This window comes from Scyliorhinus torazame, chromosome 7 (genome assembly GCF_047496885.1).
Source record: "Scyliorhinus torazame isolate Kashiwa2021f chromosome 7, sScyTor2.1, whole genome shotgun sequence".
Lineage (NCBI taxonomy): Eukaryota > Metazoa > Chordata > Chondrichthyes > Carcharhiniformes > Scyliorhinidae > Scyliorhinus > Scyliorhinus torazame.
Window position 1 is genome coordinate 135,373,602 of NC_092713.1, and position 72,089 is coordinate 135,445,690.

The 72,089-nt window shown below is 46.8% G+C and overlaps 1 protein-coding gene across 1 annotated transcript; it reads left to right on the plus strand.

The window, feature by feature from the left end:
* The first annotated feature begins 7,507 nt into the window (after positions 1-7,507).
* On the plus strand, positions 7,508-48,482 carry uck2a (uridine-cytidine kinase 2a). Its single transcript, XM_072511530.1, has 7 exons — positions 7,508-7,850; positions 18,384-18,543; positions 18,651-18,747; positions 20,857-20,999; positions 26,944-27,041; positions 42,990-43,038; positions 47,917-48,482. Exons 1-7 carry the CDS (start codon positions 7,770-7,772, stop codon positions 48,051-48,053), a joined length of 765 nt encoding a protein of 254 aa, XP_072367631.1. The 5' UTR covers positions 7,508-7,769; the 3' UTR covers positions 48,054-48,482.
* Positions 48,483-72,089: the final 23,607 nt, after the last annotated feature.

Here is a 72,089-nt window from a genome sequence, read left to right on the forward strand (position 1 = left end):
GGCAGATGGGCAAAGGGGGCGGGGTTGCATTGTTAGTAAAGAATTAAGTTAAATCGATAGCAAGGAGCGATATAGAATCAGAAGGCATAGAATCTCTGTGGGTTATGTTGAGGAATCACAAAGGTAAAAAGACCCTGATGGGAGTTATGTACAGGCATCCTAGCAGTAGTCAGGATGTGGGGCAGAAAATAAATCAGGAGATGGAAAAGACATGTAAAAAAGGCAATATTACAATAATCATTGGGGACTTCAATATGCAGGTGGATTGGGAAAATCAGGTTGGTAGTGGATCCCAAGAAATGGAATTTATGGAAATTACAGGCCAGTTAGTCTTACTTCGGTGGTAGGCAAAGTAATGGAAAGGGTACTGAAGGATAGGATTTCTGAGCATCTGGAAAGACACTGCTTGATTAGGGATAGTCAGCACGGATTTGTGAGGGGTAGGTCTTGCCTTACAAATCTTATTGAATTCTTTGAGGAGGTGACCAAGCATGTGGATGAAGGTAAAGCAGTGGATGTAGTGTACATGGATTTTAGTAAGGCATTTGATAAAGTTCCCCATGGTAGGCTTCTGCACAAAGTAAGGAGGCATGGGATAGTGGGAAATTTGGCCAGTTGGATAACGAACTGGCTAACCGGTAGAAGTCAGAGAGTGGTGGTGGATGGCAAATATTCAGCCTGGATCCCAGTTACCAGTGGTGTACCGCAGGGATCAGTTCTGGGTCCTCTGCTGTTTGTGATTTTCATTAATGACTTGGATGAGGAAGTTGAAGGGTGGGTCAGTAAATTTGCAGACGATACGAAGATTGGTGGAGTTGTGGATAGTAAGGAGGGCTGTTGTCGGCTGCAAAGAGACATAGATAGGATGCAGAGCTGGGCTGAGAAGTGGCAGATGGAGTTTAACCCTGAAAAGTGTGAGGTTGTCCATTTTGGAAGGACAAATATGAATGCGGAATACAGGGTTAACGGTAGAGTTCTTGGCATTGTGGAGGAGCAGAGAGACCTTGGGGTCTATGTTCATACATCTTTGAAAGTTGCCACTCAAGTGGATAGAGCTGTGAAGAAGGCCTATGGTGTGCTCGCGTTCATTAACAGAGGGATTGAATTTAAGAGCCATGAGGTAATGATGCAGCTGTACAAAACTTTGGTAAGGCCACATTTGGAGTACTGTGTACAGTTCTGGTCGCCTCATTTTAGGAAGGATGTGGAAGCTCTGGAAAAGGTGCAAAGAAGATTTACCAGGATGTTGCCTGGAATGGAGAGTAGGTCTTACGAGGAAAGGTTGAGGGTGCTAGGCCTTTTCTCATTAGAGCGGAGAAGGATGAGGGGCGACTTGATAGAGGTTTATAAGATGATCAGGGGAATAGATAGAGTAGACAGTCAGAGACTTTTTCCCCAGGTGGAACACACCATTACAAGGGGACATAAATTTAAGGTGAAAGGTGGAAGATATAGGAGGGATATCAGAGGTAGGTTCTTTACCCAGAGAGTAGTGGGGGCATGGAATGCACTGCCTGTGGAAGTAGTTGAGTCGGAAACATGAGGGACCTTCAAGCAGCTGTTGGATAGGTACATGGATTACGGGAAAATGATATAGTGTAGATTTATTTGTTCTTAAGGGCAGCACGGTAGCATTGTGGATAGCACAATTGCTTCACAGATCCATAGTCCCAGGTTCGATTCCAGCTTGGGTTCATTGTCTGTGCGGAGTCTGCACGTCCTCCCCGTGTCTGAGTGGGTTTCCTCCGGGTGCTCCGGTTTCCTCCCACAGTCCAAAGATGTGCGGGTTAGGTGAATTGGCCAATGATAAATTGCCCTTAATGTCCAAATTGCCCTTGGTGTTGGGTGGAGGTGTTGAGTTTGGGTATGGTGCTCTTTCCAAGAGCTGGTGCAGACTCAAAGGGCCGAATGGCCTCCTTCTGCACTGTAAATTCAATGATAATCTATGATTAATCTAGGACAAAGGTTCGGCACAACATCGTGGGCCGAAGGGCCTGTTCTGTGCTGTATTTTCTATGTTCTATGTTCTATGAATGTCTAAGAGATGTTTTTTTGGAGCAGCTTGTGACAGAGCCTACTAGGGAACGGGCAATTCTGGATTTGGTGATGTGTAATGTGGCAGACTTGATTAGGGACTTAAGGTGAAGGAACCCTTAGGGAACAGTGACCACAATATGATAGAATTTACCCTGCAGTTTGAGAGGGAGAAGCTGCAATCAGACGTAACGGTATTACAATTAAATAAGGGTAACTACAAAGACATGAGGGAGGAGCTGGCCAGAGTTGATTGGCAAAGGAGCTGAGCAGGGAAGACAGTGGAACAGCAATGGCAGGAGTTTTGGGGGGTTATTAGGGAGGCACAACAGAAATTCATCCCAAGGAGGAGGAAACATGCTCAGGGGAGGACAAGGCAGCCATGGTTGACGAGGGATGTCAAGGACAGGATAAAGGCTAAAGAAAAAGCATACTAAGTGGCGAGGATTAGTGAGAAACCAGAGGATTGGGAAGCCTTTAAAAGTGAGCAGAGGATAACTAAAAAAGCAATAAAGGGAGAGAAGATGAAGTATGAGTGCAAGCTAGTTAGTAATATAAAGGAAGATAGGAAGAGATTTTTTCAATGTATAAAAGGTAAGAGAGAGGCAAAAATAGACATTGGACCACGAGAAAATGTGGCTGGAGAAGTAATAACAGGAAACAAAGAAATGGCAGACGAACTGAATAGTTACTTTGCATCAGTCTTCACGGTGGAAGACACCAGTGGGATGCCAGAGCTCCAGGAGAACCAGGGAGTTGAGGTGAGTGCAGTGACCATTACTAAGGAGAAGGTTCTGGGAAAACTGAAAGGTCTGATGGTGGATAAGTCACCTGGACCAGATGGACTACACCCCAGGGTCCTAAAAGAGATAGCTGAGGAAATTGTGGAGGCATTAGTGATGATCTTTCAGGAATCACTGGAGACAGGAAGCGTCCCAGAGGACTGGAAGGTGGCTAATGTAACACCACTGTTTAAGAAGGGAGGGAGGCAGAAGACGGGAAATTATAGGCCGGTTAGCCTGACTTCGGTCATTGGTAAGATTTTAGAGTCTGTTATTAAAGATGAGATTGCGAAGCATTGGAAGTGCATGGCAAAATAGGACTGAGTCAGCACGGCTTTGTCAAAGGGAGATCGTGTCTGACAAATCTGTTAAGAGTTCTTTGAGGAGGTAACAAGCAAGTTAGACAAAGGAGAACCAGTGGACGTGATTTATTTAGATTTCCAGAAGGCCTTTGACAAGGTGCCGCATAGGAGACTGTTAAATAAGTTAAGAGCTCATGGAGCTCAGGGTAAGATTCTGGCATGGATAGAGGATTGGCTGACTGGCAGAAAGCAGAGAGTGGGGATAAAGGGGTCTTTTTCAGGATGGCAGCCGGTGACTAGTGGTGTGCCTCAGGGTCTGAGCTGGGACCACAACTTTTTACAATCTACATTAATGATCTGGAAAAAGGTACTGAAGGCTACGTTTGCAGATGATACAAAGACCTGTAGAGGGACAGGTAGTATTGAGGTAGCAAGGGGGCTGCAGAAGGACTTGGACAAGCTGGGAGAGTGGTCAATGAAGTGGCAAATGAAATACAATGTGGAAAAGTGTGAGGTTATGCACTTTGGAAGGAGGAATTTAGGCATAGACTATTTTCTAAATGGGAAAATGCTTCAGAAAGCAGAAGGTTAATGTGCAGGTTCAGTCGGCAGTTAAGAAGGCAAATGCAATATTGGCATTCATGTCAAAAGGGCTAGAATACAAGACCAGGGATGTACTTCTGAGGCTGTATAAGGCTCTAGTCAGGCCCCATTTGTAGTATTGTGAGCAGTTTTGGGCCCCGCATCTAAGGAAGGATGTGCTGGCCTGGGAAGGGTCCAGAGGTGGTTCACAAGAATGATCCCTGGAATGAAGAACTTGTCGTATGAGGAATGTTTGAGGACTCTGGGTCTGTACTCGTTGGAGTTTAGAAGGATGAGGGGGAATCTTATTGAAACTTACAAGATACTGCGAGGCCTGGATAGAGTGGACTTGAAGAGGATGTTTCCACTTGTAGGAAAAACTAGAACCAGAGGACACCATCTCAGACTAAAGGGACGATTTTTTAAAACAGAGATAAGGAGGAATTTCTTCAGTCAGAGAGTGGTGAATCTGTGGAACTCTTTGCCGCAGAAGGCTGTGGAGGCCCATTCACTGAGTGTATTTAAGACAGTGATAGAGAGGTTCTTGATTTATAAGGGCATCGGGGGTTATGGGGAGAAGGCAGGAGAATGGGGATGAGAAAATATCAGCCATGATTGAATGGCGGAGCAGACTCGATGGGCCAAGTGGCTTAGTTCTGCTCCTATGTCCTATTTGAGAGTTTTCACTCAGTCAGCTTTAAGGGGATTCTGTACAGCTGTGCCAGGTTGTCAACAGATGTGTTGTACATGGTATGTGCTCCAATTCCTTTCGATTAGCTCAGTTGGTTGGACGAGTGATGCCAACAGCATGGGTTCAATTCCCATACCTGCTAAGGCTTTCATGATGGTCCCACCTTCTCAACCTTGCTCCTCCCTCACCTGAGGTGTGGTGACCTTCAGATAGCTCACCACCCGTCAGCTCTCTCTCAAAGGGGAGAGCAGCCTATGGTCCTGTGGTGACAGTAGTTACATTATCTCCTTAATTGCATCAGCGTAATAATTGGGTACAAAACTCTTTAGAAGATAGTATCATATGAGACCCTCACTTGATGAGATGAGACAGAAGAGTAAAACAAGGCACCAGTCACAACTGGAGTTAACATGCGAAGATGATTCTGGATATGAGCGAAAGTAACAGGGTAGTTATTATGGGAGACTTTAACTTTCCAAATATTGACTGGAAAAGATGTAGTTCGAGTACAATAGATGGGTCGTTTTTTGTACAGTGTGTGCAGGAGGGTTTCCTGAAACAATATGTTGACAGGCCAACAAGAGGCGAGGCCACGTTGGATTTGGTTTTGGGTAATGAACCAGGCCAGGTGTTGGATTTGGAGGTAGGAGAGCACTTTGGGGACAGTGACCACAATTCGGTGACGTTTACGTTCATGATGGAAAGGGATAAGTATACACCGCAGGGCAAGAGTTATAGCTGGGGGAAGGGCAAGAGTTATAGCTGGGGGAAGGGCAATTATGATGCCATTAGACGTGACTTGGGGGGGATAAGGTGGAGAAGTAGGCTGCAAGTGTTGGGCACACTGGATAAGTGGGGCTTGTTCAAGGATCAGCTACTGCGTGTTCTTGATAAGTATGTACCGGTCAGACAGGGAGGAAGGCGTCGAGCGAGGGAACCGTGGTTTACCAAGGAAGTGGAATCTCTTGTTAAGAGGAAGGAGGCCTATGTGAAGATGAAGTGTGAAGTTTCGGTTGGGGCGATGGATAGTTACAAGGTAGCGAGGATGCAAGGAGGGGACATGAGAAGTATTTGGCAGGAAGGATCAAGGAAAACCCAAAAGCTTTCTATAGGTATGTCAGGAATAAGCGAATGACTAGGGAAAGAGTAGGACCAGTCAAGGACAGGGATGGGAAATTGTGTGTGGAGTCTGAAGAGATAGGCGAGATACTAAATGAATATTTTTCGTCAGTATTCACTCAGGAAAAAGATAATGTTGTGGAGGAGAATGCTGAGCCCCAGGCTAATAGAATAGATGGCATTGAGGTACGTAGGGAAGAGGTGTTGGCAATTCTGGACAGGCTGAAAATAGATAAGTCCCCGGGACCTGATGGGATTTATCCTAGGATTCTCTGGGAGGCCAGGGAAGAGATTGCTGGACCTTTGGCTTTGATTTTTATGTCATCATTGGCTACAGGAATAGTGCCAGAGGACTGGAGGACAGCAAATGTGGTCCCTTTGTTCAAAAAGGGGAGCAGAGACAACCCCGGCAACTATAGACCGGTGAGCCTCACGTCTGTAGTGGGTAAAGTCTTGGAGGGGATTATAAGAGACAAGATTTATAATCATCTAGATAGGAATAATATGATCAGGGATAGTCAGCATGGCTTTGTGAAGGGTAGGTCATGCCTCACAAACCTTATTGAGTTCTTTGAGAAGGTGACTGAACAGGTAGACGAGGGTAGAGCAGTTGATGTGGTGTATATGGATTTCAGCAAAGCGTTTGATAAGGTTCCCCACGGTAGGCTATTGCAAAAAATACGGAGGCTGGGGATTGAGGGTGATTTAGAGATGTGGATCAGAAATTGGCTAGCTGAAAGAAGACAGAGGGTGGTGGTTGATGGGAAATGTTCAGAATGGAGTACAGTCACAAGTGGAGTACCACAAGGATCTGTTCTGGGGCCGTTGCTGTTTGTCATTTTTATCAATGACCTAGAGGAAGGCGCAGAAGGGTGGGTGAGTAAATTTGCAGACGATACTAAAGTCGGTGGTGTTGTCGATAGTGTGGAAGGATGTAGCAGGTTACAGAGGGATATAGATAAGCTGCAGAGCTGGGCTGAGAGGTGGCAAATGGAGTTTAATGTAGAGAAGTGTGAGGTGATTCACCTTGGAAGGAATAACAGGAATGCGGAATATTTGGCGAATGGTAAAGTTCTTGAAAGTGTGGATGAGCAGAGGGATCTAGGTGTCCATGTACATAGATCCCTGAAAGTTGCCACCCAGGTTGATAGGGTTGTGAAGAAGGCCTATGGAGTGTTGGCCTTTATTGGTAGAGGGATTGAGTTCCGGTGTCGGGAGGTCATGTTGCAGCTGTACAGAACTCTGGTACGGCCGCATTTGGAGTATTGCGTACAGTTCTGGTCACCGCATTATAGGAAGGACGTGGAGGCTTTGGAGCGGGTGCAGAGATTTACCAGGATGTTGCCTGGTATGGAGGGAAAATCTTATGAGGAAAGGCTGATGGACTTGAGGTTGTTTTCGTTGGAGAGAAGAAGGTTAAGGGGAGACTTAATAGAGGCATACAAAATGATCAGGGGGTTGGATAGGGTGGACAGTGAGAACCTTCTCCCGCGGATGGATATGGCTGGCACGAGGGGACATAACTTTAAACTGAGGGGTAATAGATATGACAGAGGTCAGAGGTAGGTTCTTTACGCAAAGAGTAGTGAGGCCGTGGAATGCCCTACCTGCTACAGTAGTGAACTCGCCAACATTGAGGGCATTTAAAAGTTTATTGGATAAACATATGGATGATAATGGCATAGTGTAGGTTAGATGGCTTTTGTTTCGGTGCAACATCGTGGGCCGAAGGGCCTGTACTGCGCTGTATTGTTCTATGTTCTATAACATAGATAAAAGTTCATACCATCATCTTTTCTTTGGATTTCTCTAAAGTTGTTTACTAATGAATTATTTCTGAAAAAATCGGACTTCAATAAAATGTTTTAAAAATATTTTTATTACATGCTATTTGGATGCCATTGGTCGGCTATTCCCAGTAAAGTGAGTCGTAGGCGGTTTCTTTCCCCATTGCTTAGATACAGCTCCGCCCGTGGGTATAAAGTTGGCATGCCTGAGTAATGCTGCTGGGGATGGCGGTTCTGACTCAGTAGTCTGCTGCACCTAGTCTGATGCAGCGAGCGAGCGGGTGGGGGTCGGAAAGCGTCTGAACCGTGTCATCGTCCAGTATTACAAATTCGGGCGTTCTTCAGAACTGCAACTGCAGGAAATCCAATCGAGTTAGCCCTTCTCTCTCTCTCTTCCTAGGACCAACCAAGACCGGATTCGCAGGTGGGGGAGGGAGGAGGAAAGAAAGATAAGCAAAGGGCTGTGTACAGCATGGCAGGAGACAGCGATCAGACGGTGCAGAACCGCAAACCCTTTGTAATCGGGGTCGGAGGGGGCACCGCCAGCGGCAAAGTATGGCTTTCTGTATCCGATTGATGCGTTTTCGCAGTGATTGTCAGCGAGTTGAAGCGGCCGCGTGGTTCCTCCGGCTTTCCAGCCGCTTTGTCCCGGGCTGCCTGCATTGGTGGCGGCGGCCGGGGTGGGGGGTAGACAGGGACCTCCTTTCGCCTGGTTGTTACAGAGGTCGTAGTTTTAAGCATCGGAATTGTTGGATGATGTATCCATGCCATCTGCGACCCGTGGCGGGCGTATCAGAAATTGAGTCGGATAAAGCAAACTAGTGCAGCAGCAGCCTTTTGTCTTTCTAACCGCAACAAAGCACTTGGTAATAATGCGCACATATTTAATAGATATGGGTTTAATTTGCTGGGAGAGAGTAGTGTCTCGAAGTGCAAGCCGGAGGTGAGGGGCTCAGGGTTTAACATGGAGTTGATGTGTACTCAGTTTGTACCGGGATGTGTATCGATTGACACGTGGGTCATAAATAAGCGAATTCGGAAGTGATGAGAACTTTTTTCTCTTTTAAAAGTCTGAGCTGTGCCAGATTTCCCCCAACACAGGCCAAGTTTATTTGTAACTCTGTCCCTATTTCCCCTGCACATTATATCCGCTCAGCCGGCTGCATATTTCCCGCCATTATTTTTGTTTTTGTGTATAATCTCTCTTTCCCACCCCAGCTCATTCACACAAGTGATTTTCCTGAATTTCATTGCACTTAAACAGCAAGCCTTCAACAGTGTTTATATCTGATATGTTTGCCAAACTCCTCCCAAGTTCAGTAGTTTATTTTTCTATATGAGGAAAGGGGGTTTCCTGCCGTTTTCTCTGTTGAGGGGGGGGGGGGGGAGAGAGGTGTTGCCTGGATGGCTTCAGATGAACAGCGCGATTTTAATTTTGCCTATTTTTCTTTTGCGTGCCCATTTTTAAAGGGGAGAAGTTTACATAGAAAGTTGGCATCATGCTTTTGTTTGCTTCGTGCACGTTTAGAATTTGGAGCTGGAATTAATATATTAACATGTGGAGTCCCGACAATGGAAAAGGACGCTTTTACATTCAAATTCGCTCAATTTAATGAACAAACGGATTAATTAGAATTATTATGCCCAAGTAGAACCAATTTTACAAGTGACAGTTCACTTGGATTTCTGTCCTGGTAAAAATGCAGCTATATTGTATCTGTAGTGTGTTCTGATTTGACATGGGGAAGTGCAAAAACTAGATCCTAAAGCTGCCTTCAAATCATTCTTTTCTTCTTGTGCAAATGATGCATCGGTAGAATGACCAGCTGGCGATCTTCCTGTTTTGATTGATGTGCGGTTTGCTCCAGGCCATTACTGACGTCTCTTTCATAATATCAGCAAGTTCTGGTGAAATTATTGTATATGTAAAAGATCACAAGAATCTGGGCAGTTGGATTTGTAAAAGATCTGTTTTTAAAAATTCCCCTACAATGTGACTTCTTCCTTGTCTATAAAGTGCTATAGGATGGTCAGAAAGGGGCTTTATAAATGCCAGTCTGTCTTTCTGGTTCCCGCTGTTTTAGCTTTGCCATCTGTTTAAGCAGTGTGGAAAAAGTCTTCAAACACCAACCCACAAGATTGTATTCTGTTTAGAAATTCAGTACAAGGGCAGCACGGTTGCGCAGTGGCTAGCACTGCTGCCTCTTGGCGCTGAAGTCCCAGGTTCGATCCCGGCTCTGGGTGACTGTCCGTGTAGAGTTTGCACATACTCCCTGTGTTTGCATGGGTTTTGCCCCCACAATCTAAAGATGTGCAAGATAGGTGGATTGGCCACACTAAATTGCCCCTTAATTGGAAAAAATGAATTGGGCACTCAAAATTTAAAAAAAAAAAATTCAGTACAATGGAGTAGAAACTACAGGTAATTAAAATAAAAACAGAAAATGCTTGGTGTACATAATAGGCCAACAAAACCAGCTGTGTATATCCAGCATATTCCAGTTTTCAATTTAAATTGGCTTTTAAAAACTCATGCAGTTTTCTGATACTACATGGGTGCCTAACCAGTGTTTGCTTAACCCTCTATTGTTAAAATTGAATTGCGTGCCTTAATCCTGCCATATTGCAGAATAATGACAGGATTGTAATGGTGAAAAGTGCTATATGTCTTTGTATTTCTTTTAGTTTATTTTTTTGCATGTGTTGTAAATTTAATATGACTCAACTTAACCACAAGAAATGAATGCAGCTTAGAATATTTTCTGTATAATGTAGCAGTCTTTAACACTAACCTTGCAGCACAATCCTATCACATTTGACGCTGGTACCTAGGTTAATGCTGCACTGCATTGTGCTGACGAGTGCAGTCTGATTATGACACAGTCTAACTGAATAACCAATATGTTTGCTGCATCAGGTAATTTAGTCTGTTCAGCATCTTGTATTACATTGATCTGCTGCATATTTTGTCCACTAAGTGGAAGTCTTGGCCCATTGGTGGTTTGAGAAAATAACAACTGACCATTGTCTTGTCAAGGAAGATTGTGTTAACATCATTTCTGTCTCTTTGGCTAGTGTCTTGCATTGCACCATGCACTGTGGCCCTTAATTGACACTGCAGTCATCTTGTGCGACCATTTTTGTTGACCATTGCATTTAATTCTTCAGGATGCAGTTGCAGCAAAAACTGCACCAAGTTGATTTTTGCAGACTTAATTGTGCAGCAACTAAATCAGAAAAATCAGAAACACAGTTGCACATGAGCAGTTTAGAATGTGATCTTTCTTTCTGATGTGAATATATTTTTCCCAGTACCTGTCCAGAGCACTTAGGAATAGGAGTGGGTCATCCAGCTTCGAGAGCCTGTTTCTCCATTCAATTGCATCATGGAATATTTGTATCTTAACTCCATCTAGTGGCATTGGTTTTGTAACCCTTAATACCCTTGCCTATCTTTCAATGTTAATTCTTACATTTTCAATTGACTGAGCTTCATTGGTTTTTTGAAAGAAAATGTTTTTGGATGTCTTCTCCTTCTATTTCCACTACCCAAAGATGAACCGCTCTAGTCACCCAGGAAGGCAAGAACACCACAGTTTCTGTCTACTGTGGTTAAAGATCCTTTGTGTGACAGAGCTTGGTTTGGAATTGGGTTTGGAAAGTTACTTTGTTTGGCAGGACTCTTGACAGCCCGGAAACTGCATCACTGCATTGTTTGCCAATTGTAGTGTTATGATCATGGTAGAGACCAGTGACGTGTTAATGTTTTTTTTTTAAGATCCAAAAACCCAGATATTTACTAAAGGAATGAACCCACAAGTAATTTTATTACAGAACATGGCTATCTTTAACTGGCTAAGATAAAAATACAATAAACACAATTGCTTATACTCTAAATCCACTTTTCTTCTACTTGGACCCCAAAATTCTCAAGTCAGATACTTTTCAAAACTTGGAAGATTAACCACTTGGTCTGGGTATTGAGTCATTGATTTGTTGAATGTGATGAGATATTTTGGGCCTTCAGTTTTACTTCTGGCAAAGTTGCCCCTTCAAATCTTCTCCAACCATCCTAAGATTGCAAATTTCCCATTCCACTTGGTATCTTAAGCACTGCCACCTTAGGTCAAAACTTTTCTGGTTCTAATATTCAACTATGGAGTTTTCTACTGAAAATGCTCTCTTTCTCTCAACAGCTGGGCTACGCGAGAAATTAAACTCTCTGTTAATGGAGTCTGTCAGTTAACAAGAGTTTTTAACTCTTCCTTTTATTCCAGATTTTTCTAAACCTAACTAAACTGTTTGAACAGAGAACTACACTTAGGAATGTATTCACCCCTATAATTGTTAGCCATTTTTTCTATTCTTCATCTCCGAGACAACCTGGTCCCATGATCATTTACAGCTGTTTTAGTTCTACCAGAAATCTGATTTTAATTCTTAAAAGAGACCACCACCCACGTAAAATATTTTTTCCCCCTCAAGCACCTGGGCCATCACAGAAGTTGTGTCCGTTCATGACAAGCTTCTTTAATTGTTATCTTACCAAAGCATATGATTGAAAGGATATTCCCTAGATTGGACCTTCTAAAATACAATAAGAACACTTTCAACGTTTATGAATTCAGATGTTAATATCAATTCTTTATTGAAAGTTGAGAAAAGGTGATGGACTGACTTCTTAAACAAAAGTGTTCCACCTTGTGACATTTTAAAGGACCAGTAACATGAGAAGGTTATTAAAGTGACCTCTTGGAATGTATTAACACCTTTTGATGTGGAAGAGCTGGGTTTATGAAACTTTTGAATCTAAATATCACTACAAAGCCATAAGCACAAATGGAAAATACTGGAAACATTGATTAAGCAGTTTCTGGAGCGAACAAGCAATATAGTAGTTCAGATAGCGACCCTTCATTGATCGAAGGATCCACATCAAAAAAAGTTAATTGTCTTTCCTCCACAGGTGCTGCCTGGTCTACATATCTCCAGTATTCTCTGCTTGTTCCAGATTTTGGATCTGCAGTATTTTGCTTTTTGGGTCCCGTTTTAAATCTGAAACAATTTTGCATTTAGCAAATTTTCAATGGTAAATTAACCTTTGTCAGTGAGTGAGAAGGGTGAGGGAAGTAAGTAGGTGTGTTAATAAGCATTTTCTATGGAAATTGTGTTGATGTTCTTTTTAACATTGTTTCGAACTACAATAAATGAAAATCTAAATTCAGCGGCTAGTCAAGTACCAGCTGCTGAACTATAGGAACTGATGGTTGGTATCCAGTATAGGCAGCAGTTTGCCAAAACAATTGATGCTGTGCAAACATGCAGTCTTGTTTTTAAATAAATTTAGAATACCCAATTAATTTTTTTCCAATTAAGGAGCAATTTAATGTGACCAATCCACCTACCCTGCACATCTTTGGGTTGTGGGGGCAAAACCCACGCAAACGGGGAGAATGTGCAAACTCCACATGGACAGTGACACAGAGCCAGGATCAAACCTGGTACCTTGGCGCCGTGAGGCAGCAGTGCTAACCACTGCGCCACCGTGCTGCCCAAACATGCAGTCTTAAGGGCAGATTATTGCACAGCCTATCCTGACCTGACAAGCTTTGCTTTCTGATAAAATGTCAACAGTCTGAAACATTAACTCTGATTTTCTCTCTGTGGATGCTGCTGGACCTACTGGGTGTTTCCAGCATTTTCTGTTTTATGTATGATGTGCCAGATTTGCTCCAATTTTACTTCCTCGCTGTCTCTTATCTGTTAAACGCTCCAGAGCTTTTGTGTAGATTAGAACTTTGCTATTAGCTCTCATTTTGAGTAATTGGATCAAAGTATTGAGTGTTACTTTGATACTCCATTGATCAAACATGTCCTACATGTGCATACACTTTTTCTTATTCTTTCTTGTCATTTGGAACAAGTTATTAATTGTGCTTTAAGAACAGAAAATGCAGGAAGTGCACAGGTCAGGCAGTATCAACAGAAAGAGAAAGAGGTCAGACAGGATCAACGGGGAGAGAGAGAAAAACTGACGATTTAACGGGGAAAACAGCCTTTATCTGGATGTTTCCCACTGTTAAGCGGGACTTTCTTTGACCTCGGCAAGGAACACCCTGTCGAGGCCGCACTTGCCTCACTTTTTAAATGCTACAGCTGATTCTTGACCCACCCCCTCAGACTCCCCACTGAGGCCTCCAGGCCTCCCCAATGCCCCAACTTACCTAGGGGTCTCGAGCCCCCCACGCCACCCCTGGGCCTGATTCCTGACCAGGGCACCTTGACACTGCCAACCTGGCAGTGCCATGGTGCCCAGATAGCAGTGCCAAGGTTCCCGGGTGGCAGGATGCCACCCTGCCCATAGCCTGACCACCCAGGGCCTCCGATGGTCTGGGAGACCCCCCAGGTGCCGTTACGCCTGGTCCACATTTGTGTGGACCAGTGCTAAACAGCTCCATGGCGAGGTCCCCTGGTGCGGACGTTCGGTCCCGGGCCTTGGGAGCATGAGGCGCAGTCCCATATGTAGGTCTGAATCTCATGCAGCAAGGACAAGATCCAGATTCTAACGTCTCATTAGATCTAGCGAGGTGTTCTGCGCATCACAAATCCTGCGAGAGGCCTCGTGAGATTTAATGGCCTTGTTGCGCGTAACGGGGCCGTTCAATCGTGCCCCATGTTTCAGATCAATGGCATTCCATCTGAACTCCCTGTGCTGTTTGGAGGTACTTCACCAAGAATACATACTCTATAAAAATCCCTGCCTGAAGATAAAAGAGTTTCATGAATTATTTATTACATTGGCCAACTAGCGGCCCAAGACTACAGCAGTGGCAGTGCCAAATTATCACTGATCTCTGATTCAAATCTTCCATGCTCAAGAAAACTGTCAAGATAGGACTGACATGGAATTTGAATCTGCCGATATCATTGAATGCTCTCAGGCAGAAAAGGATAATTTGTTCCCTAAGTCTGCATTGCTGTTTTCTTTGCATGATTCTGTTTGCTCCCAGACAATTTCCCTTTTTGCGGGTGGGAACCCCAGTGTAATATCTTTCAAAAGAAATTGTTGACTTTACCTTTGGTAGTGAGTTCACCATTCTTTTTTTAAAAATATATATATTTATTAAAATTTTTTAACACAATTTTTCTCCCTTACAAACAATAACCCCCCCCCCCCTCGTAACAAAAAAAACCCGTGAAACCGCGCAGAGCAAGATATATACATGGCAAAATGATATATTTACGCAACTTTGTACACTGGCCCCAACCCTTCATGTTATCTCTTGCTCATCCACCCTCCCAGGCAGTCCCCACCCCCCCCCCCCCCCTCCCCCCCCACGTTGCTGCTGCTGACCGACCTTCCTCTAACGCTCCGCGAGATAGTCTAGGAACGGTTGCCACCGCCTGTAGAACCCCTGCGCAGACCTTCTCAAGGCGAACTTAATCCTCTCCAACTTTATGAACTCAGCCATATCATTTATCCAGACTGGGGGGCTTCGCCTCCTTCCACACTGAGTTCACCATTCTAACCATCATGTGCATAAAACTTTCTGACCTCGGCTTATGTGATTATTTAAATTTTTACTGTCTTGCTGACCACTGTGGGAATATTCTATCATCATCATTAATCTTATAAACCTGAAGACCTTAATCTGGATTTCCTTCAGCTTTCACTAAGTGAAAAAAACCAAATTAAGTATTTATTTGTCTTTTTTACTTGCCATTATTTGTTTATATTGTCACCTTTGAATGACCTGCCCCAGGCCTCTCAGTATGCACATCCTACAAATCTCTCGACACAATCAAATTCTAATTTTCACTTGAAATAGGGGCTGGTTTAGCACAGTGGGCTAAACAGCTGACTTGTAATGCAGAACAAGGCCAGCAGCGCGGGTTCAATTCCCGTACCGGCCTCCCCGAACAGGTGCCAGAATGTGGCGACTAGGGGCTTGTCACAGTAACTTTATTGAAGCCTACTTGTGGCAATAGCGATTATTATTATTATTAATTCCATCCATTTTCCTAAAGCTCAAGGAATTAAAAAAAAAAAGGACCCCAATCTTATAAAAATAAATTTTACTTATTCTGTTCTCCTCTCTAAGGAATGTGGATGGAATTGTGCAGTGAAATTCCCAGAACTTTAAAACAAAATGTGTCACTGCTCATTAATATATTTGAAGTGGATTTTTTGATTTGCACAATGACAAAACTTGCAACTTTTCAAACATTGTCCGCAGTCACTTCGAGGATTCAGAGATCTGTTGATTTCTGTCCAACCCAGAGCCACTAATCATAAATGTGATCCAGAATTCTGTACCCTTCTGCCTTTGGTGACTTATTTAGGATTTGTTCCCTGCATTTATAGTACTGTTTTTTGATGGATCACTGTCACTTGGAATTTAAGGCCGGGCAATCTGTGTCTCTTGTCAATATTTAAAGGGTTCCTCCATATATGAGGGGGAAATTGAAAAGCAACAAAACCAATTGCCTTTCTGAATAACCTTATTGTGTGGCATGTAGGTAATCTGTCACATTTCTCTTCAAAACATCGTCTCAACACTTCATAGAATCATAGAATTTACAGTGCAGAAGGAGGCCATTCGGCCCATCGTGTCTGCACCAGCCCTTGGAAGCAGCAGCCTACCTAAGCCTAACCACCCTATCCCTGTAACCCAGTAACCCTACCCAACCCAATTGGACACTAAGGGCAATTTAGCATGACCAATCCACCGAACTTGCACATCTTTGGACTGTGGGGAGGAAACTGGAGCACCCGGAGGAAACCCACGCGACATGGGGAGAACGTGCAGACTCCGCACAGACAGTGACCCAAACTGGGAATCTAACCTGGGACCCTGAAGCTGTGAAGCTACCATTCTTTCTTTCAAAAGTAGTACTTATTTTTAGGCATTCTATTATTATAGCATTATTTACATTTTAGTGAAGCAGCATTTGAGCATCCAGTGCACTGGCTCCTTTTAGGCCACTAAATCCAGCTCTCCTGTCTAGGCAGCTGAGTTTGCAGTGAAAATAAAGTTTTGCAATGCAGCGTAAACACCAGGAGCTATCACATAGTTGCTTGCTTCCTGCAATAAAAACCTATCTTGGTTTCTCTCCCCATGCCGCCTCCTGAATTTAGGGAAAAAATTGTCAAAACCCTTGAACCAAAACTAGAATCATAGAATACTTACAGCACAGAAGGAGGCCGTTTAGCCTGGCCTGTCTGTGCAAGCTTTAATAAGAGCAATTCGCCTGGTTCCACTCCCTCGCATTTACCTCATCGCCTTGCAATTTCTTTCTTCTACAGATCTGATCTAATTCTCCTGAAATGCATCCACCTCTACCACACAGGCAGTGTATTCCAGATGCTAATCATTCGCCACTTGAAAATAAATCCTCTCATGCCATATTTGCTTCCTTTGCCAAACGCTTTAAATCAGTGTCCTCTGGTTCTTGATCCTTCTGCCATTGTGAACAGTTCTATCTACTCTGTCCAGACTGCTTACGACTTTGAACACTTCAATCAAATATCTCAATCGCCAAGGATCATACCCCCAGCTTCTCCAATCTATCTGTATAACTGAAATTTCTGATCCGTGGAACTACTCTCATGATTTTTTTCTGCACCATCTCACATGCTGTTGCATCCTTCTTAGTGTGGTGACAATGCTCCAGATGAGGCCGAACCAATGTTTTATCATTACTTTCTTGCTTTTGTACTGCAAGTCCCTATTTATATGGCCCTGGATGCGTTATGCTTTATTAACTGCTCTCTCGCCCTGTCCTGCCACCTTCAGTGATTTGTGCACAAACATGCCCAGGTCTATCTCTTCCTGCACTCCCTTTTGAATTGTACCTCTCCATGTTCTTTCTACTACTAAAACCTGTTAAACTGGAATCCTGAAATCTGGATCCTTGTCAAAGCCAGAGGAAATTGTAGCAACAATTAACTTATTCTTCAAAAACGTACTCTATACATCATAATTATTCTAGAATAAACAAAGCCAACACATAATTCCAACAGTGTAGTAGCCACCACAATTGCAGGAGGTTCTGCAGTCATCAGCTCAACTTTATTGCTGCAGTTGTTGTGAAGATTGCTGCTGAGTGGCTAAAAGATCATCGGTAGCCTTCTGTCAGGTGCGATGGTGGTTTGTGCTATAGTAGTCAATTTTTGCTGAACATTGCCTGGTGTGGCTCAGGAGCCCCACTTACCACTCGCATCCTGATGACCCTGACACATTAGCCCAGTGAATAGATTTCCCAATTTATGCTGAGCTATTTTTTGGCACGAGTAGGAATGTAACAATTTGATGCAGTAGCCCTAGACTTCCCAGGGGGAATACCACAGTTTCAGTAACTCATCACTATCCAGTGATCGGTGCTGGAGGTACTGATGGGGCTTAACTGTGATGTTTTTCTCTTTTTTTTCCCTCCCATGCCCCATCAAAGGGCTTGAACCCATGAACACTTGGGCATAGTGCTTGAAGAAGTATAACATGGCAAGTTTTCAGTGTCTTCGCTGACCTATAGGTGTTCCAACTGCCTGTTAAACATGTATAATATCGAAATCTGGAACGTTAACATTTATAACTAAATATTTGACTGTCATTCCTGATTGAGGAAATGTTTAGATGATCCTCATTATGCTTTATTGAAATCCTGGTGACAACAATCTGTTGCATCTGATAAAAATCCATGCTTAATTTTGAGAAACAATTTCATATAATGCCACAGACATAACTTTATAGCAGTAGTGCCCAACTTTATGGTACTGTTATGCCTACTGTTGATAGTGGCTCCACACTGCCTCAGATATTGTCTGACCACAAAACAGGAGATAATTTCAATGTAGTCTTATAGTTGAATTATTGATATTAGATTTTGATATCTTTCTATGTTTTTTAAACTGAAGTGTGGCAAATGTTAAGGAATGCACTTTTTTTTAACTGCCACAGCTCTCAATACAATATGTTTATTGTTCCACTTAGTATAGTTTTGAAGGCAAATATTTTTGGAGGGGATTAGCTAATGTAGGAACTGCAGCCTTGTTTACTTGTGTTTTTCTCTCTCTTTTCTGGGGTAGTCCTCAGTTTGTGCGAAAATAGTCCAACTACTTGGTCAAAATGAAATCGATCATCATAAGCGGCAGGTGGTTATTGTGAGCCAGGATAGCTTTTACCGTGTGTTAACAGCTGAACAGAAAGGAAAAGCAATGAAAGGCCAATTTAACTTCGATCATCCAGGTACATGAATCTTGAAAAACGAGCCATTGTCAACAGAGAATTTAGTTATGCACTGCTGTAAGTCTTCATTGATGCAATCTTTGTTCTGTCCATTTTGTTATTTACAGATGCTTTTGATAATGAATTAATATTGAACACCCTGAGGGATATCATTGAAGGCAAAACAGTTGAGATTCCTGTCTATGACTTTGTTTCTCATTCCAGGTAATTTATATAAATAAAGGTCGTATTTGTTTTAAATGTTGCTTGTAGGCAAAGTAATACTTGGCAGATTCCATTGGCGCCAAATGATGTTTGGTTTATCTGGGGTGTTGAGCCAGTGAATTTGTAGAGCTGATGTTTTCTTTGTATTATCATTCCGCAAACTTGGTTTCAGATTTATCAACCATGTCTTGGCTGGAGGAGCCAGTGAATAGAAGAGCCTTGCAGAACAGAAAGGTGCAAAGATTGAACCACGGTGTCATAAGTGTAGGATTGCTACATTTGGTTAAGATGAGCAAAAATTGTGTAACCTTCTTTATGTGATCACTAACTTGCAGCCATTAGGTAAAGTCAAAATCAAGCTTGGCTTTCTTGTGTTTTTTTTATTGTTTTTATTTTTAAATTGTAAATTTGTACAACTGTGCTCTGGTATCAGGATTTCATTCTATCAAATTGGGAGATAGCACCAAAATAAAGGCTATAGTGTCACATAAACTCTTTCCCCTGGCCATTGTCTTAATTCTCACCTAGACCATTCAAAATATTGGCGTCCTCTTTGATTCTGTACTGAGCTTCCGACCAAAAATAGTCACCATCTCAAAGACCACCTATTTCTACCTCTAGCTCCGCCCCATCTTCGCTCATCTTCTGCTAAAACCCTTGTCAATGCTTATTTTTCCATGTCCAAACTTGATAGTTCCAATGCTGGATGACTTTCACTTTGCGCTCTCCATAACGTGAGCACATCCAAAACTTTGATGCATCTGCCCTAACTCACACTTAACTAACACTCAACCATCGCCCCTGTTGACTTACACTGGCTCCCAGTTTGGCAACATCTTAATTTTTTTAAAAATCGGGCGGCATGGTGGTGCAGTGGTTAGCCCTGCTGCCTCACAACACCTAGGATCCGGGTTTGATCCCGGACCCGGGTCACTGTCCGTGTGCAACTGCCCTTCCTAGCTGCATTTAGACCGCAGTAACCTCTTCCAACTCTACCTTTTTAATCACTAAGCTGTTTCTCTGGACTTTATTTTGATGTTACGAAGTGTGACTGCATTTTTTTCTTTGTTAAAACAAAATCTTCCTAGTACTGAGTTCAGATCGTCCTGACCTGAACTTGATTAGTTTAAAAAAAAAATCAAATCAAACAAAAGCTTTTCACTTCAAAATTGAATGATAGTTTTTAATGTAAAATGTCTGTACATTTTGTGCTGTAAGCTGCAAAAGTACCTTCTATGCTTCAGGAAGTTGAGCCGAATCTGATTCTCTCGCTCTCTTTCATCCTCCCTATCGTATAATATTAACGCAAGGGACAAGTACAGTGAGCCTACCTAATGATGAGTCTGGTACTAGGCCATTTTGGATTTGTGTTCAGTGGCTGTAACTTGAACGCTTTGATTTTATACTGATTTTTCTTTTTATTCCCATTTTATAAAAAAAATAAGCATCCATGTGAGTAAAAGATTTGTTGCAAACTCCACTCCCATGGGAGTGTTAAGTGAATGAGTTTTACAGCATATAAATTTGTACAACTGTGCTCTGGTATCAGGATTTCATTCTATCACATTGGGAGATAGCACCAAAATAAAGGCTATAGTGTCACATAAACTCTTTCCCCTGGCTCAAGCCTCCCTGGGCACTCATGATTTGCCGAGAATTAGGTTTGAAAAAGCATTTAATTACTAAATGGAATCTAGTGCACACTAAAAGGCAGCACGGTAGCATAGTGGTCAGCACCATGACTTCACAGCGCCAGGGTCCCTGGTTCGATTCCTGGCTTGGGTCACTGTCTGTGTGGAGTCTCCCTGTGTCTGCGTGGGTTTCCTCCGGGTGCTCCGGTTTCCTCCCACAAGTCCCGAAAGACATGCTATTTGGTAATTTGGACATTCTGAATTCTCCCTCTGTTACCCGAACAGGCGCGGAATGTGGCGACTAGGGTTTTTTCACAGTAACTTCATTGCAGTGTTAATGTAAGCCTACTTGTGACAATAAAGATTATTAATATAAATAGCTGCAAGCACTGGAAATGATAGGATAGTTCAAGTGAACACCTTGTGTGGCAATAGAAACCATGGTATTGCTGTTTATCCGTGTATGTTACCGTTGCAGAAAACCTGAGACGGTCACTGTTTACCCAGCGGACGTGGTGCTGTTTGAAGGCATCCTGGCCTTTTACGTGCAGGAGATTCGGGACATGTTTCAGATGAAGCTATTTGTGGACACTGATGCAGACACCCGGCTATCACGCAGAGGTACAGGGCAGGTAGAAACCATCATTGCAATGTGCTCCCTGTATAGACATGACATGGCTTTTCTAAAACGACCAATCAGAGTGAAGCAAAAGTGTCGCCTGCCCCTTATTCAATTGGCACAACTGATAATTTAAGAGAATTTTTTTCAGAAGGAATTTTTTTATGAACTAAATATTACTAGTGTTCACTACACATTCCATACCTTGCAGATAGCCTCATGTGTGCCAATGGACACAGTCTGGTCCTTTTTCAGAGAAAACTGTGTGTGGTCAGGAGAGGGCAGGTAACCAGAGTTTGCAACCCCCCCGCCCCCCCAATGTTGGGCCCAGCCTGGATTATCATAGAATTTACAGTGCAGAAGGAGGCCATTCGGCCCATCGAGTCTGTACCGACCCTTGGAAAAAGCACCCTACTTAAGTCCACGCCTCCATCATTTCTCCGTAACCCAATACCCCCAGCTAATCTTTAGAACACGTAAGGGTCAGTTTAGCATGGTGAACCCACTTAACCTGCACATCTTTGGACTGTGGGAGGAAACCGGAGCACTTGGAAGAAACCCACACAGACACGGGGAGAACGTGCAGACTCCACACAGTCACCCAAGGCCGGAATTGAACCCTGGTCCCTGGAGCTGTGAGACAGCAGTGCTAACCACTGTGCCACCGTGCCGCCCATGGATTACTAAATGGGCACCTTTACTAAGCCCAGGACAGGACCGATAAGGTGGCTCTCCAGATTGCGCCCCTACCTGCACCACTAGTTGGACCTAGCTCAGGAGCATGGGTCAGAGATGGAGCCAAAAGGTGAGGTGCAATCCTTTTAAGTTGGAGCATCTCTTCCACATTTTCTCACCGCGAGCAGAAGTATGGCACATGGTCTTGTTAGGTAAGCCTGTAAAATAACATCTTAAAACCTATTAGATGGGACTGATGTCAGCATTATTCCACACCCCAGTTCCCCAGCAGTGCAGAGAAGACTCCTCCATAGTACCCCCTCACCCATCTCTGCTGGATGGAAAGTGAAGGATAAATATAGCATGGTGATTGCAGGTGTTGCTCTCGAGACTTTTCTGATTGGTGTTTTCATGCTGTCTGTAACACATTCTGAAATATTATTTGGAAAATCTGAATTTCATCAACTGCACTACCAAATATACTTTAACCAGCTTATTGGTGGAGCTGATCATTAAGAAAATTGAGGTTTCTTTGTGTGCATGACATGAACAAACTATGAAATGTATGTTGTTGCTATCTTGCAACCAATCACCAGGAATACATTTAGAGCAACATTTCCCTTTTAAAGGAAAAGAATAGCTTGAGTGAAGAGAAAATGTTATTCAAACTTTTCCTTCTTTCTGAAGATGAGTATTTCCTATTTTGGAAGGTTTTGCCCTACTTCTGATTGTTTTCCATCTTTTTGTTGCTCTTGGAGGTAACTCCTGTAGGAAATAATTTTCAGGTGAGCAGATGACCATGGGAAGAATTTTATGTCGTTAACCCAATGAGTTTATAGGCAGGGGAGTGACCACAAAGTTTTTTTCGCGTGACCTTCCCACCAGGCTCCTGCCCATCCCAGCCTTTCTGTAATTATTCGCTGGAACAGGTGGGGCCTGGGTCGACTCGCCCTTACCCCAATTGAGGGTCTTGGGCGACAAATTATTGACCATTTATTAAAGGTAGACCTTTTCCTACCGAGCCTCAATGACAAGCTGATGGGAGGAGATCACAGGTGTGGGGTGGGATGATGGTGGTGAGAAGTCTGTTAATGAACCCTTTTCAGACCCTGGGTTAAGGTGGAGGATCTCCATCAGCAGCCTCCTTTCAACATTGGGTATCCCTCTGGTCCCTGCCTGCAGGTGGTCCCCACCACCCCTTCCATTTCACACCTCCCTGCCAACACCCCCACCCCGGGCCTCACCTTCCCAACCCTGAGACTCCCACACATTAAAGAAAATATTTTATTCAGGAATTTGCATTAACAAACAACTAACGAAACAAACAAAAGCAGAAGTAAAATTATACCACAGAATAAATAATCCGCAGACCTTGTAGATCTCGGACACCTTCCCTTCCCCTATATCCTCCTTCGACAACACCTTGTCCTGCAACCCCCTCACCCTCGCCGATCAACCACAATGTTCTCCACCTCAAACACCACCCGCTTATTCACCAGCACCGCCGCCCCTCTTGTCTTCATGTCCAGTCTCGAAGGAACATCTGTCCTATCCATCCGTTCCTCAGCCTTGTCTGGCCCCCTATCTTTTAAGTACGTCACTTGCAAAAAGGCCCCTTCAGACTCCTCAGGTGCGCAAACACACGTGACCGTTTAATCGGCCCATTCAGACCCCTCGTGTTCCACGTGGCCAGCTGGTTGAGGGACTCCTCGTAGCGACCCACCATTTTTGTTTACCTTTAATGCGACAGGTGAGCCTGTTTGGTCCTCATGATCTCAGTTGCTTTGTCATTCAATGTTACATTTCTGTATGGGCTGTTCATCAGAGGTCCTGGAGCTCACACCAGCAATGCTTTGTCCTATTGTGGAGCCTCCAGAGTAGCTCACGCCACCACTGCTTTGTCCTGCTGTGGGTTCTCCTGAGCCACTCTTCAACAGGTTCAGTTGTGAGATCCTGGCGTGTTTGTGTCTCTAGCCCTCTCTTCCTTATTACAAAACAATCCAGTTTAAATTTTACAATCCTATTGCTTGTTTGCTGCTGACAAAATGGAGCAATCGCGCCCAGAGCTTGTGATGTCAGTATTCGGGGCACGTGACTTGTTCTCTACCATCGCTTCAGGCAGGAAGGCAGCATTGAATTTTTTTTTTAAATCTCCCAGGTCAGCACACTGACGTCAGGAGGAGGCGGTGTTTCTTGCTGGACTCTGGGCATGTGCACTGATGAGCGGGCATGCATGCATGCGCAGCACGTCCGCATTGTGGCTGTTGCGCATTAATTCCCATGATCGGCAACGCCGTGATGGATGGCTCCGCGACCCTCCCGACGCCCTGGGGCCGCGGCCCCGACTTTGAAAATGACTGTTCTAGATGGTAACGGTCGTGAGTTTGGATGGTCCTGTCTCAGGAGCCTTGATGAGTTCCTGTGGTACATCTTGTACATGGTACATGCAGCTGCCAGTGCTCATCGATGGTGGAGAGAGTGAATGCTTGTGGAAGGTTTACCAATCAAACGGGCTTCTTTGTCCTGGATGGTGTTGAGCTTCTTGAATGTTATTGGAGCAGCACTCATCCAGGCAAGTGGAGAGTATTCCATTACACTCCTGACTTGTGCCTTGTAGATGGTGGACAGGTTTTCGGGAATCAGGAGGTGAGAAACTCGCTGCAGTATCCCTAGCCTTTGATGTGCTCTGGTAGCCACAGTATTTATATGGCTAGTCCAGTTCAGGGGCGGGATTCTCCCCTACCCGGCGGGGCAGGGGGTCCCGGCGCCGAGGAGTGGCGTGAACCACTCCGGCGTCGGGCCACCCCAAAGGTGCGGAGTCCTCCGCACCTTCAGGGGCTAGGCCCGCTCTGGAGTGGTTTGCGCCCTGCCGGCCGGCGGGAAAGGGGCTTGGCGCCATGCCAACCGGCGCCGAAGGGCCTCCGCCGGCTGAGTCGAGTTGGTGCATGCATGGGAGCGCCAGCGTGTGCTGGCGCCACCCCCACGCACGCGCAGAGGGCTTCATTTCCGCACCGGCAATGGCAGACTGCTACAGCCACCGGTGCGGAACAATAGAGTGCACCCACGGCACAGGCCCGCCCGCGGATCGGTGAGCCCTGAACGCGGGCCAGGCCACCGTGAGGGCACCTCCTGGGGCCAGAACCCCCGCGCCCCCAAGAACCCCGGAGGCCGCCCATGCCGCCAGGTCCCGCCGGTAAGGACCTACTCCAATTTATGCCGGCGGGTCTGGCAAAAAACGGGCGGGACTTCGGCTCATCGCGAGCCGAAGAATTCGGGCAGCCCCGGGGCCCATTGAGTCACGCCGGTCCCCGCCATTCTCCAAGGCGGGCGGCGCGATTCACGCCGGGCCGATCTTTGGGGGGCCGGACAATTTGGAGGACTGCGGGCGCGAGGGCGGGATTCACGCCGATCCCCGGCGATTCTCCGACCAAGCGGGGGGTCGGAGAATCCCGCCCCAGTTTCTGACCAGTGGTAACACCACAGGATGTTGATAGTGGGGAATTCAGCGATGGTAATACCATTAAATGTTGAGGGGTGATGGTTAGATTCTCTCCTGTTGGAGATGGTCATGGCCTGGCACTTGTGTGCATGAATGTTACTTGTCAGCCCAAACCTGGATATTGCCCAGGTCTTGCTACGTTTTGACATGGACTGCTTTAATATCTGTGTCACGACTGGCGCTGAAGATTGTGCAGTCATCTGCGAACATCTCCACTTCTGATTCTATGACCGAACGAAGGTTGTTGATGAAGCAGCTGAAGATGGTTCGGTCTAGAACATCTCGATCCATCTGTGCCTCAATTCTACAGGCATTCATTCTCCTACTGGGTAATACTCTGCTTTTTTAAATCTTCCTGCCAAATTTCACATTTCCCACATTAAACTCCATGTGCCAGACTTCTGCCCACTCACTCAACCTGTCTATATCTGGTTGCAACCTCCTGTGTCCTCTTCACAACATACCTTCTTACCCATCTATGTGCCATCTGCAAATTTAGCTACCATGCCTTAATTCCCCCCATCTAAGTAATTGTAAACTGTAAAAAGTTGGGAGACCTCAGCACAGACCCCTGCGGACTCCACTCGCCACATGCTGGCAACCTGCATTCCCTGTTGCTATGGAGCTTCATCCTATTTGCAAGACTTTGAAACACACTCTGTAATGGCCACTTGGATCCTCTTTGGTTCCTTGGTGAAGATGAGAATGTTTTTGTTTATTGAATACAGTAAAACTGCAGACAAAACAATTACTGGCAGCACAGTAAAGCATGAAGGACACGAGATATGACGGCATAATGGATGCTGAGTAACAGTGGTTTCTCAGCATGCAGTATGGTTGTGAAAGGCATTTAAGACAGTCAGTTTCTTAAGCAGCCCCAAATGTGATGGTGGTCTAATTGACACCTTTATAGGAATGGGTTTTGATGTTTTCTGAGATCACCTGAGCGTCTCTGATACCCAGCCTACAGTTTTCAACTTTCTCTGGTATTTTACTGTTTTGCATTGAGGTTTTGTTAATCTACCATTTCTTGTTGAACAATACTCATCTCGATTCAGCTTGTTCCTGCAGACGGGGAAACATTGTTTTCTGTTCTAAGGAAAAGCCCTTTTTGTGGGCCACTGGAGTTCAAAAATTGAACTTCACTAAAACATTGCCCAATATCACTTTGGCAAGGCTCCTGGTATCAACAGTTTGTCATGTGATTTGCATAGATCAAATGACTCGTCTGTATTAATGCCATTAATTCAAACATTTCAATTTTCCCTCACCTTTGCCACAACATTGAGAGAACTGAAAATGACAACACCGTGAAACTGGAATGTTGTAAGGCATGTTGGTATTTTAGGTTTAGGCTTTTGTAATTGAATACTTTATAAATATTAATTTCATATTGTTTGGTGGCTCATTCTTCCCTACCCCTTCATTCTCCATTTTCATGAGCGAGTTGAGATTAGGTGTTCCCATTGTCTGAGTTTCAAACCTGCGGTGCATTGGGCTTGTGCGGAGATGCATTGTGCAACATGTATGTGTATTTGATCTTTTCCTCAAATGGCCAACCATTAAACTGTGTAAAGCAATTATACTGCTTGCAGATTGAAGACATTTCAGGCATTCATGTTTTGAGAGTAATAAAGTCGAACATGGTTAACTGAAATTTAATTAGGGAAATGTTACCGTTTTGTTTTGAGTGCTGATTTTTGAAGTGAATATTTCTGTAAATTCTCACTTTGCAATTCTACAGTAAGAATGGCTCCTTTGTTTTCTTTCAGTATTGCGAGATATCAGTGAAAGGCAACGGGACCTAGAGCAAGTTTTAACACAGTACATAACATTTGTCAAGCCAGCTTTTGAGGAATTCTGCCTTCCAGTAAGTATAACAGGGCCATTGATGTAATATTTAGTTCAGGTTCTATAATGTGGAGTATTAAGCACCCACTCTGGGTGAACCTAACTCCCTTTTGCTTCTTCACAGTGTGGGAGAGACCTTAGTTTGGTCAGACTGGTTGTATCTTGTTGTTTAACCTCTGTTACCAAAGCTGCCAAGTCTGAGTTTTAAATGATTTACTGAATTTACTAAGAGACAGCGTTTGTCAGTAAAATGCACTTTAAAAATGCGATTATAGTAAAATTCAGTAGGATACAATATAACTCGCACCGATTATGTGGACCTCGAAGCAGTAGAAAACATTTGGCAATAAGGGAAAATAATTGGTTGATTTTAATGAGAGCCAACTTCATCACAGCTCCTGCGAAGGGAAATTTGAGGTGCATTTAAAAAAATAATAATCTTTATTGTCACAAGTAGGCTTACATTAACACTCCAATCTGGTGAGCACCACACTGCTGATGATGTATATCTGGTGGCGGCAGGAACCCCCAGGCGAGACAACAGTTGGAGGTCTGCTGGATCCCTGGACCCAGCTGGGTCCCAGCCTGATGCTGAGCCTCTGGAACAGGGTTAATCGAAGCTGATGGAGACGATACGGAGCAGCCGGGACAGTCAGAGGGAGATGTCAGCGTCACTCCAGCAGATCCATAGCCGCTTGGAGAAGTCTGAGAGGCTACGGGTGCAGGAGATGGCGCCGGCAATGAGTAGCACCGAGACCAACACTGCTAGGGTGGCGACAGTAGTGGAGCGCCTGGTGCACAACGTCGGCACCAGGAATGGAGGTGTCCAAGGCGATGTGCCGTCGGTGACGGCAATGGCTGAGGACCTCGGCAGAATGACCGCCTCACTGGGGGATGTCATCCAGTACCAGGCCGACCTTGATGAGATGCTGTGGGGCATGTCCCGCTCTCAGATTGGAATGGCCGAGGCACTGCGGAGCTTGTCCCAGTCGAAGGTGGACATTGTTGCGATGCTGCAGAGCATGGCCCAATTACTGAGGAGCATTGTCGAGGGCATTGACACGTGGTGCAGACATTGGGGAACCGCCAGGGCTGGCAGAATGAGATGATGCAGTGGCAACCGGGGCTCAAACCAACTGCCCCTCCGTCCCAAGGTGAACTCCAGGGCCCTATGAGCACCGACCGAGAGGGGGGTGCTGAGTGCCAACCCGGATCCGTCCCATGGGGCGGTGACAGTGGTCACCAGCTCTCCTGAGTTCCACCCCTCTGATGAGACCATGTCTCGGGGTCAGCACACAGGACAGGGCGGCACGGCTGTGCATGTGCCGTCGACCAGTGACCCGCGACCATCCGGCCCCAGAGCTCCCAGTGGACGCTTGCCAGGGTCATCGAAGGCCACGGGACGAGATAAGCAGCTGCTGCCTCTACCTCAGATGTGCATCTTGGGGACATACCTAGATGTAGCTAAGAGGATCACTGAGGGGAGGGAGGACGGGGTGGGTGAGGGGGGACTGCACCATTGGGAGAGTGGGGACATTTATTGAACAATAAACACCCTTGTGCACAACCAGTAGGATGCCCCTGTCACTTTCTTCCGCAATGCATCACCAAGTGTAGGTAATGTGTGTGAGCAAGCACTCAGCAGACATGCAGAGGTCAGTCTATGGCATAGATTGAGGAGCACCAGCGCCCTGCTCTCTGCGGGTTATCATCATCCCCCCCCCCCCCAAACCCCTGCCCTCACTAATGGCTCGCTGACAGTGACAACACAGTCCCAGCACCCTGGAGTGATGTGACACATACTCTGGGAGGGTGGGAAATAGGAATGGTGGGTGGGTAAGGATGCGACGATGGACTAAACCATGTCTTAGGTGAAGCGGGCCAGTAAGACGGCCTCCCTGGTCCTCCGGGCCTACCGGACCCTCACTGCTGCCGCCTGTCGTGGGCCTCGGGTTCCTCCCCGGCCTCGTCCTCTAGCCCCTGCTGGCCCGGCACCTCATCATCATCCTCGTCCCTGTCCTCCTCCTCTGAAGTGGCCAAATGTTCCTCGTCACCAACCTCCAGCTCGTCGCCCCGCTGCTGTGCGAGTTTGTGGAGGACACAGCGGACCACAAGAAAGCGGGCGGTGTATTGGGGGGGCACCTCCGGAGCGGTCGAGGCATTGGAACCGCATCCTGAGGAGTCCGATGCAGCACTCAATGGCAGCCCGGCTGGCTGCATGGGCCTCATTGTACTAGGTCTCCATTTCAGTCTCTAGTCATTAGCCAGGCCCTCAGCAGATACCCCTTATCCCCCAAGAGCCAACTGATCATCCTGGGGTGGTCCTCGAAGAGAGCAGGGATGACTGATTGCCCCAGGATGTAACAGTTGTGCACAATCCCAAGGAAGCGGGCACACACATGCATTATCTTCATCTGGTGGGCACACACAAGCTGTACATTGAGGGAGTGGAACTCCTTCCTGTTAACATAGGGCACCCCAGATGGCAGGGCGACATGCGTGGCATCTATGACTCCCAGGGCATCCCAGCGATGGCGGAGAAAGCTGCTGCCCGGGCAACTTGTTGGGCTTGGTCCATGTCAAAAATGATGTAGTCTTCCGCCCGGGCATACAGGGCATTCATGACCTGCTGAATGCACCTGTGGCTTGTGAGATACCACACAGGTCCCCACTCGAGCCCTGGAATGATCCCATGGCATAAACGTTCAGGGCTGCGGTGATATTGACGTCCACCGGGAGTGGGTGGCTTCCTCCACCACGTGGTGCCAAGTCTGCGAAGATGTGGCACAGGTGCCGCACCGTTTACTTGCTGAGACGGAGCCTCCTGTGGCACAGGCTGCCCGTCATTCGTTCGAATGACCAGCGGCGCCTGTACACCCTTTGCCGTCGTGGGACTCCCCCTCTGGGTCCCTCCCTAGCCTGAAGGGCGACCGTGTCCTCCGGGTGCAAAGCGGGGTCCAGCACATGGGCAGCTGCCTCGAGCATCTGCAGGCGCTGCTGCTGCCGCCTTCTCCAGCGTCTGGCCTCATCGCGTAGCACCAGCACCACTATGGAAACTTCTGCGTCCAACATCCCTGCCGTCACGTTCAATATCTTTAAGGCATTGGGAAGAGGGTGTTAGACTAACAAACAACAGTGGCTCCCACTCCGGGACCCTACATTCCCCAATTGATTTTCCCACCGCCCTACCCGGAACACCCTCCCCACATACTCCAGGACTGGGCGCTGGTTCCATGGCACTCACCCAACCCCCGGAGTTGTGTCCGACCCCCTGGGTGTTCGGATGTTGGCTGCTGCATGTGTGGTGTTGCCTTCCGCAGTGTTCAGGTACACTGTCCAGGCATCATGGTCTGATTGGGATGCTAGTCTATGACTCCCACATGCTACATTTCCTGCCCTCCCACGCGAATACACTTGGCATGTCTGAAGTATTCACTTAACCACGATTGTCAATTCCCTATTAGCAATAGCCTTCAGCCGCATGGCCAGAGGCCTCGGCAGTCAGTGGGGGTTATGGGTGGTCCGGGGGGGGCAGACGGCCAGGGACTAAGATTGCCCCGGAATGGGTACATGATCCAAGGGTTGGCATTATGGTGCAGCGAGCGATTGACCCCCAGCGACGCGACCCTCCCCCCTCCCCTGGCGGCCCTCCGCTGCGGAGGGTTCCTCCACCCTCAGCCGAGGGTCCCCCATCCCGCACCGAGCATAGGGGCAGCAAGCCCGGCACCCCCCCGGGCTTTTTACCTGTGAGCAGTGATGGCTACTCACCTTCTCGGCTCCCCACAGAAGCCCTTCTGCCAGGTTCACGCTTTTCAAAAGGAGCACTAATCGGTGCCAGCGTGCCCACTTGCTGGCGTGGCCACTGAATCATGGGAGGCCATTGGATAAGGGGTGGCTCTCGTTAATTGTATGGAAATGGGGCTTAAGCGATTTTCATAATTGGTTTCTCGCCACGCTACAGCGAGATTTCAATTTCGCCTATGGGAGCAGGCCGGTTGCATCGCAAACTGTTTGGCGCTTGGCGTGGTCCCCATTTTTGCCCTCTCCCGCTATTCACCGGCAATGTTATGCTTGAGCGTCAGTGTAACGAGGCCGGACGATCGCGCCAATGGTATATTTTTGAAATATATTTTTACATGTCCTATATCAACTCTGTTCCATTTAAAACTGCATTCCCTGGGTTCTGATTCCTGCTCTCTTCTCTTTCTGAACAGTGTCCAAATTTGCATGCAGTATTGTAGATGCTGCTTCAGGCATTATCAATTTTTAAAATGAGTTTAGAGTAGCCAATTCTCTTTTTTAATCCAATTAAGGGGCAATTTAGTGTGGCCAATCCACCTACCCTGCACATTTTTTTGGGTTGTGGGGGTGAAACCCACGCAGACACGGGAAGAATGTGCAAACTCCACACGGACAGTGACCTGGGGCCAGGGTCGAACCTGGGTCCTCAGCGCAGTGAGGCAGCAGTGCTAACCACTGCGCCATCATGCCACCCTTAGGCATTATCAGTTTTATACAGTTGTAATAATTTGTGTTTTGTAACCTGATGCTCTTAAGTAATGTCCAATACTTCAGTAGCCTGGTTGATAACATACTTTAATTGACTGTTTAATTAGTCCAATCCTCATCCTTGCCATGACTGATTGGAAGCCCATTTGTTAACTACATTTCCTGTCAAAACTATACACGTTGATGTCTAAAAACATTGCTTGGCCGTCAAGCAATTTCATAGTCCTGGTGAAAGTCTCCATTGCCATTCATTAATTGTATAAACAGAGGATCTTGATGCTGTTCCCATTCCTAATTGATTTCTATTTATCCTTTCAGTTTACTTTATATTGAGAAATGTTTAGCTAATGGTCATCGTTCTAAAGAACTTCCTGCTATTTAGGAACCCTCGTGCAGAAATACTTTCTGAAATAGTACGTAAACAGTTATCTTCCTGCCTTTGTCCTGTGATAACCATTTGTGTAGATGAACAGGATCTGACCTATTGCTGTTTCAAAAAAAACATTGAAGCAGAAACTAAACTAGCGAGTGGCTGAGATGACCACCCACGTGACTGGGCAGTGTCCAAGCACAGACGGCCATTATGGCGGCCATCTTGCTGCGCACCCCCACTGACCACCCACCTTGGCCCTTGGGTCTGCAGTGTGACACTGGCCATATGGGTGCCCCCACCCCCGCACGCCACCCACCCCGGGCAACACCCACGGTAGCCCCTGGCGAGGGCAGTGCCAGCCAACGTTACCTGTGACGTCGGGGTGTAGCCATCTGGGATGGCCACTTACAACCAGGAACAGAGAAGCTCGCAAAGCATAGTGGGTAAAATGGACAAACCAAGATTCAGGCAGGCTCAGAGCTTCAAATGTATATTTGCAAGTGAGGAATCCAGATGGTATCGAAACTCCGACCAATTAGCATTTTGATGGACCGATTAGCATTTGATGGCCCATCTCCACCAAGACAAAGGACTGGTACTTGAGCGACCGGTACAGTCCCAGACATTTCGGTGCCACTACCTGTACTAGAGAAGCGTAAACAACAGGGTCAGTGACCGCTTGGGACACGCCCAGCCATCCAGGCACCCGCCCATTTATTGGCTAGAAATCGAACGTAGTGATCAGGGATCACCCAATTAGTGGAGTCCATACTGAAGAACTGCCCAAAAGAGCGCGAAAACTTCCCGAGTATAAGAAGAGAGGCCGCCATGTGTTCGTCCTCTTTTGGACCTGGCGCCCCGGCAACGTCCATCTCCAATCGCAGCACCACCAGAAGCAAGTTCAAGTTCAACGCTCGCTACCAGATGGATGAGCCGAGCTGAGCAGCAGCTACTTCTCCAGACCCGATAGATCCGGAATCGGAAAGCGGCAACTCTTCCTCTGACCTAAGCCGGGTGCCTGAAGTTAAGTACAGGTTGTCTTAGTCGATGGGTGTAGTTAACTAGTAGTGTTTATGTTGCATGACTAATTGTGTGTAAATAAAGTACCCTTGACCTTGAACTAACTAACTGGTGTTTGGCTTTTTGATTGATAGCTGGTTGAACCTTGTGGTGGTATCATTTGATACCTGGCGACTCTGAGCAATAGAATTTAGATATCAAAAGAAAGGAGGGCAAACTCACTGATTGCCATAGTTGGAACAGAGCCACAGGAAAAGAATGGCAACAGTTATTGGTGACTACGCCGGGACTCGACCCAGAAGTGACTGTGTAACTCCAAGAGAATCCACAAAAGCATTTGAATTAGAATCCAAATTGGCAAAGTAAACAAAACCACAAGTGAAACCAGTATCGATCAAACGTCCAAAATTGGGAAGTGTGTAATTTGCATGCGGACTAACAAAGGGATATAAGGTAAACTCGATAGATTTTGTTGCGTGAAGCTTTCGGGACTTGAGTAAACCGGAAAATAGCTTGAGCCGTACCCGTGTTTGCACCAACGCTTTATTCCCCTTGTTCCAAATTTCTGGTAGAGACAGAAATAATTGTAGGGATGGCCATGAAGGCAATGGAACGCGTTATGCATCCACAAGAGTCCAAGGTTGCAGCCACCAACAGATCAGAACAGTGTCCCGTATGGGAGGAAGAGCTAAGGAGATACCTAAAGGGGAAAGGATGGCCCCTATGGTCGGAATTTTGCGCAAATGAGGAAACAGGTCCTGGCAGCATAGGACAGACTTGGTGGGACAGCCTGACCGAGATTCATAAGAAAAGTTTAAGTAAGGTTCGTAAACCGATGGCAATCGTGTCCTGTCTGGCACAATTGTGAGGCACAGAGGAGGTCATGAGGACACTGTAGACAGCTTGAGGGGAAATAGAGAGGGAGATATTAGTGATAGCGCGAGATTAAATGTGCAGCTCTGGGAGCAGCTAGCGCCGAAGGACAAGGAAATGGATGATGTCAAGAGGGCACAATAATCCTGTCTCGCCCACCTCAGCAGCTTCCAGATTCAGTATGATAAGGCCTACCAGGACACGCAACGTGCTGTAATGGTAAGAGAAGAAACAGAGAACCAGGTAGAACAATTGAGGAAACAATGCTATGATTTGAAGGCAGCCCAACGAGCACTCCACAGTTCCACCATGGAACAGAGGCAGAGTTCGGTGGATCATGCCAAGTGCAGGCAGCAAATTGCAAAATTGCAATCCCTGCTATCTGTTCAAAATGGGTTCAGAGACACCTTTGGCCCACAGCTAGATCAGGAAGATGGCCCCGATTGGCAGGAACTCAGTGAAACGGCCCAACTGTACGTGAGTGAGACAGAGAATCAGAATAGAGCCCCCCCCCAGCCCCGAAAAGAAAAGCACCCACACCACCGACTGCACAGGCAGCACCCATCCCAATGAACCCCATCACTACGCAGCGCAGGGTCACCACGGAAGACTAACCCGATTTTGTGTATACAACCCCATTAACCATCGCCCAGTTAAGAGATGCCCGTGATAAGATTGAGACTTTCCACCTCACATCAGACCCACACCACATTTTCGAACTCGTGAAGCAACAGACCCTCATGTACGGTTTAGACGAGAAGGAAGAGGTAAAGCTCATAGTTATGTGCCTTGACCCGTCAGTTAGTTCAGCCCTTCCCGACCCACAGAATGTAGGAGGAGGTAGCCTCCAAGAGATGCAAACAGCTATTTTAGACGCCATTGGCTATAATAGAGGAGATCCGGTAGAAGGACTCAACCGGTGCCGACAGAACAAGGGAGAGCATCCAACAGAGTTTGCTGGATGCCTCTGGATCCATTTTACGGCGGTATTTGGTGAGTTAGCCCGCACCCGTTTATCAGCGGACGATACGGCCAAATGGACCCGTACGCTAGTATCCCATGCCACAGAAGCAGGACAGAAGGCATGTGCCAGTTACGACCCCTCAGACTCTGCAAACAATGAAGTGTGGGTTCTGAAACACTTATCGAGAGCTTGGGAACAGTCCGTGCACAGAAAGACAGAGCAAGAAAGAGAAGACGCCACAATGCATCCAGTAAGGGCACACCAACACCCTGCATGGGGAAATCAAGGCAGAAATAACGCACAGCACCCTAAAGCACGGGAATGTTATAATTGCGGACAGAAAGGACATTACGCACGAGAATGTCAAGCCCCCCCCCCCCCCCCCCCCCGAACCAGCAACGACACCAACAGCCCAACCCCCCACCCAGGGAACCATACCCAAGGGAGCAATACACCAGAGAGCCTGTTCCACCTCGCGTGCCCCAGGGGTCATGTTACAACTGTGGGCAGTCAGGACACTTCGCCCGAGATTGCAGGAGACCCCCACCACCAGCTAGATTAGCTCCCAGGTATGAAAGAGAACACCACCCACTGCAGCTACCAGGCCCCAGCTGCCCCATGCAAACTGTGAGCGTTTACCTGCCACATCTCATGGTAGGGACACCTCGGCAATGCCACTTCATTTTTGTTTCTCTCCTCCTCTCTCTTCTTCGGTCACACTCCACTGACTCCATATGCTAGTTACACCCCAGGCCAAATGTGATTTACGGTGTCCTATTCTCTGATGGAACCCGCCCGCTCTTCTTTAGTTTTAATGTTGTACGTTCTCTCTTGTACGATTTTGTGTGTCGGCCTCACGAATAATTTCTTGATACAGTAATGACTACTCTTCTGACGTCACATGGCAGTTAAAGAAACAACTTTGCTGAAGCCCATATATCCTCAAATTCTTACCGCTCTTGGGAGGTCACTCAGGCAGTGGAGTAATGGCACTTATCCCCGCCCTGCCTGAGGACCCCCTATACATTTGGACAGCCAAGCTCGGGTAGTGGAGCAACGGCACTGATCACCCCCCAACCCGGAGATTCCACCCTGCCGTGGGTCATACGCACCCCATTCGGAGAATTATTTTCGAAACTCTTTTGCTGTTCTTTTACAACTGTGGTTTAAAGAATGCACTTTTGCCACAACTTTTGTCCCCATTCCGGCGACCCTTCGGTTGCTATCCCCCCACCTGCTATTTACATGTTCAAATCACCTGGTTGAAAGTGCTCGCACTGTGACAGAATTTGTTTTTGGATGTCTTGTTTCCCAAATGGTTGTTTTTAAAAAAAGAGGGCGTCACATATGGTGACGATCCTAAATGGGAAATTGACGATAAGGAGAAACAGACAAACAGACGAGATATTAAGCAACAAGATAATAACATATTATGCTTGTTCCCCTAGGAAGATACGAAGATAGTTAAAGACGGAGAAAAGCAGGAACAAGATGAAGACAAACCTGATGATCTGCATCATGATCGTCGCTGGAACAATACAGTTGCGTGCATTACCCACCCCTCACCACACAGGCCCGGAACACGACTACCCAACAACACCCCCAGCCCAGACACTACACCACACATAGACACAGCCACTGATACCCCCACATGGTGTGAGAACCTCATAAAATGGTACTCCCTGTCATACACAGTAGAAGCCCTACTGGTCATAGCTATATTGTGCAGTGTCATCCAAACAATTGGACTGCGGAAATGGAGAAGGAGAGCTTCCCGCCCTCCAGCATACACATTTAGAGCCCCTTTCCTCGGACTCCAGCAAACCCCACACTCTTTCTGAACCCTTCCTCCCTAATAAATTCCGCGGTTGTTGTTTTTGTTAATAAAGTTACTTCTTTATACATAGACATTTGATAAGTAGGAATGTGATGCTAATATTGGTTATATTTTTTGTATTGTAAGATAAGTTCTTTGATTGTTAAATAGCAGCATGAGTGTAGTCTAGTTAGAGACAGTTAGAGGTTTCCCCTTTTTGTGTAAGGAGACTGGAATATAGGTTTGAATGTTAAATGCCCCCGTAGGAATTTTTAGAATATGTGTTGTGTTAGGGGAATTTAGGTAAATATTTTGACCCAAGCACAGAGTAGGGTAGAACCTGTCCTTGATTGAGGGTACCCGGCATGTCCGAGAATAGGAGAAGATCCAGTAGTGTGATCCTTCACGCTTCGCGTTGAGGATCAAGAGGACAGAGCGTAGCCATCTGGGATGGCCAATTACAACCAGGAACAGAGAAGCTCGCAAAGCATAGTGGTGAAAATGGACAAAGCAAGATTCAGGCAGCTCAGAGCCTGAAATGTATATTTGCAAGTGAGGAATCCAGACGGTATCGAAACTCCGACCAATTAGCATTTTGATGGACCGATTAGCGTTTGATGGCCCATCTCCACCAAGACAAAGGACTGGTACTTGAGCGACCGGTACAGTCCCAGACATTTCGGCGCCACTCCCTGTTCTAGGGAAGCGTAAACAACAGGGTCAGTGACCGCTTGGGACACGCCCAGCCATCCAGATCCCTGCCCATTTATTGGCTAGAAATCGAACATAGTGATCAGGGATCACCCAATTAGTGGGGTCCAAACCGAAGGACCGACCAAAAGAGCGCGAAAACCCCCAACCATAAGAAGAGAGGCCACCATGTGTTCGATCTCTTTTGGACCTGGCGCCCCGGCAACGACCATCTCCAATCGCAGCACCACCAGAAGTAAGTCCAAGTTCTACGCCTGCTACCAGACGGATGAGCCTAGCTGAGCAGCAGTTACTTCTGCAGACTTGATAGATCCAGAATCGGACAGTGGCCACTCTTCCTCTGACCTAAGCCGGGTACCTGAAGTTAAGTACAGGTTGTCATAGTCGATAGGTGTAGTTAACTAGTAGCGTTTATGTTGCATGATTAATTGTGTGTAAATAAAGTACCCTTGAACTAACTAACTGGTGTTTGGCTCTTTGATCGATAGCCGGTTGAACCTCGTGGTGGTATCATTTGATACCTGGCGACTCTGAGCATTAGAACATAGATATCAAAAGAAAGGAGGGCAAACTCACTGATTGCCATAGTTGGAACAGAGCCATAGGAAAAGAAAGGCAACAGGGGAAGGAGGCCCACGGTGCCAGGCACTGATGGGGCCAGGGGTGCGGGGATGTGGGGAGGGGAAGGGATATGCGGGGGCGGATCCCACAGTGTCAACCGGGCCACCATGTAGCCCGGTGGACTTTGTTGGGCATGGGGGTGTGCACCACACTAGCAGGTCGAACTTTCACCCCACTGCAGACAATGAATATTAGAATACAACCAGCAAATGTGGCCTTCCTGTTGCTGCAGCCTGGTGCCTGCCTTGCGGCTGTATGAGCGGGCGCTGCTCGACAGGCGGAAGAGGGTGCAGCAACATCACATGCGGCAGCGGAGGGGCAGGTGGCAGCCACTCATGGAGAGCAAGCTGCCTAACAGGCCGAGGAGGTGCCAAGGAGGTGTCGCATGAGGTGGCACGGTAGCGCAGTGGTTGGCATTGTTACTTCACAGCGCCAGGGTCCCAGGTTTGATTCCCGGTTTCGGTCACTGTCTGTGCGGAGTCTGCATGTTCTCCCCATGTCTGTGCGGGTTTCCTCCGGGTGCTCCGGATTCCTTCCACAGTCCAAAGTTGTGCAGGTTAGGTGGATTGGCCACGCTAAATTGCCTTTAATGTCCAAAAATGGTTAGGTGGGGTTACGGGGATAGGGTGGAGGTGTCGAAGACTCAGGCTGAGCAGAGAGACAGTGTGATATATCTGCCAGATGATGGCACAACTCATACTACGGGGGTATGGGGTAGGACACCCGCTCCCAGTGGCCGGCAAGGTGACAATCGCCCTGAACATTTACGCCACCGGGTCCTTCCAGGTGCCGAGTGGGGTCCTGTCTGGGATCTCGCAGATCTCATTGCACAAGTGCATCCGCGCAGTCATGGAGGCCCTTTTTGCCCAGGCGGATCATAGATACATACGTACATAGAAGATAGGAGCAGGAGGAGGCCTTTTGGCCCTTTGAGCCTGCTCCGCCATTCATCACGATCATGGCTGATCATCCAACTCAATAGCCTAATCCTACTTTCACCCCATAGCCTTTGATCCCATTCTCCCCAAGTGCCATATCCAGCCGCCTCTTGAATATATTCAAATTTTAGGATCAACTACTTCCTGTGGTAATGAATTCCACAGGCTCACCCCTCTTTGTGTGAAGAAATGTCTCCTTATCTCTGTCCGAAATGGTTTACCCTGAATCCTCAGACTGTGACCCCTGGTTCTGGACACACCCATCATTCAATGCATCTCTTTCAATATGGACCGCCTGGATGCCTGGGCAACGGGGTTCACCGCCATCGACGGGATGCCCTGGGTCCAGTGGGTGCCCCTTCGAGCACCTGCAGATAACGGGCAGCTCTACACAAACCGAAAGGCATTCCCCTCAATGAACGTGCAGCTGATATGTGACCATCAGCTGCGCATCATTCACCTCTGCACCCAATACCCAGGCCAGCCCAGACCAGATCCCCTCACACCCATCTGACATCACCGAGGCAGTTTGTAACAGTGGTAACGTGTTTATTGTGAACAAATCCATCTAGGTTTGTGCCCCAGCCCCTATAACTAAACTGTGCCCTGCACTCATGCCAACTTAACCCGTGTCTACTTTTCTGACCTTATGCGCCCTAACGCTACGTCTAGGTGGATGCCCAGACGGTACAGCAGGAGTGGAGGCGGCCTGCTGTGATTCCTGCCCTGTGACCTGGGGCGACCAGGCCTGGACCTGGGTTTCCCAGGTGGCGTGGTGCTGCCCTATTTTGCCCACTGCCCACCAGATGCGCCAGAGACAGGAGGGGGGAGTCCGAGGTGCTGCGGTGTTCTGGCAGCTCCCCTGTGGGAGTTTCCAGCACGAGCCCCATCACCCCCTCTTCTCTCAGGGTGCCTGATGGCCTCCGGGCTACTCCATGGGAGGAGGTGGGAGCGGAGCCATCCCCTGAGACTCCCCTGAGCCCCAGGCATTGGACATGCTGATCCATAGTCAAAATCGTCGCCCCCCCATGTCAATACCGCGGCGCCACCCGTGTGGTGTTGGCCTGGGTGGCACACAATGTCGGCACCACCTCCTGCTGCTGCACACGGGTTGGACTTGTCCAACTGTGCCTGCAGGTGCTGAATACTCGCCGACAACCCCTCATGTAGTCCCTGGCTCTGTGACTGCATTGCCACAATCGATGGGCCTGACTGTTCCGGAAGCCCGAGCCCCGTCTGGATGGCAGCTAGCTCCTCGGGTCGGCCTGCCTTCTGACCGTCTGCATCCTCGGGAGTTCCTACCTCCATCTGCTGTATAGGGTCAACTGTGTGGTGTGCACCAGATAGTGTCCCAGTAGCCTCTTCACTAACATGGCCAACCAAATTGAGTGTTTCTGGGATGGTGGCGGGTGTTGGAGACAGCTGTGATGGAAAGTCAGTGTCATCCTCGACCTGAGCTCTGGGGTGTCCTGCGTCTTGGGTGGAGGGCTGGTGTTCGAGCTGCTCCCATCACTGCTACACTCACAGAAATGGCTCCGGCTGTGGCACTGGCTGAGGGCGTGGCAGCGCTAAATGGATCCGCCTCATCTCTAGCAGGTCCTGCAAGACACAAGTCGCATGATTAGACCGCGGGCTGGGGGTGAGTGTGGATAGGCGTGGGTGGGGGGGAAGAGGTGTAGGATGTGGTGGTGGGTGGTGTGGGAGTGAGGATGGTGTGTGGGTGGTGATGGAAAAGGGGGAGGGGAGTTGGTTTACACACGTGGCATGGGGAATCGCAACTAAGCCCTGTCTCACTTCCTCACCCACGGCCGAGCTCCACCTCGGCGACCTCCCTTTCCTCCGGGCCGCTAACTATGTCCAGGGCCTTCTCCTCTGCCACGGCGAAGGGCCGCAGGTCCGGCGGACCCCTTTCTGTCTTCTCCCGCTCCCGACGGTTGTGCGCCATCTCCTCCTGGGAGTTGGGGAAAATACATAAAACAACAGTGTTAGACAATTTGACGCATGCAGCCCGGGGGTGGGTACGCAATGGTCTCAGTGGCCTGGTCACCCGGCCATGACAGCCGGTATAGATACCCGCATGTGGTGCAGGATGAGGGTTCGGCCGTCCTCCCGGGGAGGTTCGTGGCAGGGGCACAGTGCTGCCTGCCGCCCTGAGGAGTTTGTACAGACTGCTGGCCTGTCCGGACGGTGTTGCTGGTGGCGCTCATGGCCTCTGCCACCTGTTTTCAGGAACCACTAACAGCGGCAGCTGGCAGCCTCCTTCCCTGGCCGGGGTACAGGGCCATCCGCCACTTCTCCACCACGTCCAACAGGATCTCCAGCTCGGCGTCTGTGTACCTCGAGGCTGCTCTCCTCGCTGCCATTTTGTTGGTCGGGATGGTGTTTATGGGGGAAAGAGTTATTTATATGCCATTGAATTTACAGTGCAGAAGGAGGCCATTCAGCCCATCGAGTCTGCACCGGCTCTTGGAAAGAGCACCCTACCCAAGGTCAACACCTCCACCCTATCCCCATAACCCAGTAACCCCACCCAACACTAAGGGCAATTTTGGACACTAAGGGCAATTTATCATGGCCAATCCACCTAACCTGCACATCTTTGGACTGTGGGAGGAAACAGGAGCACCCGGAGGAAACCCACGCAGACACGGGGAGGACGTGCAGATTCCGCACAGACAGTGACCCAAGCCGGAATCGAACCTGGGACCCTGGAGCTGTGAAGCAATTGTGCTATCCACAATGCTACCGTGCTGCCCAGCCTGCGGCTGCAGCTTGTCAGCCTTTGGGCGTCAATCACAACACCGGCGAATCTGGCACTGTTTCCCATTAGAATCGATTGTGTTCCACATGGCACTGGTGCTAGCCCCTTAATGGCAGCAGAATCGGTCCAGGTGCGGCGCTGGTTTTTCTGTCGCAAAAGTCCACGGATTCTGTGTTAGCGTCAAAACCTAGTCTCAGAAACGGAGAATCGCTCCCGGTGTCTTTTCTGTTCGTGTATGACACTGCAGCAGGAGTTGCTGAATAGTAATTAGGAATGCAGCATTTTACAAGTACTGTAGTCAGTCAGCACTGCACTAACTTGAACCATGAACCGTCCTGACTATATTTGCTCAGACAATTGATGGATAGCTGCATTTTCATTTTACTAGTTGATGGATAACTGTATTTTCATTTTTACTCGTGTTTTTGTGGCAGTAACTAGTCTCTAATTCACTTAACCACACTATAGTCTGAGATTTCTCCTTCATCTCATTCATCTGCTTCATAGGCTTTTAAAATTATTCCATCTTCCATGGATTTTACTGTTTTTCTTTTACTAATTAAGACAACATAATAAATACTGCATGTAGTATTTAATTCTCAAGTGTATGCAAAAATTAAGATTTTCTTACAGTTAACTTTGTTATGAAAAACTTAGATTTTCATAACAATTCCTTATTGGCATAGTGCAGTTAATATAGTAAAACATCCCACAGTGCTTAACCAGAACAATATCAATAAAAAACACGTGGGCTAGGAGGAAGGCCACCATGACTGGTTGAATTCCAATATCCATTATCTGCAGGGGGTGAGAGGCTGACTTGTTACCATGGTGCGTACCCGAGTGACCAACCAGGTCCAGCGGGCAGCACGGTAGCCCCGGTTGGCACTGTGGACCTTTCCCCTGCATTCCACCCATATCCCTGGTGGATGGTATGGGGTGGGGTGGTGAGGAGGAGGTTATGGGCTGGGTGATGGGGTGGGAGAACCCATATGTCCGGTGCCACTCTGCAGAACCATGGGCCATGATGGGTGGTCAGTAGGGTGCACAACAAGATGGCTGCCTTGCAGGCTGCAGCAATGGCAGTCCATGCCTGGATAATCTCCCCCTCCCCAGTCCCTTGGGGGTCACCCCGGCCCTGGCAGAGCCCCCCCCCCCCCCCCCCGCGCACGCAGCCAGCCTGGAGCACCAGTGAACCTCACCATCGGGAATTCCCCCCTTAAGAGACCCTGGAGAATAAAATAGGCTGTAAGTACTGCCCCTTCATTTTTGCATCATCTATTCTATGCATGCATGCCACATGTATAAACTCGAGGCTCCTCCCTATTTAACCTATAATAATGTGATACGCTGCCAAATAAACATTATTTTTTCTAAACAGACTAAAAAGTATGCAGATGTCATCATTCCAAGAGGAGCAGAAAACCTGGGTATGAAAAGCTTCTCATTGCTTTTAATAATGTTTATACAATCTTCTTGAAGCAAAGGAACTGTTTCCTAATTTACTACTAGTTGTTGGGTGAAATCAGTTATTGTTCTATGAGCCTTGTTTTTGCTTCTGTGTATCTCCTAACGATTACGCATTGGTTTACCACCTGGAATTTAACATCTGACAATTCTGCCGTAGTATTTTAGGAGCGCCATCTTGATGGGGTACTGGATGTGCTCAAGTCATGGACTATGGTGGTATGTGCTAAACTAGGATAATGAAAGTCTCATTCCTAAATTCATATTGTGTTTTCAACTGGCATTCCAGATTGATATCCGGAGCAATCCAATTATTTTTTAGATTACACCAGAGAATCACTTCATACCCCCATAGTCTACCTGAGTGATCCATTGTCAGAAACCTGAAATGGCAACATCAAATGAACACACTTCTGCAACTGCGCTGCCTCGTCCTAGACTGCCCAATCATCTACTAAATCTGTTCCCCTTAATATCTCACAAATGTCAATCTAATCATCCTTGACTTTCTAGATTTCTCTCCCTTGGAGTCTGGGTATTATTCTACTGAATTTATGCTGCACTCCCTTTAAGGCCAACATATCCTTCGGTTTGTATCATTTCTCTCCCTTGCAGCCCTGGTATTATTCTGCTAAATTTATGCTGCACTCCCTCTAAGGCCAACATATCCTTCCTAAGGTGTAGTGCCCAGAACTGCTTGGCGTGGTCTAACCAGGGCTTTGAGTACCTGCAGCATGACTTCCAACCTCTTCTATTCCTCTTGATATAAATGAAGCATTTCATTAGCTTTTTTTGGTACCTATGACATTTTAATAATCTGTGCACCTGGACCTCCATCATTCTAGCTTTTAGAATTGTGGAATGGTTACAGCACAGAGGGAGGCCATTCAATCCATCATGTTTCTGCGAGCTCATTGTAAGAGCAACTCGCTGACTCCTACACTCCCTTCTGGAAATTCAAAATAAATAACATCCACAGACGTTCTCCTGTCCACTTCTTTGGTCACTTCAAAAATTTCAATTAGATTCACCAAGCGTGACCTACGCTTTAAAAATTTGTGCTGGCTTTCTCTGATCACCTGCAAGTTTTCAAGGTGTTCAATCAATCAATCCTTCATTTCCTGACAACAAATGTTAGCCTATTATTCTGTAATTTTCTCTTATCCCTTCCTCCTTTTTTAAATACCGGAGTACTTCTGCAATTTTCCAAACAAGAGGAACTGTTCCTGAATAGAGAACTTTGGAAAATTATAATTGGGGCATTTGCAATGTTCTCACCTACTTCCTTTAAACAACTGGAATGGAAACCATCTGGAAAGGTCAGCAATGCAAAGTCCATCTCATTGAACTGCACTGAATGGTTGAGTCCAAAGCCCAACTGTAGCCACAAAAATGGTAGGTGGCAAACTGCTTAAATTCCTGCTTCCAGCACTGTGGAAACGTTGCTGCTGAGATTTTGAGCAGAATATTTGCCTTGATGTGTAATTGAGTGGAGGCAGGCTTGCACATAATTTCATACCTCTGACCAGCATTCCAGCTTGTCAACATCATTACCACGCAATGTTGCTGAAGGCTGCTATTAGGGCAAGTAGCTTGCTTAGATAATAATGCCAGCTATTAGGATGATTAGAATTTCCTGAGAAAAAGCTTTGATAACTTGAATTTAGACTATTTTATAGAAATGACAGACTCAACTTTTCCTTGTGTCCCGGTCTGCCAACACCACCAACCATCCTTTAATACAATAGGGCCAAGATGTTGGGAAATTCACCTAGACCACTGCAGAAAGAAGTGTTATGAATAGGAGGGGGATTAAATTAAACACTAATTTCTCCTCTCACCACCCTTCCATAAACAGAAATGTGCTTATTAATTTGCTCCCTCACACTCAACTCCCCTTATAAGCAGTGGCATATTTCCTTTAATTGGCTTTTTAGTTTTAGAGAACCCAATTCATTTTTTTCCAATTAAGGGGTAATTTAGCGTGACCAATCCACCTAGCCTGCACATTTTTGGGTTGTGGGGGCGAAACCCATGCAAACACGGGGAGAATGTGCAAACTCCACATGGACAGTAACCCAGGGCCGGGATTGAACCTGGGACCTCAGCGCCATGAAGCAGCAGTGCTAACCACTCGCAACCGTGCTGCCCCGTATTTTCTTTAATAACCTCCCACAGATAGGGTGAACTCAAAAGGTTAGTTGATTTGCATAGACAAAACATGGGAGAGGGTTGCAAGTTTGCATTCATACAGTAAAAGAGGGACAGATAAAAGCATAATTTACTGTACAGAGACCATAGAACAAAATACATATTGTTTCACATGGGTTCCATAATCAAAGTCTGATGAGGTATTCCTTCATAAAGGTGGGCAGGTTGAAAACCAATGCTGTATAATTCACTTTCTGATGGTGTTGACTTCACACATTGAGATGGACAAGCAGAAATTAAGCAGACAAGCAATGATACAGAATTTCCAGTAGAAGCTGTGTAGATGGGGCCAGGTGTTCAACCTGGACCAGAGTTCCCTGTCTGTGAGACTACTAGTCAGATGGTAAAAAAAGAGTAGGCTGAGACTTTGCAGTTTAGCAACGCAATATTACTGGTTGCACAAGCCAGAGGCCTCCGTCACATGACTATCACCTCTCCACGCTGTCTTTGATAAAGGATGTGTATCCCTCATCTGGGTCCCCAAGATTGTTAAATGTCTCAACCATTTAGAATTGAAAGGAAGGTTGTGAGGCCCTTTGACTTAGCACATAGACAGACAGACTCCTGTTAGCTAACCTGAGTTATGAAATGCCGACTCTTTGAATGTGGTCTGTGCAGCCCACACGGGGTTTGTTAGTGACTCGTTGGGGATAATGAGGTGCAAGTTTTTTTGATACTGCCAAGTAGATCCAGTTTAAAATATTTAGAGATAGCAACGAGCATATTGCCATATGTTTTATTTTTAAAAAACAGAATGAGGTCTTAGTCCCTACATTTGCAGCTGTTGAATAACTCGATAACATTTCACATTCGTGGAATAAGCCGTGTTTAGAGAATTTGATTTTACAGTTTAGGATTGGTAAAGAACTCAAAATCCCAGTTCCTTATGGTAGTAGTTAAAAAATGCATGTTTGGAGTCCTCTGCAAATATACATGCTGATGTTTAAAATCTGTTTTGCTATCCAAATAATTTCCTTGAAATGATTGTTCTGAATGCTGTATGGCAATGAGAGTAATGTTCTCTCCAATTAACAAATGGAGGAATCCAATGTCCTTGAAACTCTTAGTGATTCAAGTTTGAAAAACTATGAAATAGAATGTCTCTGAAGTCTTGAGGCCATATCTGGGCCAATTTACATCCCTCTTCATGGAATCTAAAACTAGGAGTAATGTAGTTGCTGATCCATTTTTCACTAATCACTAACTTAAAATTGTCTCCATAGTCATTTTGCATCTGACTGCGACGGTAAGTGGCTATTTTCATACTATATTGTGAATTATAGTTATGGGGCAGCTTCTGGCGCACACCAATGCATAAAAAAAAAAATTTGGAGTACCCAATTCATTTTTTTCCAATTAAGGGGCAATTTAGCGTGGCCAATCCACCTACCCTGCACATCTTTGTGTTGTGGGGGTCAAACCCACGTAAACATGGAAAGAATGTGCAAACTCCACATGAACAGTGGCCCAGGGCCGGGATCGACCTGGGACCTCGGTGCCGTGAGACAGCAGCGCTAGCCACTGTGCCACCATGCTGCCCCACACCAATGCATTTTGATGGTGTGCACCTTATACTCACTGTTCATTGGGCCAAACTCGCATTTTGTTGTCTGTGAAGCAGCTGTTAAAAAAATAACCACATAGAAGCACATATTAGCGGTTGTAAGCAATATGGCCCTTTTTGGGATTATGGCTGAGGAGAAAATAGTGTTAAGTATAAAAGTCAAATGACAAGTTCTAGGTTGAACAGAAGCTGCAAATCTAACAGCTCTCAGAGTATTACTACTTTGGAAACAAAAATGGACCATAGAGCAGGAATGCGTTATCCTGTAAATAATTTAATTGTTTTCAGACCACAAGAAACACTCACAATTATGTGTAGTTTTAGACCACTCTTTCTGTGAGATGTCATAGTGCAATTCGACGGTTTAGCTCTTGAAGGATACTTTTCTGTAGATTTTTCTGCATTTGTGTATCTTTATAATGTGAAATTTGTAATTATCAGTTATTAAAAGAACTTGCGACTACCTTCGTTTTGAACGTGTTGAAATCAGGACAGAATAATTCTTTAGACTGAACTGTCGGTCTGAGCACATGCCCATTCTGAAATTTATGGAATACGAATACTGTTTCTTGGGCAAAAATGCTTCCTAATACATAGGTTCATGAGGAACTAATCTGTCTTGGGTTGACTATTCTGCTTCTTGTTTGATTAGACTATGCTGATGCTACTTTTCCATGGATTGTGCAGTACTCGCTTTAGCTAGGGGGCACCCTATCAGTTGTGCTATAATGGGAACTGAATAACTTAGCCAGTAATAATCTTCCACATTCTTATGTCTATTGCATTCTCTCAAGGATTCATTTATCTCTATCCATTGCATACCTGAAACAGTAAATTAGAATTAAAGTACATTTTTATTTAAACCCCAGTCATTGAAAATTATGAAACTATTTGTATAAAGGCTTCATGCGACAAGAGGGAAGTAGAGGTGGTAGTGGAGGGTATTTCTAGTGGAATAACTGGTTCAGTGTATATCATTGGTGGGGGAGGGGACATTAGTATATCAGATAATATATTAGTATTAATTCCGATTTATTTAACAAACTCTTCCAATTCTTCCCTCCAGTTGCCATAAACTTGATAGTGCAACATATCCAAGACCTTCTCAATGGTGGGCTGAGCAAACGCCAGAATGGTTATTTGAATGGCTACACTCTTTCATGCAAGAGAGACACTTCGGATTCCAACAGCAGACCACACTGACCGAAGGCCAAGCAGTAGAAACCTTCTACTGAAGTTTAGCATTGACTCTACTATTTACTGTTTCGGGGAAGAAACCAGCCAAGATCTTGCAATATTTGTTCAAAACAAAATTACGGCTTCACTTTTTCTGGCGACTACAGAATTTTTCAGAAGCATTTAATTTTGCTCAGCAAGTTTTTGTCTATTGCATTAACTTTAAAAGAAGTGACATCTTGCCTTTTGACCAGTATGTTCTTATTAAGTGTTTGTGTTCCAGCTTCACTGGCTAAGAAATATAATCCAATAATGGAATACATTTGGTTGAGTTTGGAAATGTAAAAATGAAGGCAACTCCTGTCCTGTTGTGATTGTCCTTTTGTCGAATTTTGATTTGGGAAACAAATTAGGAATAAAATGTTCACTATTGCAACTGCAATACAGAAATCTGGATATTAATGCCTCTTGTAGCAATATTTAAGAGGCACGTTGGTATAAAATTTCACTGCACGGATGGCTTTATCTTCTAACCCATGATGTGCCAGTGGATTGATTTTCCATAAATTGCAGACACTCCCGGGTAGTTTTGAGGGAGGGGAGAGCAATGTTTGCATTTCAGCAATGTAACCAAAGGAGGTGGCGTCATTACCCCCATAATATTTATCCCTGGAAATCATGCTTGAATGGAAAAATGCCTTTGTAGTACACGTGGGGGTGATAAGAGATTAAGTTCTTCAGTGGGTTAGAAATGTACTGGGCCTGAATGCTGCAGTAAAATATCACTTCTGAAAAGTTGATATAGTGTTGAACTTGTTTGACTAAAAGGGATTGTTCTTAAACCTGCAATTTCTAGGTCACTGATACTTTTTATCAAACTACCATTCATTTTGAAAAAGAGAATAAACTAATAATGAAAAGGTGGATTTAATATGGGCGCGATCTACTGAATGGGAACAGGTGTTTCCATGCACTCAGAGCGCTATTGAATGATAATCCGTTCCCATTTGGGCAGATTTGGGGCCTCAGTGGGGAACTCTCCGATGAGGCTGCACTGAGTCCTGCTTGGTGCTTTCCTCCTGGACAGGGTGGCAGCCTGCCAGTGCCGAGGTGCCCAGGTGACACCAGCAGTGCCAGGGTGCCACACTGCCCAGGAGACAAGCATCTGGGGACGTCAATCCCCTGGGAGACCCCATGAGTGCCCTTTCGTTTGGCGCATGTTTGTGGAGACCACCGAACGGTGATCGCCCGAGGTTTCCAAGGCGAAGGGGATTAGATGTCAACACCTTGGGTAGATCATGGGAGCGCATATTAGAGTGAAACTAATTGTCTCGCTCTTAATATGCAGATTTGCTAAAAAGTGATATGCCCACAATGGGTGGGATTCGCAATGCGACATCTCGCAAGATCGGGTTAGATCTCGTGTGATGTGTTGAGCCAGCAAGATCCCGGAAGATGGTTCTCCCGGCATCTGTCTGCTGCGCCAGGCTGCCTTTCGGGCGTAACGCAGCCAGTAGGACATGCCCAAGTGTTTCCAGAATTCTTTTCAAAAAGAGAAGAGATCACAGAATAATGATGGAAGAAAACCAAACAAATCATATTAGTTCAGCTAATATGGTCTTCACTCCCCTCTCCACTTCTGCCATTGCCAATATCTGTCTTTTTTTAAAGAAATAATTCTGCGATTTTTGTGCTCCACCAAGTTCCCAAAAGTCCATTCCGTACATTCACGGGTCTGCCGGTTTGCCTTTTTAAATAAATTTAAAGTACCCAATTATTTTTTATTTGTTTATTTTTTCCCATTAAGGTGTAATTTAGCGTGGCCAATCCACCTACCCTGCACATCTTTGGGTTGTGGGGGTGAAACCCATGCAGACATGGGGAGAATGTGCAAACTCCACGCGTACAGTGACCCAGGGCCAGGATTCGAACCCAGGTCCTCAGCGCCGCAGTCCCAGTGCTATCCACTGCACAACATGCCGCCCACTAGTTTGCCTTCTTAATAGTTTGAAGCTGCTCTCCCTCTTGTCCATTGTTTTCAATTTCATAGTACAGATTGACCTTTTCTCCAATCCTTTCAGCTATCTTGTTGCTGGACTTGATCACCACCTTCCTAGTTTTCAGTCGGTTAAAGGTTCTGTTATGAATCTTGTTCACAGGAACTGGAAAATGAGTAAACACTTTTAGTGAAATAAAACAACTGGAAATAAAGAGACACCCCACATTGACACCTCCCACTCACCCCTACCCATTGCATTTCCATTACACTCACTACAACTTTTAATTCTCATTTCAGGTTAAATGTTGCACCCAAACTACAGTCTTTTGTTTTGACTTGAAAATTCTAATAAACTTTTCTGCATATTCCCAGCATTTCGGGCCCAGCCTTTAAGTTTTTTTATTTAAGTTTTTTCTGTTCATTTCAAGGCCGTGTCCTGTGCTCAAAATCAACTGACTGATTCTGCTCCAGAAAAAGCCATGTTGTCAATGTATTTTAACATTAAAAATTCCACGTTAAAACAACACTAACCTTTTTACTTGAGCTTCAGTTTCAATGTCAAGATGGTAGCCTCTCTACCATTAACTTTTCATGTTTTCTTTGGAGCATTGAGTGCTGGAATTTAGAAGTTAACATTAAATACCAGTACTGCCAAACCATAAAGAGTATATTTGGGTTATTGAATTGAAAAGCAAATGGCAGCTACGTGAGTGTTGTAGATGCAACTAATGTTGGCTAAAGTACAGTTTACAGGAAATATATCGTGATATGGGTTAATATCATTCATGTATTGGGACATTTGTGTTTCTCTAACCCTCTACTCCTGGGAACCAAAATAGATATCGCCGTTCCTTTAATAGATAGTTGTGTATGTAGACAGTTTTGCTTGAAAAAGTAGACCGGTCAAATGTTTGCTAAGACTGCTATATGCGAAGATTGCCTGGTCCCACTCTAAAATAATTGAAATAAAAACAAAAAATGCTGAACTACCCCCAAGGACCATCGATTTGAAATGGTAATCCTGTTCCTCCCCACAGATACTGCCACAGCGGCTGAGGTTTTCCAGCATTTTCTGTTTTTATTCCAGATTTCCAGCATCTACAGTATTTTGCTTTTGTCTCAGATACTTGAATTTGGCTTTGCTGTCTGAAAGACAAATGCCTACAAGCTTACGTTTTGGCCAACCTCTGAACTAGTATATACCTTCTGGGTTTTACTGGCTATTACGGAAATGGGGAGTTAAACTTGAAGTAGAAATATAATTCATTATTCCACTGTTCCAGTTGACCAAAATGGTCCTTTCTTGTTTTGTATTGGTGCAGGTAACCTTTTTTGCTGTTGGTGAAAGACTTGATTTGAATTTATTTTCTTAATTCTGTTTCCTCTATTTCTCTTTTTATTCCCACCACCTCCAATGCTTTGTAATATATTGTATGTCAGTCCACTACCATAGAAAGTCAGGGAATAAAGGGACTCTTGAAGTGCTGCACCTGAATAAAATAACAATTTTCTATGGAATATCGTAATGTCTTGTCTTGTTATTTGTTTAATCTTGACCAAAGTTAACTATTTATTCCCTTAAGGGGCTGTCTATATTTTATCCTTGGGAAGTTTGCTTTGAGGCATTTGACTCAAAGTCCCGCATGGGAGACTGATCAAGAAGATAAGAGCCTGGGGCCTTCCGGTGGCGGCTATGAAGGAGTAGGTCGCACATTTAGCGGTTCCCGCTCATGTCGGACCTTTGGACCTTTCCCCCGATTTTTTACCGGACTTGATTTGGAAAATTGATGGTAGAGGCAATTGTGGATTGGATTCCCACATCGGTGCATGGAGAGGCGGACTAGAAGTGCTCGTAAAGGAAGAAATAGACGAACAGAGAAGGCTTGGGCTGAAGCTGCAGCGGGGGAAAGCATGGCGGATGACCGGAGTCCTGGCTTGTCGACACAGCGGTCAATGGAGCGGCTGATGCAATTTATCCAGGAATGCTTCGCCAAGCAGAAGCAGGAATGCTTGGACCCGATTAAAGAATCAATTGCGCGGCTCGAGCTCCGATTGGATGCCCAAGATGGGCGATCCAGAAAGTAGAGAAGGCACTGGCTGAGCAGGAGGAACATCAAACTGCAGTGGAGTTGGAGGTGGGGATGCTGAGAGACTAGCAGAAAAGGCTCCTGGAGAAGGTGGAGGACCTAGAGAATAGGTCCCGCCGGCAGAACCTGAGAATCGTCGGTCTCCCGGAAGGGTCTGAAGGAGTGGACACTGGGGCATTCATAGCAGGCATGTCCGAGAAGTTGCTGGGGGGTGGGACATTCTCCAGATCCTTGGAGGTGGACAGGGCTCATAGATCGCTCGCGGGGAAGCCACGAGTGGGGGACCCCCCGAGGGCAATGGTGGTGAGACTCCACAGGTACTTGGACAAGGAGCGTATTTTACAGTGGGCCAGGCAGACACGGAGTTGTAAATGGGACAACAGTATCCTGCGGATCTATCAGGACCTGAGTGCAGAGGTGGCCAGGAGGAGAGTGGGGTTCAATCAGATAAAGTCGACCCTTTTTAAGAAAAAGGTGAAGTTTGGACTGCTGTATCCGGCCCGTCTCTGGGTCACGTACGAGGAGCAACATTTTTATTTTGAGTCGCCCGAGGAAGCGATGGACTTCGCGAAAAGGAAAGGACTGGTGGCGGACTGAGGACTTTGAACTTTGCTGCAACATTCAGGTTAAAAAAAGTTTCTTGTTTTTCGGACGTTATTTGTAATGCCTTCTGTATTGATTTGGGGCCAGATGCAGAGCTGAGTGAGTTAAAGTTTACATTTGCACTGATGGGGGATTTGCACAGATGGAGAATGGAGTTGTGTTTGTCAGGTGCTGGATCTTCTGTTTGATTTTTTCTTTGTTTATCGGGTTTTCTTCTAGGGCAATTGTGTTGGGACTGGTTTTTCGTTTGAGTATGTGTGTATGAGTGGGATGGGGGGGGGGGGGGAACAATAGAACATAGAACATTACAGCGCAGTACAGGCCCTTCGGCCCTCGATGTTGCGCCGACCTGTGAAACCACTCTAAAGCCCATCTACGCTATTCCATTATTGTCCATTTGTCTATCCAATGACCATTTGAATGTCCTTAGTGTTGGCGAGTCCACTACTGTTGCAGGCAGGGCATTCCACGCCCTTACTACTCTCTGAGTAAAGAACCTACCTCTGACATCTGTCTTATATCTATCTCCCCTCAATTTAAAGGTATGTCCCCTCGTGCTAGACATCACAATCCGAGGAAAAAGGCTCTCACTGTCCACCCTATCCAATCCTCTGATCATCTTGTATGCCTCAATTAAGCCACCTCTCAACATTCTTCTCTCTAACGAAAACAGCCTCAAGTCCCTCAGCCTTTCCTCATAAGATCTTCCCTCCATACCAGGCAACATTCTGGTAAAATCTCCTCTGCACCCATTCCAATGCTTCCACATCCTGCCTATAATGCGGTGATCAGAATTGCACGCAATACTTCAAACGCGGCCGCACCAGAGTGTTGTCTAGCTGCAACATGACCTCATGGCTCCTAAACTCAATCCCTCTACCAATAAAAGCTAACACACATTACGCCTTCTTAACAACCCTCTCAACCTGGGTGGCAACTTTCAGGGATCTATGTACATGGACACCGAGATCTCTCTGCTCATCCACACTGCCAAGAATCTTGCCATTAGCCCAGTACTCAGTCTTCCTGTTATTCCTTCCAAAATGAATCACCTCATACTTTTATAAGACATAGGCGCGGAAGTAAGGCCATTCGGCCCATCAAGTCCACTCCGCCATTCAATCATGGCTGATTTCAACTCCATTTACCCGCTCTCTCTCCATAGCCCTTAATTCCTCGAGAAATCAAGAATTTATCAACTTCTGTCTTAAAGACACTCAACGTCCCGGCCTCCACCGCCCTCTGTGGCAATGAATTCCACAGACCCACCACTCTCTGGCTGAAGAAATTTCTCCTCATCTCTGTTCTAAAGTGACTCCCTTTTATTCTAAGGCTGTGCCCCCGGGTCCTAGTCTCCCCTGCTAATGGAAACAACTTCCCTACATCCACCCTATCTAAGCCATTCATTATCTTGTAAGTTTCTATTAGATCTCCCCTCAACTTCCTAAACTCCAATGAATATAATCCCATGATCCTCAGACGTTCATCGTATGTTAGGCCTACCATTCCTGGGATCATCCATGTGAATCTCCGCTGGACCAGCTCCAGTGCCAGTATGTCCTTCCTGAGGTGTGGGGCCCAAAATTGCTCACAGTATTCTAAATGGGGCCGAACTAATGCTTTATAAAGCTTCAGAAGTACATCCCTGCTTTTATATTCCAAGCCTCTTGAGATGAATGACAACATTGCATTTGCTTTCTTAATTACGGACTCAACCTGCAAGTTTACCTTTAGAGAGTCCTGGACTAGGACTCCCAAGTCCCTTTGCACTTCAGCATTATGAATTTTGTCACCGTTTAGAAAATAGTCCATGCCTCTATTCTTTTTTCCAAAGTGCAAGACCTCGCACTTGCCCACGTTGAATTTCATCAGCCATTTCTTGGACCACTCTCCTAAACTGTCTAAATCTTTCTGCAGCCTCCCCACCTCCTCCATACTACCTGCCCCTCCACCTATCTTTGTATCATCAGCAAACTTAGCCAGAATGCCCCCAGTCCCGTCATCTAGATCGTTAATATATAAAGAGAACAGCTGTGGCCCCAACACTGAACCCTGCGGGACACCACTCGTCACCGGTTGCCATTCCGAAAAAGAACCTTTTATCCCAACTCTCTGCCTTCTGCCTGACAGCCAATCGTCAATCCATGTTAGTACCTTGCCTCGAATACCATGGGCCCTTATTTTACTCAGCAGTCTCCCGTGAGGCACCTTATCAAAGGCCTTTTGGAAGTCAAGATAGATAACATCCATTGGCTCTCCTTGGTCTAACCTATTTGTTATCTCTTCAAAGAACTCTAACAGGTTTGTCAGGCACGACCTCCCCTTACTAAATCCATGCTGACTTGTCCTAATCTGACCCTGCACTTCCAAGAATTTAGAAATCTCATCCTTAACAATGGATTCTAGAATCTTGCCAACAACCGAGGTTAGGCTAATTGGCCTATAATTTTCCATCTTTTTCCTTGTTCCCTTCTTGAACAGGGGGGTTACAACAGCGATTTTCCAATCCTCTGGGACTTTCTTGGACTCCAGTGACTTTTGAAAGATCATAACTAACGCCTCCACTATTTCTTCAGCTATCTCCTTTAGAACTCTAGGATGTAGTCCATCTGGGTCCGGAGATTTATCAATTTTTAGACCTCTTAGTTTCTCTAGCACTTTCTCCTTTGTGATGGCTACCATATTCAACTCTGCCCCCTGCCTCTCCGGAATTGGTGGGATATTACTCATGTCTTCTACTGTAAAGACTGACGCAAAGTACTTATTTAGTTCCTCAGCTATTTCCTTGTCTCCCATCACAAAATTACCAGCGTCATTTTGGAGCGGCCCAATGTCAACTTTTGCCTCCCGTTTGTTTTTAGTGTATTTAAAGAAACTTTTACTATCATTCCTAATGTTACTGGCTAGCCTACCTTCATATTTGATTCTCTCTTTCCTTATTTCTCTCTTTGTTATCCTCTGTTTGTTTTTGTAGCCTTCCCAATCTTCTGACTTCCCACTACTCTTTGCCACATTATAGGCTTTCTCTTTTGCTTTGATGCATTCCCTAACTTCCTTTGTCAGCCATGGCTGCCGAATCCCCCCTCTGATAACCTTTCTTTTCTTTGGGATGAACCTCTGCACTGTGTCCTCAATTACTCCCAGAAACTCCTGCCATTGCTGTTCTACTGTCTTTCCCACTAGGCTCTGCTCCCAGTCGATTTTCGTCAGTTCCTCCCTCATGCCCCTGTAGTTACCTTTATTTAACTGTAACACCTTTACACCTGATTCTACCTTCTTTCTTTCAAATTGGAGATTGAATTCTACCATATTATGATCACTGCCTCCTAAGTGCTCCCTTACTTTAAGATCTTTAATCAAGTCTGGCTCATTACATAACACTAAGTCCAGAATGGCCTGTCCCCTCGTGGGCTCCATCACAAGCTGTTCCAAAACGCCCTCCTGTAAACATTCAATGAATTCCCTTTCCTTGGGTCCACTGGCAGCATTATTTACCCAGTCCATCTGCATATTGAAGTCCCCCATGATCACTGTGACCTTGCCTTTCTGACATGCACTTTCTATTTTGTGGTGCATTTTGTGCCCCCGGTCCTGACCACTGTTAGGAGGCCTGTACATAACTCCCATTATGGTTTTTTTGCCTTTGTGGTTCCTCAACTCTACCCACACAGACTCCACATCATCTGACCATATGTCATTTCTGCATTAAACTCCATTTGCCACCTCTCAGCCCAGCGCTGCAGCTTATCTATGTCCCTCTGTAACTTGTAACATCCTTCCACACTGTCCACAATTCCACCGACTTTAGTGTCATCTGCAAATTTACTCACCCATCCTTCTACGCCCTCCTCCAGGTCATTTATAAAAATGACAAACAGCAGTGGCCCCAAAACAGATCCTTGCCACTAGTAACTGGACTCCAGTCTGAACATTTCCCATCAGCCACCACCCTTTGTCTTCTTCCAGCTAGCCAATTTCTGATCCAAACTGCTAAATCACCCTGAATCCCATGCCTCCGTATTTTCTGCAGTAGCCTACCATGGGGAACCTTATCAAACGCTTTACTGAAATCCATATACACCACATCAACTGCTTTACCCTCATCCACCTGTTTGGTCACCTTCTCAAAGAACTCAATAAGGTTTGTGAGGCACGACCTACCCTTCAGAAAACTGTGTTGACTATCTCTAATCAAATTATTCCTTTGCAGATGATTATACATCCTATCTCTTATAAACCTTTCCAAGATTTTTCCCACAACAGAAGGCTCACTGGTCTATAGTTACCGGGGTTATCTCTACTCCCCTTCTTGAACAAGGGGACAACATTTGCTATCCTCCAGTCTTCTGGCACTATTCCTGTAGACAAAGATGACTTAAAGAGCCAAAGGCTCAGCAATCTCCTCCCTAGCTTCCCAGAGAATCCTAGGATAAATCCCATCCGGCCCAGGTGACATGTATTTTCACACTTTCCAGAATTGATAACACCTCCTCCTTATGAACCTCAAGCCCTTCTAGTCTAGTAGCCTGAATCTCAGTATTCTCCTCGACAACATTGTCTTTTTCCTGTGTGAATACTGATGAAAAATATCCATTTAGCACCTCTCCTATCTCCTCGGACTCCAAGCACAACTTCCCACTACTGTTCTTGACTGGCCCTAGTCTTACCCTAGTCATTCTTTTATTCCTGACATATCTATAGAAAGCTTTAGGGTTATCCTTGATCCTACCTGCCAAAGACTTCTCATGTCCCCTCCTAGCTCTTCTTAGCTCTCTCTTTAAGTCCTTTCGAGCTAACTTGTAACTCTCGAGCGCCCTAACTGAACCTTCATGTCTCATCTTTACATAAGTCTCCTTCTTCCTCTTGACAAGTGTTTCAACTGCTTTAGTAAACCACGGTTCCCTCACTCGACCACTTCCTCCCTGCCTGACAAGTACATACTTATCAAGGACACGAAGTAGCTGTTCCTTGAACAAGCTCCACATTTCCATTGTGCCCATCCCCTGCAGTTTTCCTCTCCATCCGATGTATCCTAAGTCTTGCCTCATCGCATCATAATTGCCTTTCCCCTAGATATAATTCTTGCCCTGTGGTATATACCTATCCCTTTCCATCACTAAAGTAAACGTAATCGAATTGTGGTCACTATCACCAAAGTGCTCACCTACCTCCAAATCTAACACCTGTCCAGGTTCATTAGCCAGTACCAAACCCAATATGGCCCATCGAATTTACTCGAACTATAGCGTTTCCAGTCAATATTTGGAAAGATAAAGTCTCCCATAACAACTACCCTGTTGCTTTCACTCCTATCCAGAATCATCTTTGCAATCCTCTCCTCTACATCTCTGGAACTTTTCGGAGGCCTATAGAAAACCCCTAACAGGGTGACCTCTCGTTTCCTGTTTCTAACCTCAGCCCATACTACCTCAGTAGACGAGTCCTCATCAAACGTCCTTTCTGCCACCATAATACTGTCCTTGACTAACAATGCCACCCCTCCCCCTCTTTTACCACCTTCCCTGAGTTTACTGAAATACCTAAATCCCGGCACCTGCAACAACCATTCCTGTCCCTGCTCTATCCATGTCTCTGAAATGGCCACAACATCGAAGTCCCAGGTACCAACCCATGCCGCAAGTTCACCCACCTTATTCCGGATGCTCCTGGCATTGAAGAGGACACACTTTAAACCATCTTCCTGCCTGCTGGTACACTCCTGCAACTTTGAAACTCTACTCATGACCTCACTGCTCTCAACCTCCTGTTTACTGGAGCTACAATTCAGGTTCCCAAGCCCCTGCTGAACTAGTTTGGTGGGAGAATGTCTGGTGCCATGGGCGGGGGTCACCAAGCTAGCTGGGTGGGCTAGCTCACAGAAGCGCAGTGGGGGGGGTGAGCAGATGTAATGCTTGTCGAAGGGGTCGGTTTACATTGTGCTGTTACTAGCAGGGGGAGGGGGGGAAGATGTTCTACTGACGGGGGAGGGACTGTTGCTGAGGGACAGAAAGGAGATCGGGGGCGGAGGCTCCCTGTGGGAGGGCCGGTGGAGGCGTGGGGCATGGGCTGGAGACTGGCCCAAGAAAGGCGATGGCTGATCGGCGAGGTGTGGGGGGTGGGGGGGGGGGGACGATGAGTCCCCCAACTAGGCTGATCACCTGGAATGTAAGGACTAAATGGTCCGGTTAAGAGGGCACGCGTGTTCGCGCATTTGAGAGGACTGAAGGCGGACGTGGTAATGCTACAGGTGACGCACCTTAGAGTAGCTGATCAGATCAGATTAAGGAAGGGATGGGTCGGACAGGTTTTTCACTCGGGGATGGACTCAAAAGACTAGAGGGGTCATGGTCCTGATTAATAAGCGAGTGGTGTTTGAGGCGGGTAGAATAGTCTTGGACCTGGGAGGTCGGTACATTATGATCAGTGGGAAACTGGAGGGGGTGCCGGTGGTACTAGTAAATGTGTATGCGCCAAATTGGGATGATGTGGAGTTTACAAAGAGGATGCTGGGGAAGATCCCGGACCTAGATTCGCATAAATTGGTCATGGGAGGGGACTTCAACAGTTATTGACCCTGGGTTAGACCGGTCGAGCTCAAAGATGGGCAGGGTGCCAGCAATGGGAAAGGAGCTGAAGGGGTTCATGGAGCAGATGGGGGGGTGGGGGGGGGGGGGGGGGGGGTGGTGGACCCGTGGTGATTTGGGCAGCCGAGAGTGAACGAGTTTTCCTTCTACTCACTCACACGTGCATAAAGTATATTCCCGGATCGATTTTTAAAATTTTGAACAGGTCTCTACTGACGGGGGTGGTGGACACGGGGTATTCGGCGATCACAATCTCAGATCATGCCCCACACTGGGTTGACCTACAGGTTAGTAAGGAGAGTAGCCAGCGCCCGCAATGGGGGCTGGACGTGGGACTTTTAGCTGATGAAGAGGTGTGCTGGCGGCTGTATGCAGAATGTATGCAGAACTACCTGGAAGTCGATGACACGGGTGAAGTTTCGGCAGCGATGGTCTGGGAGGCATCGAAGGCGGTGGTTAGAGGGGAACTGATCTCGATACGGGCCTACAGGGAGAAGGTAGACAGGGCAGAGATGGACCGACTGATAAAGGAGACATTGCAGGTCGACAGGAGGTATGCGGAGTCTCCAGAGGCAGGACTTTAAGGGAACAACGGAGGCTACAGGTGGAGTTTGGCTTGTTAACTACAGGGAGGGCGGTAGAGCAGCTGAGGGGGGCGATCTATGAGCATGGGGAGAAGGCCAGCTGAATGCTTGCACAGCAGCTTAGAAAGAGGGAGGGAGCTAGGGAAAGTAAAGGATGGGGACGGGAGCCTGGTTGGGGACTCCGCAGGGGTGAATAAGGCGTTTCAAGGAGTTTTGCTGTAGGCTGTATGGCTCGGAGCCCCCAGCGGGGCCGGAGGAGATGAGGCACTACTTAGGGGTGCTGAATTTCCCGAAGGTGGACGGGGAGGTTGGTAGAATGGCTGTGGGCCCCAATTGGGTTGGAAGAGGTAGCGGAGAGTCTGAAGGCCATGCAGTCGGGTAAAGCTCCAGGGCCGGACGGGTACCCAGTGGAGTTCTATAAAAAATTCTCTGGGATATTGGGGCCGCTGTTGATGAGGACATTCAATGAGGCAAGGGAGCGTTGGGTGCTTCCCCCGACGATGTCACAGGCCACGATCTCATTGATCCTGAAGTGGGACAAGGACCTAGAGCTGTGTGGGTCCTGTAGGTCGATATCCCTATTGAATGTGGACCCCAAACTGCTGGCCAAAATCTTGTCCTCTGGGATTGAGGATTGTGTTCCGGACGTTATTGGGAAGGACCAGATGGGGAAGGCAGTTGGTTCCAATGTAAGAAGGTTGTTAAATGTGATCATGATGCCCCCGGAAGGTACGGAGGTGGAGGTAGTGATCGCAATGGACGCAGAGAAGACTTTTGATCGGGTAGAATGGGAAAATCTTTGGGAGGTACTGAGACTGTTCGGATTTGGGCGGGGCTTCATTGACTGGGTCAGGTTGCTGTCTCAGGCTCACAGAGACTTTGTGGAACACAGAGTCTGGCTTTATGCAGGCGACCTGCCCCTGTATGTATCGAACCCATTAGAGGGGATGAATAAATTATGAGGATTCTGGGGGAATTCGGACGGTTTTCGGGTTATAAACTAAATATGGGGAAAAGTGAGATGTTTGTGGTCCAGGCAAGGGGGCAGGAGAGGTGACTGGCGGTACTGCCGTTTAGGGTGGTAGGGGGAAGCTTTCGGTACCTCGGCATCCAGGTGGCGCGGGAATGGGAACGGCTGCACAAGCTAAACCTGGCTCGACTCGTGGACCAAATGAAGGTCGATTTCGGAGATTGGACGCGCTTCCGTTGTCACTGGCTGGAAGGGTGCAGACAGTGAAAATGAGGGTCCTCCCGAGATTCCTGTTTGTGTTTCGGTGTCTCCCCATCTTTCTTCCGCGGTCCTTTTTTAAACGGGTCAATAAGGTAATCACTGGCTTTGTATGGGCGGGTAAAAAAGGGAATGCTTGACCGGAGCCGGGGGGAGGGCGGTTTGGTGCTGCTGAGCTTCAGTAATTATTATTGGGCGGCGAACATAACCATGATTAGGAGGTGGGTGGTTGGGGGATGGTCGGTTGGGGAGCGTGTGGAGGCGGCCTCATGCAAGGGCACCATCTTGGGGGAGTTGATAACAGTGCCTCTGCCGTTCCCACTGGTGGTGGTGGCCCTGAGGGTCTGGGGGCAATGGAGGCGGTACGTAGGAGCGGAGGGAGCATCGATGTGGTATCAAAAATCTGTAATAATCACCGGTTTGCCCCGGGAAGGAAGAATGGAGAATTTCGGAGATGACAGAGAGCAGGGATTGAGAGGATGGGGATATGTTTATAGACCTTTCCTAGCCTGAGGAAGCTGGAGGAGTAATTTGGATTGGCGAGGGGAAACAAATTTAGGCACCTGCAGGTGCGGGACTTCCTACGCAGGCAGGTTTCAACCTTCCCGCTCCTACCACCAGGGGGATACTGTGGCGGTATCCACCTATAATAAAGGCTGATCAGAGTTGACTTTATATTAAATCATATATTCACTCTATATTAAAAGCTGATCAGAACTGATGTTATATTAAATCATGTATTTAACCCTATATTAAAAACTGATGACTTATGAAGTCATTTATCTCTTGTAAACCAGTACTTATCACAATAATGTTTTTCAATAAGTATTACAGACATTATCTTTGTAAAAGTCCAGGTGCAGTGAACTCATTAAGTCTAGTGGCCTTGTCTGGAGATAAGCTCTGCCAACTAAGGGAGGATATTGCTTGTCTAGTGACCTTGCCACTAAGGGAGGCTACTGCTTGGCAAGAGGCCTTGCCAAGAAGGGAGGCTGGTGTTTTTCTGGAGATAGCTACCTGAGGTATCAACCTCGTATCTTTAGGAACAGGTGCCCTGCGAGACCTCCCTAGAAACCAAGACCTTGCCGACCAAGAGATAGACTGTTCATTGTCTCGAAATAACTGGGGAGCCAATCTATTTTTCAGAAGCAGATGCTCTGCAAGAAGCTCCCGGGAACTCCCTAAGCAAGAACAGGATATAAATGTTTAAACACAGGCTGCGAAAGTTAGAGTTTCGCTTGGAGAGCTCTTTAGGAGATTGCTGGTGTTTATTTGACCAAGCTGCTATCTCGACTCGTAGAGTTCGACTCATCGATTGAGTATCGAATTCCGAGGCTACTAGTCGATGTAAGTATGAGATGTTTATAGCTTAAGCAAATATGTAGTTAAAAAGCTCACAGGCTAACTCATCATATATCCTGTATTTTTCAAACTGTATCATTTATCAAAAATACTTGTATTATCATTTTTCTTTAAATAAATTGTGTATATATTTTACCATACAGATCCGTGTCTATTTTAATAAATAAGAGTGACATTTAACTAAGGCTCATCATATTCTCACCTTTTGAAGCTATCTGATGGGTCACTTACCCATGCCTGGCTCTCAAATATTATAAATATTTAGTTGAAGTTAAGGAAAAGATAGCAATCTAAGTCACAGTCTATCCTGTACACTGAAGGTAGTGAAAGCAAGGCACATTGTGAATACTATAATTAGAACTCCCAAATAGCGAACCTTACTTTAGATATTCACAAGACCGTGTCTGATAGCTTACAACCTTGACTAATTGGGAAGATCTTCGATAGAATACTCCTCCACTGTCACATCGGGCGCCCAACGTGGGGCCTGAGATTTATTCTTGGGTCTTAACAAATAGACACAATTGCTAGAATATATTTAATTTATAAACTAAAACAGCACAACATGATCCTTAAGTAAGGTCAGAATAACATAAAATGAAGCGCTAATACCAGCAAAATTAAATCAAATTTGACTACTATTGTGAAACTGTGTTTACTAGTAGGAAAGACCAAGTATATATTTTTTTTAATACTTTGGCTATGGCAGTTCAAGCACATCTCTGGCGCGATCCGCCAACAAACCCTGATCCCCTTGCGAATCAAACATTTAATGTTCCAAAAGGAGCATTACTGGTAAATCATTTACTTGCATTGCAACCTCCCTTCGCAGACAGACAGAGATTTACGCTTGAAATAACAGAATTTGTCCCGGGGAAAAACCACAGACAAGACTGTCAGCTTGAATTAGCAACTCGCTTAATCAGACCAGGTTGTAGTGTCCAGCCAAATGATTTAGTACCCTTTGTGGTTTGTCACTCAGAAGATATAGACCTGCTCAATGCTAGCAGGGTCTTGGGGTTAACAGCACATGCTATTCTCATTCCGGTCCCACAAACCCCTGCCTTCGATCCAGGGAATCACTGGGGAGACGCGAGAATTATTCTTAGTGACCTTAATATCCCCACACTTCTGCCACCGGCTCAGACAGAGAAAGCGAGAAGAGCCATTGCAGGGATGAATCACACCCTCCTGACAGCACCTAAACCGGCAGGTGGACCAGCGATCCTTGTCAGGATGAGATCAGTAATTGGGGAACACACCGTGTCCGTATTTAAAGATACCTTCGGACCAATTCCCTCCGACGATAAACAGGCACTTAAATGTTTTTTTGAAAAAATATCCATGTTAGAAATATTCTTCGGACCCTTAACTCCAAGAGATAAACAGCAGCTGCTGCGAGTTACAGCTCCAGCAGGATTCCACCTCTCAGAAGTGGAATGTGGAGCCTTGTTTCAAATTTTAGCTGCTGCCCATAAGAAAATTTATGGCCATGGAATGCAAGGAGGATTCCGAAACATTCTTTTAAACGCCCTTAAAGTAGGGAGCATCAGAGAAACTTTCCAGCTTGCCCTACAATTACAATTTGAATTTACTCAAGTCAACCGATTGCTACTAAAATCAGCCACTGACTCAGCCAACCGCCTGCGCCTACGGGATGCGCGCACGGTCAACAAAATCAGGCTGCTAAATACCACGCAGTTATTCAGGCTTGCGGAGACCTTGAGGAACTTTGCTAGCTGTTGGTTACCGAACTAGGAGGACATAGGGATGTCCCCTCCACCTCTGGGACGCAACCCGGGGGGGAATAGGAGCACCAGCTGCCCCTCGTACTCCAGGCAGGAGACAAACCCCTGCCGGAAGGTCTCCAGGAACTCCTGCACGAGCCCCAGCCTCAGGTCCCAGACAGCAGCCTGTTAGACAAACTCCCAGGCAGACACCACCGGGACAACCTAGGGACCCACACAGGCAGCACCCCTCGCCTATTCGGGGACAGAGGTCCACGATACCCCCAGTATCCTCCTCAACAAGGACAGTATGAGTTCCGAGATCGAGCTAATATCCGACCCCCTGGAAGATACCAGGATGATAGAAATCCACAGAGGCAACAGCAACAATACCAGGATCAGCCTAGAACTAATGGCAGTACTGGACAAAACAGAGGCTAAGGTAGAAATTCTACAGGTGGCGGCATTCCGGCCAACATCCGAGTGTACACCGTCTCTATGAATCACTATTGACTAACAGGCAGGTCCGCTCACAAATTCTCCCAAATCGCTCCCGCTCAATTCCCATACGTAAATGCCTCCCTGTATCTTAATCCAAAATTACTAACCGCTACAATAGGGGTAATTTTACTCCTAGATACTGGGGCGAAAATGCCCCTCATAGATGAAGGATTTGCCCGCTGTCATTCCTTAAACAGACCCATAATAGGGACCAGTAGTGTAAAAGGCACAACTTCAGAAGTAAGACAAATACCATTGGTACTGATCATCCTTCTAGCTAATGATCAAGTAATTAGATGTCAAGCTGGATTATGGCCAAATTTAGACAAAGATCATGATTGCGACATTATCCTATCCCAAGACATACTCAAAAGCATGACTTACTTCAATTAACCCCTCAGGATAATAGAAAAAAACAGTTAGAAGAAATTCTTAGGGATAGCCCTGACAAACAGACAAAAGCACAAATTAAAAACTTAATTCTCAGACACTGGGACTTATTCCAAAAACATCAGAATCACTGCGGACTGCTAAAAATTCAACCAGTCACAGCTGGAGTCAACGACTTCCCGGTTCAGAAACAATAGTTCATCCGAGACCCGGAGTGCAGAGCCGCACTCCAAAAAAAATCGACTCCCTATTGTTATGCGAGAGTGCCTTTAAGACATGGATGTTTAAGCAATGTACCTTTAAGAAAACAGTGATGTCATAGAGTGGGTGGAGCTCAGCTCAGTTCAGCCATTTTGCAGTTTGGTTTTTGCAGGTTTTTAGTTTCAGTTTAAAAAGAGCTGGGGATGTGTCTGGTTTTGCAGGGATCTGTGATGTCTACAATAAAAGACCATCTCTGGATCATTTGGGTGATTTAAACTCATAATAGTAAAATCTTTAACCTGATGTGATACTGTTTAAAGGTGTTGAGTCTCTTGGAAGTTTGAAGGAACATTTTAAGGAATTATTTACTGTTGCAATATTTTCTGAGTTATCTTTGAAGTAAGGGGTGTTAAGAGATCCAATGTTTAGTTAAGATGTTAAGTTGAGTTCATGGAATAAACAGTGTTTTCTGTTTAAAAACCCACAGGTCGACTTCCGGTTGCGGCTATGCTGAGCTAAGTCGCACGTTCGGCAGCTCCTGCCAGAAATTGACTTCTGGGCTCTTTTGAGGGGCCCCAGCGGCATTTGTTCGACGGTTCCCAGTGTGGGAAGGTGACAGTACGATTTCCCCGGCACTGTATGGATTGGACCAGGAGTGGAGCGGTGAAAGAAGTAATTCTGGTGCAGGGAAAAGTGCGAGGGAGGAAAGCCAAGATGGCAGGTGGAGACCAGGTAGCGTGGGCGCAGTGGGCGCAAGAGCAGCAGGAGTTTCTCAAGCGCTGCTTCACGGAATTGAAAGCAGAGCTGCTGGAGCCGTGAAGGCTTCGATCGACAAGCTGGTCGAGACCCAGAAGGCCCAAGGGGCGGCGATCCGGGAGGTGCGGCAGAAGGCCTCGGAGAATGAGGACGAGGTATTGGGCCTGGCGGTGAAGGTGGAGGCGCACGAGGCGCTGCATAAGAAATGGCAGGAGAAGTTCGAGGACATGGAGATTCGGTTGAGGAGGAAGAATCTGCGGATTCTGGGTCTCCCGGAGGGAGTGGAGGGGCCGGATGCTGGAGCATATGTGGTCACGATGCTGAACACGTTGATGGGCGCGGGTGCCTTCCCGAGGCCCCTGGAGCTGGATGAGGCCCACCGAGTCCTGGCGAGGAGGCCCAAGTCTAACGAGCCGCCGCGGGCGGTATTGGTGCGGTTCCACCGCTTGGTGGACAGGGAGTGTGTCCCAAGATGGGCAAAAAAGGAGCGGAGCAGCAGGTGGGAGAATGCAGAAGTCCGTATATACCAGGACTGGAGCGTGGAGGTGGCCAAGAAGAGGGCCGGGTACAATCGGGCTAAGGCGGTTCTGCATCGGAAGGGGGTGAAATTCGGGATGCTGCAGCCGGCGCGACAGTGGGTCACGTTTAAGGACCGGCATCATTACTTTGGGACACCGGAGGAGGCGTGGACCTTTATTCAGGCCGAAAAGTTGGACACGGACTGAGGGTCGGTTGTGAGGGGAGGTCGCGGGGGGCTACTGTGATTACTGTGCTTCGGGGATGTTCTGTTCTGTATTGTTTCCTTGGGTGCTGGGTGGGGTAGGGTGAATTGGTTCGAAGAGGTGGGGAAGCGGGTGTCGTTTGAGGTGCTGAACATCGTGGCAGACAAAGGATGTAGGTACGTGATGGTGAGCGGTAAGCTGCAGGGGATGCAGGTGGTATTAGTGAATGTATATGCCCCGAATTGGGACGATGCCGGATTCATGCGGCGCATGTTGGGCCGGATTCCGGACCTGGAGGCAGGGAGCTTGATAATAGGCGGGGACTTCAACATGGTACTGGATCCAGCATTGGACCGCTCCAGGTTCAGGACGGGTAAGAGGCCGGCGGCAGCCAAGGTGCTGAGGGGGTTTATGGACCAGGTGGGAGGAGTGTCCCATGGAGGTTTGTCAGGCCGGGGGCCAGGGAATTTTCTTTTTTTTCCCCATGTCCATAAAGCCTACTCCCAGATAGACTTCTTCGTTATGAGCAGGGCACTAATTCCGAGGGTGGAGGGCACGGAGTATTCGGCCATAGTCATCTCAGACCATGCCCCACATTGGGTGGAGCTGGAGCTAGGGGAGGAGAGGGACCAGCGCCCGCTGTGGCGCCTGGATGTGGGCTTGCTGGCGGATGAGGAGGTGAGCGGGCGGATCCGGGGTGCATTGAAAGCTATCTAGAGGCTAACGATAATGGGGAGGTGCAGGTGGGGGTGGTCTGGGAGGCGCTGAATGCGGTGATTAGGGGAGAGCTAATCTCCACTAGGGCCCACAAGGAGAAGAAGGAGAAGAGAGAGAGGGAGAGATTGGTGGGAGAGATTTTAAGGGTGGAGAGGAGGTATGCAGAGGTCCGCGAGGAGGGACTACTCAAGGAGCGATGAAGCCTCCAGGCCGAGTTCGACTTGTTGACAACCAAGAAGGCAGAGTGCAGTGGAGGAAAGCGCAAGGGCCAGTGTATGAGTACGGGGAGAAGGCTAGCCGGATGTTGGCACACCAGCTTCAGAAGCGGGAGGTAGCGAGGGAGATTGGGGGAGTTAGGGATAAAGGGGGGAACACGGTGCGGAGTGCGGTGGGAATAAATGGGGTATTTAGAGACTTTTATGAGGGGCTGTATAGGTCTGAGCCCCCGACGGAGGAGGGGAGGATGCATCGATTTTTGGATCGACTGAGGTTCCCGAGGGTGGAGGAGGAGCAGGTGGCTGGGCTTGGGGCACCGGTAGGGCTGGAGGAGCTGACTAAAGGGCTGGGGAGTATGCAGGCGGGGAAGGCACCGGGGCCAGATGGATTCCCGGTGGAATTTTACCGGAAGTACATGGACCTGCTGGGCCCTCTATTAGTGAGGACTTTCAATGAGGCAAGGGAGGGGGTGGTCCCTAACCCCGACGATGTCCAGGGCGCTGATCTCGCTGATCTTGAAGCGGGACAAGGACTCATTACAGTGTGGGTCGTATAGGCCAATCTCTCTCCTCAACGTGGACGCAAAGCTGTTAGCGAAGGTGTTGGCTACCAGAATTGAGGACTGTGTCCCGGGGATGATTCACGAGGATCAGACGGGTTTTGTTAAGGGAAGGCAACTGAATACCAATGTGCGGAGGCTCCTTAACGTAATCATGATGCCTACAGTTGAGGGGGAGGCGGAGATAGTGGCGGCGATGGATGCTGAGAAGGCCTTCGATAGGGTGCAGTGGAGGTACCTCTGGGAAGTGTTGAGGAGGTTTGGGTTCGGGGAGGTGGTCATTAGTTGGGCTAGGCTACTTTACGAAGCCCCGGTGGCGAGTGTGGCCACGAATCGGAGGAGGACGGAACACTTTCGGCTGGACCGGGGGACGAGGCAGGGATGCCCCCTATCCCCCTTGCTATTTGCATTGGCAATTGAGCCTTTGGCTATGCCTCTAAGGGAGTCCAGGAACTGGAGGGGGCTGGTCCGGGGGGGGGAGAGGAACACCGGGTTTCGTTGTATGCCGATGACCTGTTACTGTATGTGGCAGACCCAGTGGGGGGGGGTTCCGGAGGTGATGCGGATCCTCAGGGAGTTTGGGGACTTTTCCGGGTATGAGCTCAATGTTGGGAAGAGTGAGCTCTTCGTGGTACACCCAGGGGACCAGGGAAGGAGGATAGACGAGCTTCCACTGAAGAGGGCGGAAAGGAGTTTTTGGTTTCTGGGGATCCAGGTGGCCAGGAGCTGGGGGGCCCTACACAAGCTCAACTTGACGAGGCTGGTGGAGTAGATGGAGGAGGAGTTTAAAAGGTGGGATATGCTGCCACTCTCCTTGACAGGTAGGGTACAGTCGGTGAAGATGACGGTGCTCCCGAGGTTCCTTTTTATATTCCAGTGCCTCCCCATCCTGATCCCGAAGGCCTTTTTAAAGCGGGTCAGTAGGAGCATCATGGGATTCGTGTGGGTGAAAAAGACCCCGCGGGTGAGAAGGGTGTTTCTGGAGTGGAGTAGGGACAGAGGAGGGTGAGCGTTACCTAATCTGTGTGGGTATTACTGGGCTGCCAATGTGGCGATGATATGCAAGTGGGTAATGGAGGGGGAGGGGGCGGCGTGGCAGAGGCTGGAGATGGCGTCCTGTGTGGGCACGAGTCTGGGAGCACTGGTGACAGCACCGCCGACCAGGTACACCACGAGTCCGGTGGTGGCGGCGACTTTGAAAATTTGGGGCCAGTGGAGGCGCCACAGGGGTGAGGTAAAGGCTTTGGTTTGGTCCCAGGGAGAATGGATGGAGGGTTCCTGAGCTGGCACAGGGCAGGAATTAGAAGGATGGGGGACCTGTTTTTAGATAGGACGTTTGCGAGCCTTGGGGCACTGGAGGAAAAATTCGGGCTTCCCCCCGGAAATGCCTTCAGGTACATGCAGGTAAGGGCGTTTGTAAGACGGCAGGTGAGGGAGTTCCCGCTGCTTCCAGCACTCAGGATCCAGGATAGGGTGCTCTTGGGGGTGTGGGTTGGAGAAGGCAGGGTCTTGGCGATCTACCAGGAGATGCAGGAGGAGGAGGAAACCTCGGTGGAGGAGCTAAAGGGTAAATGGGAGGAGGAGCTTGGGGAGGAGATAGACGAGGGTACATGGGCGGACGTCCTGGGTAGGGTTAATTCTTCCTCCTCTTGCACCAGGCTTAGCCTGATACAATTTAAGGTTCTTCACAGAGCGCGTATGACAGGGACGAGGCTGGGCAGGTTCTTTGGGGTGGAAGACAGGTGTGGGAGGTGCTCGGGGAGCCCAGCAAATCATACCCATATGTTCTGGGCGTGCCCAGTGCTGGATGGGTTCTGGAGGGGTATTGCGAGGATGATGTCAAAGGTGGTGAACACCCAGGTCAAGACGAGCTGGGGGCTAGCACTATTTGGGGTATCGGACGAGCTGGGAGTGCAGGAGGCGGAAGAGGGCGGTATTCTGGTCTTTGCGTCCCTGGTAGCCTGGCGGAGGATTCTGCTACAGTGGAAGGATGCGAGGTTGCCGAGCCTGGAAGCCTGGATCAGCGACATGGCAGGGTTCATTAAATTGTAGAGGGTAAAATTTGCCTTGAGACGGACTGTGCTAGGGTTCTTCAGGCGGTGGCAACCGTTCTTAGACTTTCTAGCGGGGCGTTAGGAGGTGGTCAGCAGCAGCAATCCAGAGGGGGAGGGGGGGTACTTTGTGTTTTCTACTGTGTTTATTATTGCTTAATGAGGGGCTTGTATATTGGGGGAATTCGTGATGTAGTTGGAAGATGTTGATTTATGTGTTCTTTGTTTTTCTTTTTTCTGTAAAATATGTAAAAATTTGAATAAAAATATTTCTTAAAAAAAACAAACCATTGGGTCCATAATTGTAATCCCACACCTAAGGAAAAAGCCGAGTGCTTGGAAAGGCAACAAATCCATTAAAGGGAGAGGTTGGTTGAACTCCATGATACATTTTGGGGTTCTGAAAACGCCTCGCCCATAACAATTGGGGGCTCGTCCGGAATAAAAGTCTCTCCATTGGATTGGCTTTTGTGAACTTAAAGACAGTGAAGGATTGTTACTTTTCAGGTGTGGTATTTTAGTTTAAGTGGGGAGAGTGTTGTGAACAATGGCTCTTTCAGAGGCTCAGACGTTTTTGGGGGTGGAGAATGTCACATGTAGTACTTTGCGGACAGAAACAAAACACAGACTGTTAGATTTGGCAAAAACATTGCAGTTAACCTTACCTGATAAATTGCGAAAAGATGAGGTAATTATGGCGGTGGTTAAGCATTTAAAGTTGCCTGAGATAGAGTTTGACTCATTGGAAATGGCAAAAATTCAGTTGCAAATTAAACAAATGGAACAAAAGAATTAAAGCGGCTGGAATACGAGAGAGAGAGAGGAAAAAGAAAGAGAAAGAGAGAGAGAGAAAAAAAAAGAGAAAGTGAGAGGAAAAAGAAAAGGAGAGAGAAGAAAGGAGAAAAGAAAGAATAGCCCTAGCAGAACAAAAAGATAAAGAGAGGGAGTTTGAACTTCAGAAAATGGCCATGAAATATGACAATCAGTTAAAATTGGCAAACGTAAAGGGAAACGTACAGTTGGATGATAGTGATGAGGATAGTGAGAAAGAGCGTCATAGTCAAAGGCTTGGTGGGAATCTATTTAAATATGTCCAAGCATTGTCAAGGTTTGACGAGGAGGAAGTGGAAGCCTTTTTCATTTCATTTGAGAAGGTAGCTAAACAAATGAAATGGCCACAGGACATGTGGATGTTACTGATTCAAACAAAGGTGGTAGGTAGAGCTAGTGAAGTGTTTGCATCACTACCGGAGGAGGTATCTGGAACGTATGAAGAGGTGAAGAAATCCATCTTAAGTGCATATGAGCTAGTGCCTGACGTTTACAGACAAAGGTTTAGAAATTTAAGGAAAGAATTTGGTCAAACATACATGGAGCTTGAAAGACTCAAACAGAGTAATTTTGATAGGTGGATAAGGGGTTTGAAAATAGACCAACCGTATGAAGCTCTCAGAGAAATTTTACTTTTGGAGGAGTTTAAAAATTCAATTCCTGATGTAGTGAGAATTCATGTGGAAGAACAGAGGATTAAAACTGCGAGATTAGCAGCGGAAATGGCAGATGATTATGAATTAGTTCATAAATCAAAGATTGGTTTCCGACATCAGTTTCAGCCGGTGAGGGATAGAAACTGGGGACATGAGTAATACTCAAGTGGTAAAGGTAAAGGTGATCTGATGGGAGACAATAAAGAGAGTGTACCTCAGGTTAAAAAGGAAATCCAGGAGGGTGAAAAAGAAATGAAAAGTTTCAAATGTTTTCACTAATAAACTAGGC

Bases quoted from the DNA above. Each gene is read 5' to 3' on its own strand.
- uck2a (XM_072511530.1), top strand. From the start codon at position 7,770: ATGGCAGGAGACAGCGATCAGACGGTGCAGAACCGCAAACCCTTTGTA. The intron at 7,851-18,383 runs GTATGGCTTTCT...TTTCTGGGGTAG, and splicing joins GGGGCACCGCCAGCGGCAAA to TCCTCAGTTTGTGCGAAAAT. The intron at 27,042-42,989 runs GTAAGTATAACA...TTTTCTAAACAG, and splicing joins TTGAGGAATTCTGCCTTCCA to ACTAAAAAGTATGCAGATGT.